Below are 71,683 nucleotides of genomic sequence, written 5' to 3' on the forward strand. Positions count from 1 at the left end.
AATGGGCTGCTAGTCCCTACAGCTAGCCTCCCTCTGAGATGACCACATCCAGGGGTGTGGTGAAGGAGGGTGAGGGAAGGGGATAATTAGGGCAATAATTGAAGATTTGAACATTTGTAGAGAAACAGATGTAAGTAATTAACTTTCACTTAGGTATAAAAGTCGTTGAAGAGTTATTTGATGGGTCACTCATAAACTAGAATATTGCCTCTCTTTTCCATCTCCCCTCTTCATTTGTGGTGCAATTCCTTGCATGTTCAGGGCCATTAGGTGGCAAGGTCACAAACCCACAGCGGATTAAGGAAACAAGCACAAACATATAAACTGTTCCTTAGTTCCCTTCTGGTACTGAGAAATGCAGCAATATAATTTTGACTCTACATACAAAATGCAAATGGCGTCCATAACCCGCAAGCATTGGCAAAGTCAATAGGTCTTGCCTATGCAAGAGATATTAGCTTTGCCAATATGTTTGTCATGTTCTACAACTGCTTGTCCGCTGTTCAGCATGGCTAAATGTTAGTGGCTTTAAGGAGAGTGGTGTGGAGTGTCATTGAGTAGAGTGGGGTGTTATGGAGTGGCTTAGAGAGGTGTGTAGTGGTGTAGAGTAAAGCTGAGTGGAGTGAAGTGCAGTGTCCTGGTGTGGCGGAGAGTGGAGTGGCATAGTGTTTTGGAGTGATGCCAAGGGAGTAGAGTGTCACAGAGTGTTAGGGCGTAGAGTATAGTAGAGGGTCAGAGTGGAGTAGAGGTTCATAGAGTGAAATGGCACAGAGTGTTGTGGAATGGCATAGAGGGTGTTGCATAGAGTAGAGCAGAGTCTTGTAGAGTAGAGTGTTGTAGAGCAGAGTAGATTGTCATAAAGTGGAGTGGCATAGAGTGGAGTAGTGAAGCAGAGTGCCATGGCATAGAGTGGTGTAGCGTGTCATAGAGTGAAGTGGCATGGAGTGTTAGTGATGAGTGGAATAGAGTGCTATGGAGTGTACTGGTGTAGAGTGGAGTACTAGAGGGGCATACAGTGGAGGTGTGGAGTAGAGTGAAGTAGTGTTTCACAGAATAAAGTGGTGTAAAGTGGCATAGAAGGAGTTGCATAGAGCATTACAGAGTGGAGTACTGTTGCAGAGTGGCATAGAGGGGGATAGAGTGTTGTAGGGTGGCGTGGCATAGAGTGGAGTCGAGTGGCATAGAGTAGAGTAGAGTTTAATGGAGTAGAGCGTCATAGAGTGGAGTGTTTGTGAGTGCAGTAGAATGGCCTAAAGTGAAGTGGCATAAAGTACAGTAGATTGACAGAGTACGGTGGCTGAGAGTGCATTGGTTTTGAGTAAAGTGGTGTAGAGTGCATTGGCATATACTTCAGTGGCGTAGATTGCAGTGGTACCGTATGCAAAGGCACAGAGTGGAGTGGTGCAGGGTGGAGTGGCGCAGGGTGGAGTAGAATGACACAGAGTGCAATGGTGTTAGACCTGGCACCTTGGCGTGAGTTTCCCTTCCACTTTTTGCTGATGTGCCTCCGATGTTTTGCTGGTTTTCCGATACTCAGGGCACTGCGCCACGGCCGACCCGTGCCGCAGTGCAAGTGCTCCCTACTGTAAATTGTACATGTGATTGGTATCCATGATTGGTTCATTGGATTTACTGTTAGTCCCTAGTAAAGTGCACTAGGAGTGCCAGGGCTTGTAGATGCCAATACTGCTAGTGGGCCTGCAGCGCTGGTTGCGCCACCCACAGAAGCAGCCGTAAGATGTGTCTGGGGACTGCCATCGCAGAACCCGCGTGCAGTCTCGTACTGTCATGCCAGCTGGGCGAGTGCACCCACTCGCCAGCCCCTGAACCTTCCCTTGACTGCATATTAGTCCCCCCTATGGTAGGCCTGCGGGCAGGGTGCATTGTAGGTGTAAGGTAGGACAAGCCCTGATGTGTGTGGCCTGCCCTAGTAGTGACTTACAACTAAATTCGTATTTCACTATTGAAGGCTACCTGCTCCCGTTAGGCCAGACTGAGCTGCTGGAATTATTACACCCTATAATCCCAGCAGGCTCAGGGAGCATGGTAGAGAGTCATGTTTAGTATGCCTGAACTCAGGATGATAAAATATTTCTTTTAGTAAAGTTTATTTTGATATCCTGTGTTTGCAAATGCTACTTTTAGAAAGTTAGCCTTTGCTTGCCTAACCATTTCAGCCCGCCTCTGCTGGTATATGTATCTGACTGTCTGGGATGTGTGAGTGACAGGGCTGGGGGATGACAGGTGGTGAATGCGCAGATTACACCTTAGTGGGAGGTAGGAGTGGCTCTTGACTCTGAATCTTGCTGTGCTCTGCCACCACAATGCTGGCTCCACCCTCCTGGGGAGCGACTGATGACTCAGCCGACACCTGGCCCAGGAAGGGCGAAGCCCCATCAACAAGGTACTCTGGCTGCCCCTGTCCGCACAATGCTGGCTCCACCTCCTGTGGGGCGTCTGATGCGCCTGCCCCTCACACTGAAAGCAGAAGCCGGAGTACACCCACCAGAGTACTCAAGGACTGAAAGTGGCTATGCAAAGGCCCCCCTGGCCTGCGAGAACAAAAGAAATGCGGTATAAAAGAAGGAGCCTCGCTCCTTGTAAATTAGATCCTGTTTGGGCTACAGAAGGAACTCTACCCGACGAGAAGGACCGGGAAGGACAAGGAAGAGTGCTGGCTCTTGCCTGTGTCTGGTGCCTTGCTGCAGAAGGAGAGGAAAAGGAAAGACTACAAGAAGACTTTTGCTTTGAGAAACTTTGTGCCAAACTCTGCTGAAAGATCTCCAAGGGCTTGCTGTTGAACTTGCCCCCTGACCAGCGCCCCAGGACCAGTGGGCGCTACATCCTGAAGAAAGCGACTGTGTGTGCTGCTTATCGCTGCAGTACTGACAGAGGGGTCTGGGAGCGCTGGGCAAGCCTGCCACGCTCCCCGTAACCAAGGCATCGACATCCCCCTGAGCACCGTGACCGGGGCCCAAAGCAACAGCGAGAGCAACGTGAGGTCCAGCCGCCGCTGGTCCGAGCACCGTGACCGCAACTGCACCGGGAGCCCGAGAGCAAAGTGAAGGAGGACCCGTCCGGTCCAAGCTCCCGAATTGACTGCCCTTCGAGCCGTCAATCCACCTGCGAAGACGGACAGCTGCCCTGTGATAACCCCCTCTGGTCGGTAGCCTGCCCGACAGCTCAGCTGTGAGCGCACAGCTGCAACCGGTACTTTGGCTGGGTACGTCCTGCACTTGGGGACCGTACTGCCACTTGCCGTCACCACACAGCCGCCGCCTCCAGGGTCGGAGCGAACGACGAGGAAAGGACCCTGCCACCACAGAGCACCGCCGCCCCGGATGACCCGTGACCTGCCCGGCTGAGAGCCGCAGCGAACAGCGACCCCGGAAAAGCAACGCGACGTGGGACAGCTCCCCTGAAAGCCGCCCGCTCCACAAGAATTTGAAAGGTACTGTGTTGTATCCTCACGGTGCGAGCGACCTGCAACTCGAGCTCGCACCGCGCTATCTGCTCTCAACGCGAGCCGCCCCTGAAACCGAGGCTCGCACAGCTCCTGGCCCTCGAGGCCCCCGCAGAGAGCACATTGAGGCGCTACGAGACACTGAACCTTGTCGAACCTGGGCAGAAGGCCCAGAAGATTGCTTATTGCTAGAAAGAACTGTGGCAACCTGAACTTAAGTAAACTGGAACCGCTATTGAAAGTTTGACAACTGTATTTACAAGCCTGCTTGAAATTTATATAAAGATATATATTTTTACAAATACAGTTTGGTGTCATTGTGTGGTGGGTTGGTTGTGATGGTGTAATATTGCAAATGTTTAACCCTATGTGCCCCAAAGATTAGCCTAAGACTGCTTAAGCCACACTACCTAGAGGGTAAGCAGAGGTTGTCTGGAAGGTAACCCTCAGCCCTGACGAGGAAGAGAGAGTCCCTGCTTGTCGCTAGTGCAACACTGCGCCAACTAGAGCCTCCCCCTTCCTACAAATGGCGTAGAGTGCAATGGCATAGAGTAGACTCTTTCAGAGTATAGTGAAGTGGTGCACTGTAAAGTGGAGTGGTGCAGGATAGAGTGCAGAGGTGTCGAGTAGAATGGAATGTCGTAGAGTGCATTGGCATAGAGAAGAGTGGTGCAGAGTAGCATGAAGTTCAGTGGTGGACAGTGCAGTCTTGCAGAGTAGAGTGTCTTAAATTGCAGTGGTGCAGAGTGTATTGACGTAGATGTGCAGTGGTATAGAGTGCAGTTGTGTAGAGTAGAGTGTTGCAAAGTAGAGTGCTGTAGAGAGCAGTGACGTACAGTACAGTGGTGCAGAGTAGAATAGTGTGGCGGAGCATTCAGTGGCTTAGAATGCAGTAGCTTAGAGTGTAGTGCTATAGAGTGCAATGGCATAGAGTGCAGTGGCATAGAGTAGAATGTTGCAGAGTAGTGTATTGTGGCGTACAGTGCAGTGGCATTGATTGTATTGATTTTGAGTAGAGTTGTGTGAAGCGCATTAGCATAGTGTGCAGTGGTGTAGAGTGCAGTGGTGTAGAGTGTAGTGTCGTAGAGTGTAATCGTGCAGCGTGGAATACAGTGGCGCAGAGCACAACGCCATAGAGAAGATTGTTTCAGAGTAGAGTGAAGCAGCATTGAGTACAGTGGCAAACAGAAGAGTGTTTTACTGTAGAGTGAGATGGTGCAGAGCAGAATAGAGTGGCTTAGACTGGATTGGCATAGAGTGTAGTTGTGTGGAGTGGAGCGGTGCAGAGTGGAGTGGTGTAGTGTAGAGTGCAGTGTTGTAGAGTGGAGTGATACAGAGTAGAGTGGCATAGAGTGTAGTGGCATTGAGTGTATTGGCATAGAGTGGCATAAAGAAGAGTAGTGCAGAGTAGACTGCAGTGGCAAGGAGTGGAGTGGCATAGAATAGAGTGGTGTAGAGTTCAGTGCCAGAGAGTACAGTGTTGCTGACTAGACTTTTGTAGAGTGCAGTGTAGTATAGTAGTGTGGCGTATGCATTGGCGTAGAGTGCAGAGGCGTATAGTGCAATGGTGCAGGGTGCAGTGGCGTAGAGTGTTTCAGAGCAGAGTATAGTTGCGTAGAGTGCAGTGGTGCAGAGTAGATTCATTGAGGTCAATGGCGTAGAGTACACTGTTTTTGAGTAAAGTAGCCACGGCCCGTGCAGGTAGGAGCGATGGGGCCAGGTGGGGGAATTTTGATGGATGATGACCAGGGAAAATTAATTATTTATTATTTAATTTTCCCTTGTAATACCCCCCCCCCCCCCCCTTCCCCCAGCCCCACTGCCACACCGCTCTTACCTGCAAGGGCCACGGCTGGAGTAAAGTGGTGTTAAGTGCATTGGCATAGAGTAGAGTGGTTAAAGTAGAGTGCAGTGGCGTAGAGTGGTACAGGGTAGAGTGTAGTGGCCTAGAGTAGAGTGGTGCAGAGTAGATTGTTTCAGAGTAGAGTGAAGTGGTATAAAGTGAAATGGAGCACAGTAGAGGCAGGTGGTGCAGGGTAGAGTGCAGAAGCACAGAGTGCAGTGGTGCAGAGTGTATTAGAGTGGCATGGGGCAGATGGCATAGAGTCACTAGCATATTGTGGAGTGGCACAGAGTAGAGTACATTGGCGTAGGGTGCCTTGGCACAGAGTGCAGGGTTGCAGAGTAGAGTGGTATAGAGTGGAGTGGCATAGAGTGGAGGGATCTAGAGTGCAGTGACGAAGAGTGCACTGGTGCATAGTAGAGTAAAGTGGGGTAGAGAGCATTGGCTTAGAGTGATGCAGAGTCAAGAGGTGCACAATGTAGTGGTGTAAATTGGAATGGTGCAGAGTAGAGTCCAGTGATGCAGTGTGTAGTGGTGTGGAGTGGAGTGGCGTAGTGAGTGGCGTAGTGTGAGTGGTGCAGAGTAGAGTGCAGTGGCATGGAGCGGTACAGAGTAGAGTGGAGTGGGGTAAAGTGGAGCATGCATGATGTGGTAGCACACTGCCATTACAGAAAACACATTTTCAATTGAAATGACCATCTCCATTTGCACAGAACTACAGTTTAATTGATAAAAGTATACAGCGCACAAACTTGTGTGGAAATGTCATCACCTAGTACATTGATTTGTTTTGATGGTATTAGCCTTTTCGATTAGTCGGACGGCCCCAGGCCATCCGACGTTGCAGTGGGTGTGTGCATCGGATGGCCAGGGGTCATCTGAACTGCGCACGTGTCATTTTTGTCCGCACCGCGGCAAAATGTCCGCATCGGCGAAGCGGTTAAAATATTTGTTTCCACCACACTTCAGAATTACCCCAAGCAGCCAGCATTTTTGCCACATAAATCCTCTCAATTTGAAGTCAGAGAAAGAAAAGGAAACAGAGTCTGACATTTGAACTCTGTCTTTGAATGCACATCAAATGTGACAAGATAAGAGCAAGATTTAAAAGACCTGATTACAGAAAGGGAGCACTTGGAAGGATACCGTAAATAAGGTTTGGACAAGGGAAGGGACGAACTCAAGCTGGACAGGCTAAAACAAATAAAGCCAGCAAATGGAAAGCAAGAAAAGCTGAATTACAAACCAAAAAGCCAATGGTAAGCAATGGGTAGAATGCATTCGCAGGGAACCTTTCCTAATGTTCCAATATGTTGTTAGCAAATCAAACAGCTGCTCTGCCTGGTAGACTTCGACCTAAATAGGAGTACATAACAATACTAATGGTAGTAAGCATTAAGCAAATGCACAGAAAAGATCTGAAAACACTCCTGTTAAAGTCAAATTGTTACAGGTAGTGAAACCACTCATCCATCCACATCAAAGGTCCATAATATAAAGAGCAGTGTAGGGACCCTTCAACCTGCAAGTCGATCATATGCAGGTTTACTGGTAAGTAGGATCGTATGTAAAAACTACTGGACTAGAAGGCAGAGATAACAAAGACAGGTAGGTGAAGTAAAAGGTTATGCAATCAAGGGTGCACCCAAGTCTCTGCACCACGTGCTTTACACTTGTGAAATACAAGCTATATTCGCACCTCTGTATCTTTAGATGGGATAGGGTGCAATGATTCAGTAACGTGGATCAGTTCAATTTCAATTTCAAAGCTTTTATTCGATTTGTAAACAAATCATACAAGCAAAACATGAAATCAATCCATTACATTAAAAATTGTTATAAAATACGAAATTTATACAGGGGAATCCAAGATAGTTCATGTGAGGATAGGACACATACTAACAAGCGTTTACATTGGATCGTTATTAAAAAACACATAAAAATGGCAAAAAGGAATAGAAGTTAACAGTTAAAATCGTACAGACAGGAGTAAATAAATTAGCACAAAATGTTTATCCTGGCAGCTGTACGTTGAACAACAAGCCCCCACCTAATCATGGGACATAAAATTTTGATTTAAAATTTGCTGATACAGACAGGGAAGTATAGAAATATAGCAGCACTAAATATATCCTGGCAGCTGTATGATAAAAGTATAAAAGAATCAAGAAAAAGAAAACATGTACAGACAGGGTTAAAGATAAATTGAACACTGCTGAAAAAGTGCTCACCCTGGCAGCTGTACGTGTTGAGAAGTACAGACAGGAATATGGAGATCATGGCAATACAATACTTTTCCTGGCAGCTGTACATTTCAAAATATAAATGGCAACAAAAAAACATATGTCCACATTTTCTAAAGCTGATAATAACACAAGGGCATTCTTAAAAGACCGTATATTGTATTTAATAAATATAGGTTTTAAGTACCTTAATCTTAGAAAATGATAACATTTACAAAAAAGTAAGAAATGGCAGCAACTCTGGCGTGAAACATTGTCACAAGGGCAGGGGGTTTCAGATTTCTGCTTCTGTACTGGGAACGCGACAAGATGGTGTACAATGCCCAACCTGACGCGAGTTAAAACATATTGATGAGATGGGCGGCTGACATGTAGGAGATATGCTTGGAACCCCGATGGCAAGTTAAGTTCTCTATAGAACTTTACGGTAGTTAACTTGCCATATGCCTCATCTCGCCCTTTCTTTTTGTACATCAAGAAAGTTTGTTTAATCTCTTTTTTGGGTATTTCTACCGCGAGTTCGGGGTCAGTAAGAACATCAATATCTAACAGAGTCTTAAACCAAAAACTAATGTATTTCAGCCAAAGAATACGTAAAGAAAAGTCCAGGCCTATACAGTCAAGAATAATTTCTTGAGTGAATCGAGTTTCAGGCTTAGCCCAAATAGAACGCCACAATAAGAGTGGGCGAACGGCTGCTAAGTCCGAGATAAACTCGACCCCAACCTCGTCATGAATTAATTGAATGGAGGCGGAGTGGGGAACACATAGCACTTTTCTTAGGAACTTGTTCTCCTCTTTTTGGAGGGGGTGCCATCTGTGTGGCCCCACACTCCAGCCCCATACAATGCCGAGGGAACACAGCGAATATTGTAGATGTTAATCATGTCACGAATGCTTCTCGAGCTTAGATGAGAAGCGAAAAACACTGCTGGTACAACGGGTCATTTTCAACCTAGCATTTTCAAGCTCTGATTTCCAGGATCCATCATTGGCATAGGTGATTCCTAAATAACAGAATGTTTTAACTTGTAACATTTTATCGCTGTCTAGATAGAAATTGGACTTTAGTTTATTGGCTGACTCCCCGCACAACATAACATAGGTCTTGGATTTGTTTACACAGAGTCTCCTGTTTTGTATAAACAACATAAAACCATCAATGAGACGTTGTAAGCCTATCTGAGTGCGTGATAAAAGTACCGCGTCATCCGCATAAAGTAAGATTGAGACAGAATTGCCTCCAATCTGCGGAGCGTCTGCTGATATGGTGGCCAAGGTGCGATCAACACAGTTAATAAAAAGAGAAAATAAAAGAGGAGCTAGTACGCATCCTTGGCGGATGCCCCTAGATACCTTGAAGAATGGTGTGCATTCACCATGGCTGCCATATCGGACTTTACAAGAAAGTTTCTGGTAAAGCCTAGCCAGGAAATGTACTATTTCTTTCGGTGCTCCTAACTCCAGTAAAACCTGCCATAGAATGCCATGATCAACTAAATCAAATGCGCTGCTCAGATCAGCAAAACATAAAAATAAATTACCTTTTTTGGCCACCGTGTATTTGTTAATTAAAAGATCCAAGTTCACGCATTGCTCCAAGGTACCCGTCCCCTTCCTGAAGCCGTATTGCACTTTAGTTAAAATACTCATATCTTCTGCCCAACTTTCTAGTCTTTTGAGCAGAATTCTGCTCATAACCTTTACTGAGGCATCCAATAAAGAAATTGGCCGATAGTTGGAGGCCTCGGATTTGCTGCCTTTTTTATATAAGGGGACAATAACCGATTGACCCCAAGAGGGAGGGAAATTACCTTCTGCTGCACAGTTGAAGGTCCTAACCAAAATGGGGGCCCACAGGTTAGGTTCTGTTTTTAATAGATCTATGGGCACCCCATCAGGTCCCGGGGCCTTCCCCCCCTTGCTATTAGCAAGGCCTTCTAGTCCCTCTTGCAACGTGATTTCCAAAGGTATAGGTGACCACATTGGCAAATCAACAAGAGGTAGGGTCAGTGATACCTTTTCTGGATTAAAAATATTGGTGAAATGAGAAACCCAGTCCTCGCAAGCAACATAAGAAGTAATTTCTGGGACACCTTCCGAATTTAAGAATGGACTGTTGACTATTTCCCAGTAGAGTTTACTATTTTTTGTCTCAACAGCTTCATTCAATTTATCCCAAGCTTCTCTCTGTAGTACCTTTTTCCTGTTAGAGATAGCCAGTTTGTAATTAACCCTTGCTTCTTTGATGCTAATGCCATCACGGGGTTTGAGCCCTAAAACTCGTTTTAATTCCCGTAAGGTTACAATACAGGGCTTATCGAACCATCCCAGTTTTATCGTTTTATTAGCTGAGGGTTTTTTAGTAAAGATACCCTCAATGATGGTATTGATATTAATAAATTGAGATATCAGAAGGTCGTGGTTAACAACATCTTTAAGGCAATAGCTAATCTCAATTTTACAGCTGACTATTACCTCCCTTTGTTTAGCCGCAGAATTGACCCCCGTCCACTTGATTCTCGGACCATTAGGCCGTTGGGACACTATATCAGTGGTACAGGTTTCCCCAGTTCTTTGTGTGACACCCCTTAGAGGAAGGGTGACGCAAATACTGTTGTGATCGCTAAGACTTTCCTCTCTCACATACAAGCTTGAATAGTCCCCATTACTTGAATGTGACAAGATAAGAGCAAGATTTAAAAGACCTGATTACAGAAAGGGAGCACTTGGAAGGATACCGTAAATAAGGTTTGGACAAGGGAAGGGACGAACTCAAGCTGGACAGGCTAAAACAAATAAAGCCAGCAAATGGAAAGCAAGAAAAGCTGAATTACAAACCAAAAAGCCAATGGTAAGCAATGGGTAGAATGCATTCGCAGGGAACCTTTCCTAATGTTCCAATATGTTGTTAGCAAATCAAACAGCTGCTCTGCCTGGTAGACTTCGACCTAAATAGGAGTACATAACAATACTAATGGTAGTAAGCATTAAGCAAATGCACAGAAAAGATCTGAAAACACTCCTGTTAAAGTCAAATTGTTACAGGTAGTGAAACCACTCATTCATCCACATCAAAGGTCCATAATATAAAGAGCCGTGTGGGGACCCTTCAACCTGCAAGTCGATCATATGCAGGTTTACTGGTAAGTAGGATCGTATGTAAAAACTACTGGACTAGAAGGCAGAGATAACAAAGACAGGTAGGTGAAGTAAAAGATTATGCAATCAAGGGTGCACCCAAGTCTCTGCACCACGTGCTTTACACTTGTGAAATACAAGCTATATTCGCACCTCTGTATCTTTAGATGGGATAGGGTGCAATGATTCAGTAACGTGGATCAGTTAAAATTTGGGCAAAGTCAGCATCAATCTTCAAACTGATTGGATAGTGCCTGTATCATTCCGCATCAGCCATGTAAGGTGGAGGCTCCCTAAACTGAACTGCGTGGTAGCTTAACAGTATTCAACAGTGAAAACTACAATAAAAAACATTGGTAAAGCAAATAGTTCTTGCCGTTGGGCTCTATTGGCTTGTCCAATAGTTTTTAGCCATGCTGCACAACATTTATGATCGTATGCAGCATGACTAAAGTATTTTGAAAAAAAGCCTTTGAGATGACCGGCCGTGTCATTTTGTAGTCGCGCACAGAGGCAGTGGGGGAGTACGCAATACAGTGTGTGGAAGGAACACGGGGAGAAGGTGGGGGCATGAGTAACCCTGGGTCACCAGTAGGGTGGGTGGGAGCAACATGGGGCACAGGTGGGTGCAGAAGCAACATGGAGGGATCCGGTGGGGTATTCAAGCTACACAAAGAGACAGCAACGTGAGAAGGCAACGGGGTGGATGAAGTGCAGCAGGGCAAGAGCAAGATGGAGGGGGAGAAGCACACAAGTGACAGAGAACAGCACAAAGTGCATGGGGAGAGAAGTACACGGGAGAGACAGCTGGAAACACATGTTCTCCCATAGAATGTTTACCCTAAAAGAAAAGTGTTGCGTTGAAAAACAAGCAGTAGAAGCCCAGAAGCCAGCCATTCGAGATGCCAAAGAGGCTATGTTAGGGAGAAACCCAAGACTGATAGGCTGTGACACAAATATGAACGAATCAAATGAGTGACAGGAAAGCCACCTAATGGCAAGCAAGAATGGGCTCCAAACACCTGTATGTTTTGTTAATTCCACAACATTCCTTGCATGCGCTGTCTAGTAGGTGAGACCTAAACATGGATGTCAGGTTCCATTCATCATCTTGAAGTCGTCAGCATAAAAGAGGGTGCATGTCAGAATCTGCTTCAGCAAGCAGTCAGAGCTTCATCAAAACTTTCTCAAATATACTTGTCACTTGACGCAGCTTCTCTTTCTGAGCCGTAAACTATTTCTTTCACTCCGAGCTGCAATCCACTTTTGGGTTCAATGCTAATCATCTGTGTGTGTCATTTCAAATAGTGTGTCAGTTGCTGTCATTCATCACCGCTCTTGTTTTATGAATACCATGCGTAGTTTGTTTCTGGTCACACTGGGTGTCCTGAAATCTTAAAGGACTGGTGCACGGCTTTCACAGAGGTTCTCTGTAACGTACAGAATCCGAGATGACTACTCTATATGTCTCTCAAGGTAGGCCCTCTTGGTTGCTGCAAACCTTGTTTGAAGAACCAGAATCCGTTCTTAGCTGCCATCATTTTTGACTCAGCATGGAGATGTGCTCCAGGAAAAGGGGCTTGCTCCCCTGCACCTGAACAGCACTGTAATCCACCGGAAGTAGGATAGTCAATAAACACCATTCTTTTTCTGTGCAGATTTTGAAGGTTGTTCTAGGGCCCATTTCCCAGTTTCCCATACCTACCTGCAATGGCGTTGGGTGGTCCTTCCACTACCACAGGGCTGGAAGGCTGATAACTCTGTGCGAGTACTATTGGAGCTCCACTTGAGAGGCTGCCAGGCTAGCTACCAAAGATGATACCTAGAGCCGTATTACACATATGGTGCATTTTACGTCATTGCGCTGAACGCACCTTTGAAAAGGTGCACCAAGCGCAAACCAGGAAAATGTGCAGCATTATAGTGAATGCGCTGTCCCCAGGGCAGCTGCTCTGGGGGCAGCTCATTCAGCTGAAAAATGGAGCGGCTGCTTTGAAGCCACTCTGTGTTTTAACTGTGCAGGCGGCAACCCGTCTGCAATTTGAAAGGGGATTAGAGATCCCCTGCAGGCGGGTGCAGTCCGTCCATCACCACCCCCTTTTGTACCATGTCTGTAATACGGCATGGGCGCAGAGGCAAAGGGATTCCCTCATTTGCATGGGACACACCCCCGTACAAATGAGGGCATGCCCCCTGAAGTTAACGCTGGCACTTTATGTGCATGGGCGCTATCGGTATTACAGGGCAACACAAGCATCTGCGGTCCCTTCTGTAATACTAAAGTGCCCTGGGACACTTTCATAATACGGCCCCAGGTGGTATGTCTTCAGAATTTTGTATGTCATATATATCAGGTCCTAAATATCTTTTACAAGAACATAGCCATATTGGGTGTAGATTTTCGATTATGATCTCGATCGGACAATACTTTTGTAGGTGTTATTTAGGATACTTTATGTTATACAATTCTTTCTCCACAAGATTTTGGTAAAACACCTGTTAGCACCCACTAAGCTGGACAGGAAACATTAGGTAATTCCTCTCCACCAAGGTGGTTGATCACTCTGCCCAAGTTGGGTAAAATTTTGCCTAATGGTCCCAGAAATGTAAGAGCGGGTCTTATCGGATAAGATTTATCGGAGGTATATTATTGCGTGGAATGAAGCACGTGCCAGTGTGTATCTGACTTTATCTAGGTAATAGAGTGCATATGTTGAGAATGCTGGTACCACCCATGCATTGAGAAATGCATTGAGAGTTATGCATTTCTGCTACCAGGATACACAAATATCTTGGAACAAGAGTCCAAGGATCACTGACATAATATAGAATGCCAAAATATCGACCTACCAAAATATCGAGGTAAAAATATAGAATGCCAAAATATCGACCGCCTATCTCTAAACAGGTTAAGTACAAAAAATATCAAATCAAAAATATCGATGTAAAAAATATAGTTAGTCAAAATATCGAATTTTTTTAAATGCTTTAAATTAATTAAAAATTAATGAAATAATAAATATAATGAATTTAAGCATACTTAAATAACCTTACAATTAATAAATAATTAATGTAAGTAAAAAAAAATATAAAAATTGATTTGTTTATACATATATATATATATATCAACGTAATATTAATAAATAAATTACAATATTTTACCATGGGATAGCGGAAAGGGTAAAATTTACTATTACCACTCCAGTGAGTGCAACAGTAGGGAAAGAGTTGGATAGCGTAGAGGTAAAAATTACTATTCCCACTCCAGAGAGTGCAACAGTAGGGAAAGCGTTGGATAGCGTAGGTGTAAAAATTACTATTCCAACTCCAGTGAGTGCAACAGTAGGGAAAGCGCTGGATAGCGTAGGGGTAAAAATTACTATTCCCACTCCAGAGAGTGCAACAGTAGGAAAAGCATTGGACAGCGTAGGGGTAAGAATTACTATTCCCACTCCAGAGAGTGCAACAGTAGGGAAAGCTTGGATAGCGTAGGGGTAAAAATTACTTTTCCCACTCCAGAGAGTGCAACAGTAGGGAAAGCGTTAGATAGCGTAGGGGTAAAAATTACTATTCCAACTCCAGAGAGTGCAACAGTAGGGAAAGCGTTGGATAGCGTAGGGGTAAAAATTACTTTTCAAACTCTAGAGAGTGCAACAGTAGGGAAAGCGCTGGATAGCGTAGGGGTGAAAATTACTATTCCCACTCCAGAGAGTGCAACAGTAGGGAAAGCGTTGGATAGCGTATAGGTAAAAATTACTATTCCCACTCCAGAGAGTGCAACAGTAGGGAAAGCGTTGGATAGCGTAGGGGTAAAAATTACTGTTCCCACTCCAATGAGTGCAACAGTAGGGAAAGCATTGGATAGCAGGAGGGTAAAAATTACTATTCCCACTACAGTGAGTGCAACAGTAGGGAAAGTAAATACTTCATATATAAATAAAAATAAAATAAATAATAATACCAATTACAAATTAATTAAAATACTTAACACGTTTATATATTATAATAATCAAATAAAAATGCAAATAAAAATTAATTAATACAAATTATTACCTACTAATACAAATTATTTACCAATTAACAATAAATTAATTAACAATTAGAAAATAATTGAAAATTTGATAAAATAACAAAAAAATTAAAAATAGAATTACTTACAAATAAATTACTCCCCACCCTATTCCCCTATAAACACAAAACCCACTACAGAAACTAAATTAATAAAATTACCATAATTACCAATTAATAAATTAATTAACAATTATTTCACAATAAATTCAAATAAATAAATTAACATATTTAATTATTTATAATTAAATAACTTCCCACCCTATTCCCCTACAAACACACAACCCGCTACTGAAAATAAATTACTAAAATCAACATATTTATCAATTAATATATTAATTTTAATTAATTACCAATTATATTTGAATTAATTACCAAATAATAAGTAATTAATAATTAATTCAAAATAAATACCAATAAATAAATTAACATATTTAATTAATTATAATTAAATTACTTCCCACCCTATTCCCCTATAAACCCACAACCCACTACAGAAAATAAATTACTAAAATTATCATAATTATCAATTATTCAATTAATTAAAAATAATTACCTATTATTTTTTAATTAATTACCAATTAATAATGAATTAACTAATTAATAAAAAATCCAATAAATAAATTAACATATTTAATTAATTATAATTAAATTACTTCCCACCCTATTCCCCTATATACCCACAACCCGATACAGAATTATATTACGCAAAAATTAAATACCATAAAAATAATTAATTCATATAAATATTAAAATAAATATACTTTTTTCAAACATATTCTAACATAAAAAACCTGTAAAAAACTTGATATTAACTTACTTACCTCAAATTCGATATTTTTGTAGTCTATATTCTGTCCATTCGATAATATGTCCATTCTATGTTTTTTAAATCGATATTAATGCTATCCTATTCGATATTTTTGTACTCTATATTCTGTCCAGTCGATATTGTGTCCATTCTATATTTTTTAATCGATATTAATGCAAATCGATAATAAAAACCCGATATTTTGACTGTATACCATACCTAACTAAGCATTTTTTGGGCAAGATCAGCTAAGGTGTCAGCGAGTGGAGTCTTCCTTAGAAGGTTCTCCACTTCTATTGGGTCAAATAGCAGGAAGCTACTGAGCCAGAGCTCATTCTAAGATACTCTATCTCCAAAGACAAAGAAGTAGTGGGCTCTTTTCCTGCTTACAATATTCCCAATATCTCAGGAATCTTCCCAAGATGCATTTCGGGTCATGCCATTCGATCAGGCCACATTCTCGTAGGTAATTTTCCATGGGACGATGAATTACCTTGATGACCTTGATTCCCAGACCTTCTCCGGTGAGAAAGTACAACAGTTCTCCTTATCTGCTTTGGCTCACAATTGCATCCTCTTCTTTCCTTGCGTAACCCCTAAAACAAAGACATTATTCTAGCTAACAAGGGGGCTTCTTGAAACTGCAACATAAACGTGAGAAAGAACAGAATCTAACATGGACACGGAATTCAACCATTATTTTCTAATGCGAGAGCTTCCAGGGAAAAATGCATTTCCGTCCTACATTATTCAGCTGACATAAGAGAAATGAGCATGAGCTTTACGGAGTTACATAGAAATTAAGACATATATGGTTAATGATTTCATCTACGTATAAAATGACACGATTAATAAACACATTTAATAATAAAACGATTGTCTGTTGCACAACAGAAGTGCTTTGTGTTACTGTTCTCTGCGGGTTACATTTGACTTTCTACCTGAATCTTCATTTATTCTACATTTTAGCCTACACATGTCACATTCATGTAATTACATTACAGGATCTTCTAACACTCAGGTTAACCGGACAAAAGATTATAATGCACCTCTACAAGGAAAATTGGATTTTGTGCTACATCATCAGCAACAATGCCACTAGTGCTTAGAGATGGACAGTTTCCTCAGACGCCTATTTCCTACTTTCTAGGGGCCAGATGTATCAAGAATTGCTTTTGATTCTATAACAGCAAATTTTACTGATTCGCTATTACAGAATCACGAAATACAATGTATGTAGGTTTCGCTGAAAAATGTGCGATTCCTGCATATTCCTTATTTGTGATTCGTAAATAAGGAATGGCTTCCCATTCATTTCTATGGGCCTGGAGGCCCATAAGAATGAATGGGAATTGCATGCGCAATTTGCGAGTACCCAATAGGTACTCGCAAATTGCACATACAATTTCAAGGGTGCAAGGGTGCCAAATGAACACCCAGTTGCACCCCTGGAATATGCATGTGTGCACATGTGGAGCACATACATGGCCTAAGGGCATGTATGTACTCCACATGGCACCTTTAAAAATGCGAAAAAATTGAATTTTTCATGGAATTCGCATATTACCACCAACTGGAAGTTGATGGTAATATGTGATTCCTTTAGGGCTGGCCGCCAATTTTTTGGGCTTCCTGCATCTCATTTAGGGCCCGATGTAGGAGGCCAAATACCGGTCGGTAACGGACGATTTCGGCCGTTACCGACCGGTATTTGAAGATGGAGATGTAGGGGCATGTTAAAATACAGAATCAGTAATTTTACCGATTCTGTAAAATACCGAATCGGTAAAATTACCGATTCTGTATTTTGACAGGTAGGTAGCACTTAAATCAGTGCTACAGGGGTTTAAGAAGTCGTTATTTACCACCAACTAGAAGTTGGTGGTAAATAATGAAAACCCTTTCAAAAGCATTTTTTTTGCTTTTAAAACGGTGCCATGTTGCAGACATACATGCCCTAATGGCATGTATGTCTGCAACATGTGCACCCATGCACAATTGAGGGGTGCAACAGGGTGTCAAAGTGACACCCTGCCACCCTTCAATGTTTCCCCCAATTACCGAATCGGTATTTACCGATTCGGTAATTGACATTCATTCCTATGGGCCTCCAGGAACATAGGAATGAATGGCAATTACCGAATTGGTAAATACCGATTCGGTAATTACCGAATCTTACCGATTCTGTAATGAATTCGGTAAAATTACCTAAATCCCGATTGCCAGTTCTTAAATACCGAATCGGTATGATTCGGTATTTAAGAATCGGTAATCTGGGATTACCTACATCGGGCCCTTAAGGAATTGCAAATAGCGATTCTTTAAATGCATTTGCAAAATAGGGAATCTCAATTATTGGGATTCCCTATTTTGCGAATGCCTTTTGGGATGATACATCCCAAAAGGCTTTTTCCCGTTCGCAAACGGGCTGATTCTGCGAAACAGCCCGTTTGGAAACTGGAAAAACGCTTGATACATCTGGCCCTAGGTCTTTTTTTCCTTATCTTCCCTCCCTCTTCTTCTAGCCTATGTCTCTTTTACATAAGTTCCTTCTTTTTCTGTTGTGCATGTGACAGAATCCCTCTTCCTGGATGGAATTTGTTTCTCAGTTTTTCAGAGGGATTCACAGTTTTCCTGGAGCTCTTGTTATCAAGTGTGTATTTTCCTCCAGTTGTAACATGCTAGTCAGGATTTTTTCACTAAGATGTTTTCTGATATAATTGTGTCAAAAAAGATTAACATGTATAGTTTTACAAACTGAACTATAATTCACAAAAAAATACTTTCGCGAGTGGATCATCCTGGAACTGAAAAGGTAAAATGCCTTTTATCCCGCTGCAGAATTGATTGATTCACACACTCACGATTACTGATGTAAAATACTTGGCAACAAAAAATTGTAAGCAGTGCGGGATCTGATAACTATGTACAGTGCGTTGCTATTTACCCCACATGATCCCAGTGTGAGATAATAACATACTTCTGTAGCTTGTTCCGTGTAGTATCATCCACATATGAATCCGCTCGCGTTAGCAGCATATCTGGAGCCTGTTGTAAATTAACTCAGTTTAAAACTGCCGAGGCAAAGTGGGGAACACGCAATTTTTCCATTGCTCCATTCCTAAAAGAGGTAAACTTTTTTTTAGCAGAGCCTTGATTTACATTTGTATCTGTTTCATGATGCCTGCTGTATTCTCTCGAGAATGCCTTGTTATATTGTACTGCTTCTGCTTTAGTGATTTACATCAGACATGCAATGTGCTTTCCAGACAAATTATAGCTGGAGTATAACACAGGCCCCTGTTGCCCCTGTGGGGCATTGGTGGGGGAGGGAGGGGGGTGTCGAGGGGGAGGCAATTGTCCGGGGACCCCCAACCGTTCAAGGGGGCCCCATTCAGCTCAAGGTCAATGAATATCTGTGAGATATGGGAGGTACAGAGGCTGCTCATCACATTCTGCAGGCATTTGGTACTTGGATACATTTCTCACAGCAGCCTGTGTTTTTTTGTCTGGGTGGAGATACAGCATGCCCCCATGGATTCATCCACCATTGCCCTATCATAGGTTCTTCTGGAACATTTCCAACATTAAAGAGTGGCAGGGAATGACAGGGAGGAGTAGGGCAGCAGCACTGCCCTAGTTTTACCACCATGTTGGTTGGCACTGGTTTGGCAGGTGTGGATGCATGTACTAGGTAATGGCATCCCACCACAAATACTGGCACTTTGATGAGGACCAAAATAATCGTTTGAATCATAGAGAATGCTGATAATTATTTCAGGTCTGTTCACTGAGACATCATAAAAGGATATGCTTCCACGGGTGCTCTGTGTTGTTCGTTCCCACCACCGCTCTTGCTAATGGTCAGGGAGACATCTCAGTTGTCCACACCAAGGCTTTACTGCTGCTCTCTTTCTTGGATTGAGCTCTGTGCTCAAAATGACAGCTACCCTCGCTTCTGGCACTCCACTGCAGAAAGTCTGGTAAATCAGCTTAATATGGACCAGGGTTGGGTTTCTGAGGACAGTGCCAGTCATCAGCAGCACTCCTCGTGGGTAGATTGTGGGTGCTGATACACTCTGATATTAACCGGGGAAGGAGCGATCAGTCGCCATCACATCCTCTCCATTTCTCTACTGCCATGCTCCCATACCTCACCTTTTAACCATGTAGAATGGGGCATCAATATTTCCGTTTTGCCCACAATAAACATTTTTTGTTCCACACAAGTGGACCAGTGGATACACTTCATAAAGTCAGGCAATCATGCAGTTAATGTAATAAGGGTGGGGACACAACATAGTAGATGGGCAGCCTTCTCCTTTCGCTGTTTGACATGAGTGACATTATCCATATGAGAAGTTTCCCCATTGCTAGATGGAGAGCTCTGCCATGCTTTGTGAGTGATGGCCTTAACCACCTATTGCATGGTGTCACATGGATAGTATTGCAACCACCCATGACTTATTCCATTAACATAATCTATAAAACATTTAGTGTGAGATCTGTATTTAGTTTGTATGTATACATATGAGTTTTGGAGGGTAAGGGACATTCCTAGATAGCATTAATATCTTGTCATACCTCTCGTTATGTGCAAACTTAGATGTTACCTATGCCATCTACAGCTTTCGGCTCAGCAAGCAGAAGATTTCTGTCCTCCGGAATAGTTTCAAACCCCAAAAGAAAAGTGTTTTGATGGTACCAACCACCAACTTGAATACAACAGTGTTTATTTGTAGTTCACCCTTAGCGGGTGCCAAGGTCCTGCATGGTGAATGCTTTATTGTTCTTTAAATTGTTTTGTGTTGGACCTTGCCCTTTTTGCAGGGTTAGCCCCAACCTTTTGCCTTCCTCCTGTATTTTTTGCTGGTTTCCCGACTCTGGGCAGATTTCCACTTCTGACCAGTGCTAAAGTGCAAGTACTCCCTGTGTAAAATGTATTTGCCATTGGTTATCCATGATGGCATATTTGATTTACTAATACATCCCTAGTAAAGTGCACCCGGTGTGCCCAGTGTCTGTAAATCAAGTGCTACTGGTGGGCCTGCATTACTGATTGTACCACCACTATAAGTAGCCCTGCAAACATGTCTCAGACCTGCCACTGTGAGTGCAGTTTTAAACTGCCATTTTGACCTGGCAAGTGCACCCATTTGCCGGGTCCAAACCTTTGCTTTTGCTACATGTACTTTACGCCTAAGGTAGGCCCAAAGGCTGCCCCTTGGGTAGGGTCCAGTGTATTTAAAAGATAGGACATGTACTGTTGTGTTATGCATGTCCTAAGAGTGAAAACTGCTCATTTGTTTTTCACTGCTGCAAAGACTATCTTGCTTAGGGAAACATGAGAATTGCCTTGAAATACCTTTTAATTGTAATTTCCCATTAAGAGCAGATAGAGATTTGGAGTTTGGGGTCTCTGAACGCACAATTTAAGAATACATCTCCTGGTGATTTTTTTTTTTAATTGCATGTTTGAAATGCCACTTTTAGAAAGTGATGATTTACAAGAGGCCGACAATGGCGCCCCCAACTGCTGCACTGCTGAAATGAGGAAACTTTCCTCGTAAAGTGAACCACATTTTTCATTATTTAACAAGAAAGTGGGCATTTTCTTGCTTAACCATTCTGTGCCTCTGCCTGTGTGGAGAAGACACATCTGAGTTGGCTGACAGCTGGGCTCTTGTGCATTTACTCTAGGCAGTCACACATAGGTAGCTGAGGTGTGCCTTGCATATCTTGATGGGCCTTCATCAGGCTGATGGGCCTTCCTGAGCTAGAGTGGTGGGGGAAGTTGTCACTGACACCTGAATAGGGCGGTGCCTGTCCTCATACAAAGCTGTCTCCATACCCCTATAGTGAGTCTGGATCCAGGGGGGGACGGGGACGGGACGGGAACATGTTTTAAATAATAAATTTAAAAAACATACTGGATGTCGCCAGCCACCTCGCACATCGCGTCACTCCTGCTGGCCTCTTCCTGGACCCAACAGCCCCTGGAGCATACACCCATCCAATCCCCGTGCTGCAGAGTTGGGTTTCTTCAGTCCAGCTGCTAATTGCAGCCGTGCTGGAGAAATCTAAGTGTGCATGTGTGTTTTGGTTGGCCTGAGCCGGCCTGCGAAACTCATATGCTTACTTAGGGAGTGCACAAGCACTCCTCCTCCATCCTCTCATGCCCTGCCCCTACATGCACAAACTGGCAGAGCCAGCAAACGAAAAATAAAACAATGCCCTAGCGTTGTTTTATTTTTCGTTTGCCGGCTCTGCGCCAGGCAGTGGGGCATCACTCCTCCGCCATTGTTGAGAAGCCGCACCTGGCTATTCTGCCTTTCTGGCCTTTCCACAGTGAGCTAGAGGCAATGGGCTGTTGTCAGAGCTGGATGGAGGATAGCTGTGGCCTAACCATATAATCTAATGTGGGCCAAGTTTAGTTGCAGCCCCTTTGTGTGGGTCTGTCGTGAACATTTTTCCAGCTTGTGTTTTTAGTCCTCCTACCCCCGCATGGTAGCGGAGTGCGTTTTTCCTGGGCTGAATACCGTTTATTAGGGCTCGGTCTACGTCCCACGAAGTGGGCGTGGCTTAAGAGTCCTTTTCTGAAGGCTTCGAAAATCTTACCTACCGAATTCCAGAAAGCTCGTGATTTTTGCTGGTTATTTTTGGCAGCTGCATGACAATTGGGCCTCGCATGCGTGTGTTTTTACAAGCCAGCACGCAATATGCCATAGGCGTTAGAGTTGCTCCGTCTAGTGCATATTCCGTGCGGACACGCGCAGCAGAAGGGCATATTTCTTCAATTACCAGCTGTCAGGGCCCACGTTAAAGGAAGACAGATGCCGGGCGCGCGTGCACCATTCTTTGCTGTGTGCTCTCGTGGCCAGGCCCCCTCGCAGAGCAGATGTGCCTCCACGAACCGTCTCGCTCTTTGCCGTGCATTTTTCAGATGCCTCCGGCTACTCTCTGCTCTTCTGTCGCAGTGGTGCGCGCCTGGCACCACTCGAGCTTCTTTTGTAGGTCTCGTTATCAGCTTGTTTCATCCTGCTTAAAGCCCTGGGGGAGTGTATGGAGAAGATAAGCTGTACCCAGCAATGGATCTGGATGGGTAATGTTTGATATCTAAGGTTTGTGAGGTGAGGAGAAAACAGTAGCCAAAAATGTATTCGTAAAAGTTGACATATGACACATTTTAAAAGCACGGCTCCGGTTCTTTTTAGCATTTAAAGGCTGGCACGGCGGGAAAAGACTTGAAGTTGACGGCAGGCGACGAGCCGCAGCATTCTACACCTCGACGTGTCAGAAAAAAAATCACATATAGGTGCTTTAGGGCTGGTATGGAAATAAATGCTCATCTGGGAAGAAAACTCAATTTCCGACCTCTGTGCAGAAATGGCCTCTCCCTTTCAACACTCCATATTACGCACACATTTATAATACTGCGCAGACAGCGGGGCTGAGAGGCGCTATAATTCCTGCAGCCGGCGCGCAGGTATTTATGGCTGTGAAAAGTGGAAATATGGCCCTCCGTGCACATTAGGGAACAGCCCATCACTGCCCCCCTCCCATCCCCCCAGGATGGCAGGTGAGTGAGGCCGTGCCCACGCACTTACCGAGGGGCGCCAGGTCGGGAGTGAGTAATTGAGCGTCTGCTGGAGATGGAACCCGGCAGCGCCCACTGTACAAATTAAATCCCCCACTGACATGCAATGCCTTCCGTGCGGGAGGAAATTGGAGCTGTGCTGGAATGCTGGCTCGTGCATTCTTCAGAAATAGCAGATGACACGATAATTACCAATAATAGGCGGCTGCCTGGTAAAATATATCTGTAGTGCTTATTGCGTGGATCTGCATTTTTAATTTTAATTTCTATTACAGGCATGGGGATGAATATTCAATATTGCGATAATGATATTTATAAACTGTGGACAAAGCCAGAATCATCGGAGAGCTTCACAGGGAACAGGAAACATAACCGCTCTGACCTATAGGAAGTAAGACATTTGCGATTTCCTTGGAATCCCCGCCTCCTCTTGAGGTGTGGGGTTTGTTTTTCAGAGCGTAGAAAGCACAGCGTAGTATGTATGTGAATGAGGCCACTCACGGCTTTAAGTGAGCCGGGTCCTGCCGGTGCTCTGCACAGGCAGTTGAAAAAAGCAGGTGCTGAGATTGGGCCCTCCATTTTTACCCTCAGGGTGAAAAATACATCTTAGCTCTGCCTTTGATGTAACTTCGAAAAGACTTGTTATATTTCGTTCACAGTCTCATCATTTCATACCTGATGCATTTTCAATGTTCTATACAACGAAGCCAAAGTTTTTGCTTATTTATCTTATGCAACTAACAACCATTGACAAAGCCAATAGTCCTGGCTTGTTGTAGGGGTAATGTTACTTGCTGTATTATATATTTGGATGCAGTCAGAAGCAGCAAAATGCCAGCTGGGCATCGCACTATGGTAAGCACAGATTTTAAGCTTACGTGTTTCAAGTCACGCTCTAAATTAGAACGGACACACCCCTTTGAGAGACCTCCCCAAATTTTTCATCCCACTTAAAGCCCTGAGGCCACTGTAAGGCCACCTGTGGCTTCAAGGAGGAGCTGGTGAAGTTCTCTCACACCTGCATTTCATACCTGTCAACTTGAAGAACAATCTCATAGTGAGAGGAGAGTGCAGAGAGTGAGTGCAGAGTGAGTGTGAGTGCAGAGTGATTGTGAGTGCAGAGTGAGTGTGAGTGCAGAGTGAGTGCAGAGTGAGTGCAGAGTGCGTGTGAGTGCAGAATGAGAGTGAGTGCAGAGTAAGAGTGAGTGCAGAGTGAGAGTGAGTGCAGAGTGAGTGAGTGTGAGTGCAGAGTGAGTGTGAGTGCAGTGTGAGTGCAGAGTGAGTGTGAGTGCAGAGTGAGTGAGAGTGCAGAGTGAGTGAGAGTGCAGAGTGAGTGAGAGTGTGAGTCCAGAGTCAGTGTGAGTGCAGAGTGTGTGCAGAGTGCGAGTGAGTACAGAGTGTGAGTGAGTGCAGAGTGTGAGTGAGTGCAGAGTGTGAGTGCAGAGTGTGGGTGCAGAGTGTGGGTGCAGAGTGTAAGTGCAGAGTGTGGGTGCAGAGTGTGTGCAGAGTGTGAGTGCAGTGTGTGAGTGTGCAGGGTGAACAGTGTGTGAGTGTGCAGGGTGAACAGTGTGTGAGTGTGCAGGGTGAACAGTGTGTGAGTGTGCAGGATGAACAGTGTGTGAGTGTGCAGGGTGAACAGTGTGTGAGTGTGCAGGGTGAGCAGTGTGTGTGTAGGGGCAGTGTGTGAGTGTGCAGGGCACGAACACTCGAACTAAGTCCACCACACACACACACACATAAGACAACACACACACCACTCTCACCACCACACTCTCACCACCACACACTCACCACCACACACTCACCACCACACACTCAGCACCACACACTCACCACCACACACTCACCACCACACACTCACCACACACACACAACCACACACACACAACCACACACACAACCACACACACACACACCACCAGCTGTCAGTGCACGCTTTTAGCGGGCACAAACACCACCAGCCGTCAGTGCAGGCTACCACCAGGCACACAACACCAGACGTCAGTGCACGCTTTCACCAAACACACACATACACCACCAGCAATCAGTGCACACTTTCACCAGGCACACACAACACCAGCTGTCAGTGCCTGCTTTCACCAGGAGCACACACCACCAGCCGTCAGTGCACGCTTTCACCAGGCACACACACCACCAGCCGTCTGTGCACGCTTTTACCAGGCACACACACCACCAGCCGTCAGTGCACGCTTCCACCAAGCACACACACCACCAGCCATCAGTACACACATCAATTGTTAACGCATCCACAATTAACTATTGTAGCAATCGCAGTATGGTGCACTTTACTTTTAAACATATTCATCTAAAGCGCAGCATGCCACCATTGCTACAATTCCAATCCAACCCACATAATTCCACTACACACCACATGCATACACTCCATAACACATGGCTAAAAGACATTGCCATTTACAATGCCATTAGCTCTAACTCAAATAAATCCGAGACATATTGCATTTCCAATGCTTGTATCTCTTTGTTTCTATCTTTGCCACATTTGCAAAAGGAGGCCTGAACTGGCACCTGCCTGGATATAGTTGGTTTGTTTGCACTTGTTCTTGTTCGTAGTTGGTGCTAGGAGGCCTATGTTAGTTGCTATGGAATTTATATTGACTGTGCCATAACCTGCAATAAATGGAGACAGAAATAAAAATGCTTTTTGCGCGTAGATTCTATTTTAAAGAAATCCATTATCCCTCATATACGTTTAATGCTCTGTGTGTCAAAGACAACAGTGTGAAAGAAGAAACGTGAAGGCCATGGTTGTATTTGAACCTATTTCTGACCTTAAAGTGCCACAGTGCCTGTATTAAACGGACTGGAATATTTAACCATGAAAAAGCCGTGGTCGTCATTTGGGGGTCAAAAAGAACGAGAAAACATTCCCGCTCGACCTGTATTTCTTCTACAAGAAATACAGGTCGAGTGGGAATATTTTCTTGTTCTTGTTGGTTTTTCTCCCCCTGTCCCAAGCCTTATATAACTCGAGAGGGGGTAACTTACCGGTTTCGTTGACGTCATTTGGGGGTCGCCAGGGATATCTGTTTTTGTGCATACATTGGCCTATGCTGCCCTATGCTACTGCTCTTACTACCCCAGGCACAGAGGTCACAGGCGCGCCTCCAGGGGCCAGACAGAAAACATGGCTCCCGGAGGCCTGTGTTTACATTCTGCCTTTGCTAATGACGGTCAGCTGCGCACCGCGGCGAATGGCTAGGAGAACCATCATCATGCTTGACAAACTACCTGAAGTGTCACCTATAGGTCTGGGTGCTGCTCCAACAGCCCCCTAGTCTTATTCAGAGATAGCTTTGGGTAACTATATTAGCATTGAGAGTGATCTATAATCAAAGTTCATTCTTCAGATTCGCAAAGCAGGAAAGAAAAACAAGCATTTGCAATGCAATAGGTCTCGCATTAGGAAAGTTGGAGTTTTGGTCTTGTAAACGACACATTTTATTTTTATGTGTTGGTTTTGAAAATAGTGAAAATAATAGCTTTGTCATTTACAATGGCAATACTTGTCCTTTTTGCAAATGTAACACCTATAGCATTTGTAATGCAACATGTTTTGTCTTTATGTGACTTTGATGTATTGATATTACAAATAACAATGGTTTATAATGTTTTTAAATAATTAATACTTAAATAAAAGATATTTTAATTTATAATGGCAATAGCGTACATTTTTGAAATTAACTTTTGTGAAGATTATGTTCAGTGCATTTTATTGAGACGAAAATCCAAGAACAGAAGTGAAATATTAACATTTTTTGTGACATTTCAAATAAAGCTTGAAACATTGTGAGAATATATTTGAACCAGTTGTTGTTGAATAGTTGCACAGATTGATGCTGTGTTGGCGCTGAGTGATCTTGTGGTGGCAACGAGTGATGCTGTGGCGTTCAGTGATGCTGTGGTAGCGCATAGTGATGTTGTGGTGCCCCTGAGTGATGCTGTGGTGGTGCGATAGATAAATTGAGTGCGATAGATAGATAGAGAGAGGGCAATAGATAGATAGAGTCAGGGCGACAGATAGATAGAGTGAGGGCGATAGATAGATAGATAGAGTGAGGACGATAGATAGATATTTAGCTAGATAGATAGATAGATAGATAGATAGATAGATAGATAGATAGATAGATAGATAGATAGATAGATAGATAGATAGATAGATAGATAGATAGAGGGCGATAGATAGAGTGAGGACGATCAATAGATAGATAGATAGATAGATAGATAGATAGATAGATAGATAGATAGATAGATAGATAGATAGATAGATAGATAGATAGATAGATAGATAGATAGATAGATAGATAGAGTGAGGGCGATAGATAGATAGAGTGAGGCCATTAGATAGATAGATAGATTGAAAGATAGATAGAGAGTGAGTGCAATAAATAGATAGAGTGAGTGAGGTCTATAGATAGATAGATAGAGTGAGGGCGATAGATAGATAGATAGATGGATAGATAGATAGATAGATAGATAGATAGATAGATAGATAGATAGATAGATAGATAGATAGATAGATAGATAGAGTGAGGCCGATAGATTGATAGATAGATTGATAGATAGATAGAGAGTGAGTGCGATAGATAGATAGAGTGAGGTCTATAGATAGATAGATAGAGTGAGGGCGATAGATAGCTAGATAGATAGAGTGCATGCGACAGATAGATAGAGTGAGGGCGACAGATAGAGTGAGGGCGATAGAGTGAGTGCGATAGATAGATATAGTGAGGTCGATAGATAGATAGATGTATAGATAGATGGAGAGTGAGTGCGTTAGATAGATAGATAGAGTTTGTGCGATAGATAGATAGATAGATATATTGACGGCAATAGATAGACAGAGTGAGAGCGATAGATAGAGTGTGGGCGATAGATAGATAGATAGATAGAGTGGAGAAGAGAAGAGAGCATGGAGTTAGAGAAGGAGGCATGATGGAAGAGAGCAGCAGATCAGCACGGGAGAAGAGAAGATAACAGGGAGTTATAGAAGGATGTGGGTGGAAGAGAGGAGCAGGTAAGCACAGCAGAAGAGATCAGGGAGTTAAAGAAGGAGGTGGTGTGGAAGAGAGCAGCAGATTAGCATAGGAGAAGAGAAAAGTGAGTTTGAGAAGTCAGCGAGGTGGAAGAGAGTAGCAGAGCAGCAGAAGAGAACAGGGAGTTAAAGAAGGAGGCGGGTGGAAGTGAGCAGCAGATCAGGAGAGGGAGAAAAGAAGAGAACAGGGAGTTAGAGCAGGAGGTGTGTGGAAGAGAGCAGCTGATAAGCACAGCAGAAAAGAACAGTGAGTTAAAGAAGGAGGTGGGGTGAACGAGAGCTGCCGTTTAGCACAGGAGAAGAGAACAGGGATTTAAAGAAGGAGGTGTTGTGGAAGAGAGCCGCAGAACAGCACGTGAGAGGAGGAAATGGAGGTAGAGAAGGAGACAGGTTGAATAGAGCAGCAGATCAGCTCTGGTGCAGAGAAGAGAACAGGGAGTTAGAGAAGGAGGTGTGTGGAAGAGAGCAGCATAACAGCACAGCATAAAAGAACACGGAGTTAAAGTAGGATGTGGGGTGGAAGAGAAGAGCAGATTGGCACTGGAGAAGATAACAGGAAGTTAAAGAAAGAGGCGGGTGGAAGAGAACAGCAGATTAGCTCAGGAGAAGAAAACAGGGAGTTAAAGAAGGAGGTGGGTGGAAGAGAGCAGCAGATCAGCACGGGAGAAGAGAAGAGAACAGGGAGTTAGAGAAGGAGGAGGGTGGAAGAGAGGAGCAGATCAGAAGAGCAGAAGAGAACAGGGAGCTAAAGAAGGAGGTGGGGTGGAAGTGAGCAGCAGATCAGCACAGGAGAAGAGAATAGAACAGGGAGTTAGAGAAGGATGCGAGGTGGAAGAGAGCAGCAGATCAGCAGAAGAGAACAGGGAGTTTGAGAAGGTGCGGGGTTGAAGAGAGCAGCAGATTAGCACGGGAGAACAGAACATGGAGTTAAAGGATGCGGCGGGTGGAAGAGAGCAGCAGATTAGCACAGGTGAATAGAAGAGAACAGGGAGTTAAAGAAGGAGGTGGGGTGGAAGCGAGCAGCAGATTAGCTCAGGAGAAGAGAACAGGGAGTTAAAGAAGGAGGCGGTTGGAAGAGACCAGCAGATCAGCACAGGAGAAAAGAATAGGGAGTTTAAGAAGGATGCGGTTGGAAGAGACCAGCAGATCAGCACAAGAGAAAAGAACAGGGAGTTTAAGAAGGATGCGGGTGGAAGAGAGCAGCAGATCAGCACATGAGAAGAGAACAGGGAGTTAAAGAAGCATGTCGGGTGAAAGAGAACAGCAGATCTTCAACGGCGAATAGAAAAGGCAGTTTGAGAAGGAGGCGTGTGTAAAAGAGCAAAAAGATCTTCACAGGAGAAGGCAACAAGGAGTTAGAGAATGAGGCATGTGGAAGAGAAGAGCAGATCAGCACAGGAGAAGAGAACAGGGAGTTAGAGAAGGGGCGGGTGGAATACAGCAGCAGATTAGCACAGGAGAACAGAACAGGGAGTTAAACAAGGAAACTGGTGGAAGAGAGTATCAGTTCAGCACAGGAGAAGAGAAGACAACAGGGAGTTAAAGAAGGAGGTGGGGTGGAAGAGAGCAGCAGATCTGCACTGGAGAAGAGAATAGGGAGTTACAGAAGGTAGCGGTGGAAGAGAACAGCAGATTAGCAAAGGAGAAGAGAAGAGAACAGGGAGTTAGAGAAGGAGGGGGGTAGAAGGGAGCAGCAGATCAGCACAGGAGAAGTGAAAAGGGATTTAGAGAAGGAGGCGGGGTGAAAGAGAACAGCAGATCAGCACATGAGAAGAGAACAGGAAGTTAGAGAAGGAGGCAGATGGAAGATTGCATAAAGGTCACCACAGGAGAAGAGAATAGGGAGTTAGCGAATGATGCGGGAGAAGAGCAGACGAGCATGAGAGAAGAGAACAGGGAGTTATAGAAGGAGGTGGTGGATGGGAACAGCAGATCAGCACAGGAGAAAAGATCAGAGTTAAAGAAGGACGCGGGGTGGAAGAGAGCAGCAGATCAGCACAGGTGAAGAGAACATGGAGTTAAAGAAGGAGTTGGTTTGGAAGAGAGCAGCAGATCAGAACAGGAGAAGAGAACAGGGAGTTAAGGCAGGAAGCGGTGGAAGAGAACAGCATAATAGCACAGGCGAAGAGAATCTGGAGTTAGAAAAGGAGGCGGGGTGAAAGAGAACAGCAGATCGGCACAGGAGAAGAGAAGCAAACAGGGAGTTAAAGAAGGAGTTTGGGTGGATGAGAGCTGCAGATCAGCACAGGAAAAGTTAACAGGGATTTGGAGAAGGGGGCGGGGTTGAGAAGAGCAGCAGCTCAGCACAGGAGAAGAGATGAGAAGAGGGAGTTAAAGAAGGAGGTGTGGTGGAAGAGAGCAGCCGATGTGCACAGGAGAAGAGAACGGGGAGTTGAAGAAGGATGCGGCGTGGAATAGAGCGGCAGATCAGCACATCAAAAAAGAACAGGGAGTTAAAGAAGGAGGCGGGTGGAAGACAGCAGCAGATCAGCACAGGAGAAGAGAAGAGAAGTTGGAGGTAGAGAAGAATGTTGGTGGAAGAGAGCAGCAGATCAGCTCGGCAGAAAAGAAGAGAACAGGGAGTTTGGGAAGGAGGTGTTTGGAAGAGAGCAGCATAACAGCACAGTATAATAAAACATGGAGTTAAAGAAGGAGACAGGTGGAAGAGAGCAGCAGATCAGCACAGGAGAAGAGAAGAGAACAGGGAGTTAAAGAAGGAGGTGGGGTGGAAGAGAGCAGCAGGTCAGCACAAGAGAAGAGAACAGGCAGTTAAAAAAGGAAGTGGGTGGAAGAGAACAGCAGATCAGCACAGGAGAAAAGAACAGGGAGATATAGAAGGAGGTGGTGGAAGGGAACAGCAGATCAGCACAGGAGAAAAGATTAGAGTTAAAGAAGGACGCGGGTGGAAGAGAGCAGCAGATCAGCACAGGTGAAGAGAACATGGAGTTAAAGAAGGAGTTGGTTTGGAAGAGAGCAGCAGATCAGAACAGGAGAAGAGAACAAGGAGTAAAGGCAGGAAGCGGTGGAAGAGAACAGCATAATAGCACAGGCGAAGAGAATCTGGAGTTAGAGAAGGAGGCGGGGTGAAAGAGAACAGCAGATCAGCACAGGAGAAGAGAAGCAAACAGGGAGTTAAAGAAGGAGTTTGGGTGGATGAGAGCTGCAGATCAGCACAGGAAAAGTTAACAGGGATTTAGAGAAGGGGGCGGGGTTGAGGAGAGCAGCAGCTCAGCACAGGAGAAGAGACGAGAAGAGGGAGTTAAAGAAGGAGGTGTGGTGGAAGAGAGCACCCGATGTGCACAGGAGAAGAGAACGGGGAGTTAAAGAAGGATGCGGCGTGGAATAGAGCGGCAGATCAGCACATTAAAAGAGAACAGGGAGTTAAAGAAGGAGGCGGGTGGAAGACAGCAGCAGATCAGCACAGTAGAAGAGAAGAGAAGAGGGAGGTAGAGAAGAATGTTGGTGGAAGACAGCAGCAGATCAGCTCGGTAGAAAAGAAGAGAACAGGGAGTTTGAGAAGGAGGTGTTTGGAAGAGAGCAGCATAACAGCACAGTATAATAGACCATGGAGTTAAAGAAGGAGGCAGGTGGAAGAGAGCAGCAGATCAGCACAGGAGAAGAGAAGAGAACAGGGAGTTAAGGAAGGAGGTGGGGTGGAAGAGAGCAGCAGATCAGCACAAGAGAAGAGAACAGGGAGTTAAAGAAGGAAGTGGGTGGAAGAGAACAGCAGATCAGCACGGGAGAAAAGAACAGGGAGTTAAAGAAGGAGGCGGGTGGAAGAGAGCAGCAGATCAGCACAGGAGAAGAGAACAGGGAGTTAGAGAAAGATGAGGGTGCAATAGAACAGCAGATTAGCACAGGAGAAGAAAACAGAGTTAAAGAAGGAGGCGGAGTGGAAGAGATTAGCAGATCAGCACAGGAGAAGAGAAGAAAACATGGAGTTAGAGAGTGAGGTGGGTGGAAAAGAGGAGGAGGTCAGCACAGCAGAAGAGAACAGGGAGTTGTGGAAGAGAGCAGCAGATTAGCACAGGATAAGAGAGCAGGGAGTTAGAGTAGGATGTGAGGTGGAAGAGAGCAGCAGAAGAGAACAGTGAGATAAAGAAGGATGCAGGTGGAAGTGAACAGCAGAGCAGCAGAAGAGAACAGGGAGTTAAACTAGGATGCGGGTGGAAGTGAGCAGCAGATCAGCAGAGGAATACAAGAAGAGACCAGGGAGTTAGAGAAGGAGGTGAGTGGAAGAGAGCAGCAGATCAGCACAGCTGAAGATAACAGGGAGTTAAAGAAGGAGGTGGGCTGGAAGAGAGCAGCAGAACAGCACAGGTGAAGAGAACATGGAGTTAAAGAAGGAGTTGGTTTGGAAGAGAGCAGCAGATCAGGAGAAGAGAACAGGGAGTTAAGGAAGGAAGCGGGTGGAAGAGAACAGCAAAATAGCACAGGCAAAGAGAATCTGGGGTTAGAGAAGGAGGCGGGGTGAAAGAGAACAGCAGATCAGCACAGGGGAAGAGAAGCGAACAGAGATTTAAAGAAGGAGTTTGGGTGGATGAGAGCTGCAGATCAGCACAGGAAATGTTAACAGGGATTTGGAGAAGGGGGCGGGGTGGAAGAGAGCAGCAGCTCAGCACAGGAGAAGAGACGAGAAGAGGGAGTTAAAGAAGGAGGTGGGATGGAAAAGAGCGGCCGATGAGCAGAGGAGAAGAGTACAGGGAGTTAAAGAAGGATGCGGCGTGGAATAGAGCTGCAAATCAGCACATCAAAAGAGAACAGGGAGTTAAAGAAGGAGGCGGGTGGAAGACAGCAGCAGATCAGCACAGGAGAAGAGAAGTGAAGAGGGAGGTAGAGAAGAATGTTGGTGGAAGAGAGCAGCAGATCAGCTCAGCAGAAAAGAAGAGAACAGGGAGTTTGAGAAGGAGGTATTTGGAAGAGAGCAGCATAACAGCACAGCATAATAGAACATTGAGTTAAAGAAGGAGGTGGGTGGAAGCGAGCAGCAGATCAGCACAGCAGAAGAGAAGAGAACAGGGAGTTAAAGAAGGAGGTGGGGTGAAAGAGAGCAGCAGATCAGCACAAGAGAAGAGAACAGGGAGTTAAAGAAAGAAGCGGTGGAAGAGAACAGCAGATCAGCACAGGAGAAAAGAACAGGGAGTTAAAGAAGGAGGCGGGGTGGAAGAGAGCAGCAGACCAGCACAGGAGAAGAGAACAGGCAGTTAAAGCAGGAGGTTGTGTAGCAGAGAGCAGCAGATCAGCACAGGAGTAGAGAACAGGGAGTTAGAGAAAGATGAGGGTGGAATAGAATGGAAGAGAGGAGGAGGTCAGCACAGCAGAAGAGAACAGAGAGTTGTGGCAGAGAGCAGCAGATTAGCACAGGATAAGAGAGCAGGGAGTTACAGTAGGATGCGAGGTGGAAGAGAGCAGCAGATCAGCAGAAGAGAACAGGGAATTAAAGAAGGATGCTGGTGGAAGTGAGCAGCAGATCAGCAGAGGGATACAAGAAGAGAACAGGGAATTAGAGAAGGAGGTGGGTAGAAGAGATCAGCAGATCAGCACAGCTCAAGATAACAGGGAGTTAAATAAGGAGGTGGGGTGGAAGAGAGCAGCAGATTAGCACATGAGAAGAGAACAGGGAGTTAAAGAAGGAGGTGGGATGGAAGAGAGCAGCAGAACAGCACAGGATAAGAGAACATTGAGGTAGAGAAGGAGGTGTGTGGAAGAGAGCAGCAGATCTGCTCTGGAGAAGAGAAGAGAACATGGAGTTATAGAAGGAGGTGTGTTGAAGAGAGAAGCATAATAGCACAGGATAAGAGAACATGGAGTTAAAGAAGGAGGCGGTGTGGAAGAGAACAGCAGATCGGCACAGGAGAAGAGAACAGGGAGTTAGAGAAAGAGGCGGTTAGAAGAGAATAGCAGAGTAGCACAGGATAAGAAAACAGGGAGTTAAAGAAGTATGCTGGGTGTAAGAGAGCAGCAGATCTGCACCGGATAAGAGAAGAGAACATGTAGTTAGAGAATGATGCATGGTGGAAGAGAGCAGCAGATCAGCACGGGAGAAGAGAAGAGAACTGGGAGGTAGAGAAGGAGGTGTGTGGGAGAGTGGAGCAGGTCAGCACATTAGAAGAGAACAGGAAGTTAAAGAAGGAGGTGGTGAGGAAGAGAGCGGCAGATTAGCACATTAGAAGAGAACATGGAGTTAGAGAAGGATGCAAGGTGGAAGAGATCAGCAGATCAGCAGAAGAGAACAGGGAGTTAAAAAAGGAGTCGGTGGAAGAGAGCAGCAGATCAGCAGAGGGAGAAAAGAAGAGAACAAGGAGTTAGAGAGGGAGGTGGGTGGAATAGAGGAGCAGAGCAGCACAGCAGAAGAGAACAAGGAGTCAAAAAAGAGGGTGGGGTAGGAGAGAGCAGCTAATCAGCACATGAGAAGAGAATTGAACAGGGATTTACAGAAGGTGCGGGGTGGAAGAGAGCAGGAGATCAGCACGGGAGAACATAACAGGGAGTTAAAGTATGCTGAGTGTGAAAGAGAGCAGCAGATTAGCACAGGTGAAGAGAAGAGAACAGGGATTTAAAGAAGGATGTGGGACAAAAAGATGACGGAAAGAAAAGGGGGGACGGAAGTGCTGTTTGTGTAGAGAGTGTTTTTGTTGCATACTAAATGTAAGAAGGAAAGGAAACAATGAACGTGTTTGGGTGCGTAAAGTTAAATTAAAAAAAACATTGTAAGTAAAAAAAATATATTCGACGCATGCAAAACTCCTAGGCACAAGGTCAAGTTGTCAGTCAGACAAAGCCAAAAAATCACAACAAAATGAGAGAAAGAGAAGGCGGGGCGGAACTACATGGAAGGGGAGAGACCCATGGGCGGAGAGGAGTCTGTGAGAAAGCGCGGCGGAGATCAAAGAAAAGGTGTGCGACCATATGAAAAGTGAGGGGGTGTGCAGCCTGGTGAGTTAAATGCTTGTGGCAGCAAAGGAGGAGCGCGACCAAAACGTCCACGTGCACTTTGTTCATTTGTTAAATAAAGTTATACAATAATTCCAAATTAAGCAGAAAACACGTATCACCAACAGACATTAACACAAATAAAAAACCAAAAATCTAATGATGCGTTTTGGAAACGCTTTGATCCTGTAACGTTTGTGTTTTAGTTAAAATGTACAAAAGGCTCCTACTGACATCGTACGAACTAGGGGTCAGTGTGTAAGAGGGCAGTGTGTGAGGGTGAGTTGTATGAGGGCACAGTGTGAGTGTGTAAGGGTGTGGGCTGTGTGTGTGCGCGGGTTGTAAGTGTGGAGTGTGTGCGGTCTAAAGTACTGTGAGTGGGTAATGTGTGAGAGAGCAGTGAAATGGGGGCAGTGTGTGAGGAGGAATCAGTGTATGTGTTCTTTGTGAGAGGGGGCAGTGTGTGTGGTCTGTGTGCAAAGGGGGCAGAGTGTGTGGTCTGTGTGTGGGGGCAGTGTGTGTGGTCTGTGTGAGAGGGGTGCAGTGTGTGTATTTTGTGTGAGAGGGGGGCAGTGTGTGTAGTCTGTGTGAGAGGGGCATTGTGTTTGGTCTGTGTGAGAGGGTGGCAGTGTTAGTTAGTGACTTGTCAGTAAACTGTATTTCTATTATCTTTAAAGGTTGTATTAGTATTGAGAAAAAAAAACAATCTGACACGGGCTCACGTAAATGACTGCAGTGCCTTATAAAGATTTGCAATGCAATAGTTTTTGCATTAGGAAAGTGTGAGCTATTGGTATTGTAATTTAAATTGATTGTTAATATGTTTTGCCTTTGAAAAAATATAAAGTCCTATTGGCTCCGGCAATGCTTGTTGGTAGCAAGCAAGGACAATGCTGTTGTGGTGCTAAGTGATGCTGTTGTGGTGGTGAGTGATGATGTGGTGGGATGGAGTGATGTGGTGGTTTATTAGAGTGATGTGTTAGTGTTCCAGAGTGATGTGGTGGTGTCCCACAGTGATGTGGTGGTGTCCCAGAGTGATGTGGTGGTGTCCCAGAGTGATGTCGTGGTGTCCCAGAGTGATGTGGTGATGTCCCAGAGTGATGTGGTGGTGTTCCTGAATGATGTGGTGGTGTTCATGAGTGATGTGGTGGTGTTCCTGAGTGATCTGGTGGCGCCCATGAGTGATGTGGTGGTGTTCATGAGTGATATAGGGGTGATCTTGGTTGATTTGGTGATTTTCCTGAGTAATGTGGTGGTCTCCCTGAGTGATGTGGTGGTGTCCCTGAGTGATGTGGTGGTGTCACTAAATGATGTGGTGGCGTCCAGAGTGATGTGGTTATGTCCCAGAGTGATGTGGTGGTGTCCCAGAGTGATGTGGTGGTGTCCCTGAGTGATGTGGTTGTGCCCATGAGTGATATGGTGGTGCCCCTGAGTGGTGCCCCTGAGTGATGTGGTGGTGCCCCTGAGTGATGTGGTGGTGCCCCTGACTGATGTGGTGTTGTCCCTGAGTGATGTGGTGTTGACCATGAGTGATGTGGTGTTTTCCCTGAGTGATGTGATGTTGTTCTTGAGTGATGTGGTGGTGTCCTAGAGTAATGTGGTGCTGTCCTAGAGTGATGTGGTGGTGTCCTAGAGTGATGTGGTGGTGTCTGTGAGTGATGTGGTGGTGTTGCTAAGTGATGTGGTGGAGTTCCTGAATGATGTGGTGGTGTTCATGAATGATGTGGTGGTGTCTGTGAGTGATGTGTGGTGTCCCTGAGTGATGTGGTGGTGTCCCTGAGTGATGTGGTGGTGCCCATTAGTGGTGTGGTGCCCCTGATTGGTGCCCCTGAGTGATGTGGTGGTGCCCGTGAGTGATGCGGTGGTGTCCCTGAGTGATGCGGTGGTGCCCCTGAGTGATGTGGTGGTGTCCCAGAGTGATGTGATGGTGTTCTAGAGTGATGTGGTGGTGTCCTACAGTGATGTGGTGGGGTCCCAGAGTGATGTGGTGGGGTCCCAGAGTGATGTGGTGGTGTCCCCGAGTGATGTGATGGTGTTCTAGAGTGATGTGGTGGTCTCCTAGAGTGATGTGGCGCTGTCCTAGAGTGATGTGGTGCTGTCCTCGAGTGATGTGGTGGTGATGAGATGAGCGAGCGAAAATGCGGGACTGAAGTGCTGTTTGTGGAGAGAGTGTTATTTTTGCATACAAAATGTAAGAAGTAAAGGAAACAATGGACGTTTTGGGCGCGTACAGTTAAATAAAAAAACATTGTAATTTAAATTGATTTTTAATATGTTTTGCCTTTGAAAAAATATAAAGTCCTATTGGCTCCGGCAATGCTTGTTGGTAGCAAGCAAGGACAATGCTGTTGTGGTGCTAAGTGATGCTGTTGTGGTGGTGAGTGATGATGTGGTGGGATTGAGTGATGTGGTGGTTTATTAGAGTGATGTGTTAGTGTTCCAGAGTGATGTGGTGGTGTCCCAGAGTGATGTGGTGGTGTCCCAGAGTGATGTGGTGGTGTCCCAGAGTGATGTCGTGGTGTCCCACAGTGATGTGGTGATGTCCCAGAGTGATGTGGTGGTGTTCATGAGTGATGTGGTGGTGTTCCTGAGTGATGTGGTGGTGCCCATGAGTGATGTGGTGGTGTTCATGAGTGATGTAGGGGTGATCTTGGTTGATTTGGTGATGTCCCTAAGTGATGTGGTGGTCTCCCTGAGTGATGTGGTGGTGTCCCTGAGTGATGTGGTGGTGTCACTAAATGATGTGGTGGCGTCCAGAGTGATGTGGTTATGCCCCAGAGTGATGTGGTGGTGTCCCAGAGTGATGTGGTGGTGTCCCTGAGTGATGTGGTTGTGCCCATGAGTGATATGGTGGTGCCCCTGAGTGGTGCCCCTGAGTGATGTGGTGGTGCCCCTGAGTGATGTGGTGGTGCCCCTGAGTGATGTGGTGGTACCCATGAGTAATGTGGTGGTGCCCCTGAGTGATGTGGTGGTGCCCCTGACTGATGTGGTGTTGTCCCTGAGTGATGTGGTGTTGACCATGAGTGATGTGGTGTTGTCCGTGAGTGATGTGGTGTTGTTCTTGAGTGATGTGGTGATGTCCTAGAGTAATGTGGTGCTGTCCTAGAGTGATGTGGTGGTGTCCTAGAGTGATGTGGTGGTGTCTGTGAGTGATGTGGTGGTGTTGCTAAGTGATGTGGTGGAGTTCCTGAATGATGTGGTGGTGTTCATGAATGATGTGGTGGTGTCTGTGAGTGATGTGGTGGTGTCCCTGAGTGATGTGGTGGTGCCCATTAGTGGTGTGGTGGTGCCCCTGATTGGTGCCCCTGAGTGATGTGGTGGTGCCCCTGAGTGATGCGGTGGTGTCCCTGAGTGATGCGGTGGTGCCCCTGAGTGATGTGGTGGTGTCCCAGAGTGATGTGATGGTGTTCTAGAGTGATATGGTGGTGTCCTACAGTGATGTGGTGGGGTCCCAGAGTGATGTGGTGGTGTCCCAGAGTGATGTGGTGGTGTCCCCGAGTGATGTGATGGTGTTCTAGAGTGATGTGGTGGTGTCCTAGAGTGATGTGGCGCTGTCCTAGAGTGATGTGGTGCTGTCCTCGAGTGATGTGGTGGTGATGAGATGAGCGAGTGAAAATGCGGGACTGAAGTGCTGTTTGTGGAGAGAGTGTTATTTTTGCATACAAAATGTAAGAAGTAAATGAAACAATGGACGTGTTTGGGCCCGTACAGTTAAATAAAAAAACATTGTAAGTAAATAAATATAATAGACGCATTAAAAACTCATATGCACGAGGTCAAGTAGTCAGTCACACAAAGCTGAAAATCACAAAAAAATGACAGAAAGAAAAGGGGGGACAGAAGTGCTGTTTGTGTAGAGAGTGTTTTTGTTGCATACTAAATGTAAGAAGGAAAGGAAACATTGAACGTGTTTGGGCGCGTAAAGTTAAATAAAAAATGTTTTTAAGTAAAAACAAGAGCTGCGAGCTATCACTAAAAAGTGAGATACAGCTGCGAAAGTGGTAATTGAAAAACACGGTATCGTAAACATGCGAGAAGGTGGAAAAAAGATGTTAGGTATAACACTTACGATATCGTAAACATGCAAGAAGGTGGAAAAAATATGTTGGTATAACACTTTTCAAAATTCGTATTTCAAAAGTGCACCGTAAGCTGCGAAGTATACAGTGACACGCTCTGGGCAAAAATGCGAGCAAGCTCTCGGCATTGCTGTGGTCGGGGCGGGGAGCGGGAGTGCATTCCTTTGAAGTCTGATGCGGGGGCGGGGGAGCGTCAGCCTTTGAAGTCTGATGCCGAGGCACAAACAAATGATGGGCTGTTGCATAATGTTGAAAACATTTGGATGTGTATTTTGACAAAACATCCGACTAGTTAATCACGGACGCACTGCTCCCAAAAACGCCTGTCTTTTCATGTGTGTTTGCAGGAGCGCCTAATAAGTAGCACAAAAGCTTCAGTTTAATTCAAGAATATATTTTTGGGGGTGAATGTATTTAAATAGATGTAAGCAAGTGTCCAAAAGTTCATTTCGAGCAACAGTGAGACACACAGCACTTTAGCATACATTTCTGTGATACTATGGACAAGTGAAAATATTGTTGCCCTATGGGTACCGTGGGATTTGTTGTTTAGTAACAAAATTAACAGCATTTATAGTTGACAAATATTAACGGGGGACCAAAGTGAAAAGAAAAATGCATCCTGTGTAAGTAATAGCTCTCTGCATTGTTGTGGCGGGGGGCAGGGGAGCGGGAAAGCATTCCTTTGAAGTCTGATGCGGCGGGCGGGGGAGCGGCAGCCTTTGAAGTCTGATGCGAGGCACAGACAAATCGTGGTGTGTGACGTGGCTGGTTTGTGCACGCGCATAGATCACATGAACTGTGTCTAATCCGACGCTTTGGTAGACTGTTCTTTTCCGCTTACTATAATCTCACCAGCAATACGCAAGCGCATTGGCTCAGGCGAGACCTAAAAATCTCAATGAATAGGTCACATGTGACAGATTTAAATATGCCCATGGCCTCCTTAGCTGACTCTCTTATGTTTTTGGAATCCATAATGTAAGCACCTTTGACTTTAATAGTAGACAGCGCAAGAAAGAATTTAGGTTCATGTATACACTGTAAAAATATTCATTACTATGACAGCATTAGTCTGAAAAGTGATTCCATTGATAGTGTTTGTTTTGAAATGTGGTTTTTACAAGCGTTGATGATGGAAATACCTAATTTTATTAAAGACCCAGAGGCGAGTATTATGCATAAAAAACAAGATAGGTTAAAAGTTAGGAGGCTTGGCAGCATCAGAATATGGTCCATTGTTTATTTTATTTTTTTTACATAATATGAGGACTCCGATCTTGAAATGAAATTAAATCAACTTAGTCAACAGAGAAACTAGACCAATTCTACTTTCGAAGAAACAAAATCCCCATGAAATAAGATTTACTGGTGATTATTATCAATTTACATTTTTTACCAGACTTAGTTTCATGAGTACTGTGAAAGTACTCTGGCCGAGGGGTATGTTGTAGCCTATATCAGATAATGCTATAAAAATCAGTCAACGGCACCACATCATAGCAAGAGTCTTGGCTGGGTGCACCATGTAAAATGAAGGACATTTAAAAGTTTTTGTAAAACCTCGAATTCAAAAATAAAAGCTGTAAACTTAGCAAAACATTCTGAGAGTCAATTGGCCATGACTGATCAAGCCACAGTGGCCTGCGGGCATCTCAAGTCTTCAGTGCCTTGTGAGGCTGGAGTCACACATGGTGGTTTACAGGCAGGATGGATCAGTGATGTTGGCAGGATAATGCTGTGCCTCATGTGGACTAACGTATAGGGTCATAGAAACACGTATTCGTAAGACACAAGAAGTCTTTCTTTTCCATAAGATTTGGCAGTGTTGTAAGTGCAAAATTTCTTGACTTTTTTTCAGTAACTGACTTTGAAGCACTTGGTGCAGTTCACTGATATTGCTTCTCTCCCCAAGGTCTGTAAACTGGAATTTACATTATTGACTATTTACTGTTATATATAGAAGCCAGGACCGTCCTACAGAATGGGCAAGGTATAGCCACGGCCACTGAATGGGTGCAAGCGTTGATGATGCCTGCTTTGTCTTCACTTTTTATGTGTGAAAGAAGCTTACACTGCTGTTGGCCATTGTTGTTCATGATCTGGGTGTCAGAGGGAAGCTTGCCATGGTATCCATAACCGTGCGTGTGGTGCCTAAATGAGCATCCAGAACTCTTGGTGGACATTTAAGCCTGTGGTTGTGTTTATCAGAACTCTATCGTGTATATGATGACAGTAGCTAGGCATAAGAAGACCCGATCACTCATATGTCATGTCTGCATTACTGGCATATCATTATAGCAGCATATAGGAGGAGTCTAATATCTGCTTTAGAAATTGTTCAGAAACAGTATGCTCCAATAGGAACAGTCTACCCTCACCTGCCAGGTCAGGATCTCCCTGAACCGTACCACAAGACACCTAAAGTGGAGTGGAGTGGTGTGGCTCACTGGTTAGAGGCGGCAGACCCGAGAGCAGAGAACGGCCCGGGACCAGGGTTCGATTCCCGACGCGGCAGGGTCTTGGACCAGGATCAGTGGACTCGATAATTCTCGCATCGGTGCCTACTCCAACCAGAGATCACACTCGGCAACTCTGGGCATTAGCTTGCCTCATCTCCACAACGGCCCCTCACAAACGCCGGGGATGCCTGGTTTCACCTTGGAGACTCCCAGGAGGGACTATCTCACAGGGAAAGCCAGGACGGGTTCCCCAGCGGTGCGGGTAGAAGTGCGCTTTATAAGACACACACAATTTCAATAAAACCCAGTTCACCCTTAATAGGGCTCAGCAGTCAGGTATTGGTTGGTACCAGTGGCACAGTGAGCAAGAACCCCAAGTCTGGGCATATGAGTTCTTGGGTTGCCTGTATTCTGGTTCAGAGAGGACCTGGTTGGAAGTTCAGGCTGGACTATTCTTAATAGAGCAGGGGCAAGACTGATTGGCTTAATTTGTAGAGAAATAAGAGTCAGGGCCTCATCAGGAGGTCACAGCAGCTTGCACCACCCAATGCCGCCGGTGCAGAGAACATGGAGTTAAAGAAGGAGTTGGTTTGGAAGAGAGCAGCAGATCAGAACAAGAGAACAGGGAGTTAAGGCAGGAAGCGGTGGAAGAGAACAGCATAATAGCACAGGCGAAGAGAATCTGGAGTTAGAGAAGGAGGCGGGGTGAAAGAGAACAGCAGATCAGCACAGGAGAAGAGAAGCAAACAGGGAGTTAAATAAAGAGTTTGGGTGGATGAGAGCTGCAGATCAGCACAGGAAAAGTTAACAGGGATTTGGAGAAGGGGGCGGGGTGGAGAAGAGAACAGGGAGTTAAAGAAGGATGCAGCGTGGAATAGAGCGGCAGATCAGCACATCAAAAGAGAACAGGGAGTTAAAGAAGGAGGCGGGTGGAAGACAACAGCAGATCAGCACAGGAGAAGAGAACAGGGAGTTGAAGGAGGTGGGGTGGAAGAGAGCAGCAGATCAGCTCAGTAGAAAAGAAGAGAACAGGGAGTTTGAGAAGAAGGTGTTTGGAAGAGAGCAGCATAACAGCACAGTATAATAGAACATGGAGTCAAAGAAGGAGGCAGGTGGAAGAGAGCAGCAGATCAGCACAGGAGAAGAGAACAGGGAGTTAAAGAAGGAGGTGGGGTGGAAGAGAGCAGCAGATCAGCACAAGAGAAGTGAACAGGGAGTTAAAGAAGGAAGTGGGTGGAAGAGAACAGCAGTTCAGCATGGGAGAAAAGAACAGGGAGTTAAAGAAGGAGGCGGGTGGAAGAGAGCAGCAGATCAGCACAGGAGAAGAGAACAGGGAGTTAAAGCAGGAAGTTGTGTTGTAGAGAGCAGCAGATCAGCACAGGAGAAGAGAACAGAGTTAAAGAAGGAGGCGGAGTGGAAGAGATCAGCAGATCAGCACAGGAGAAGAGAAGAAAACATGGAGTTAAAGAGTGAGGTGGGTGGAAGAGAGGAGGAGGTCAGCACAGCAGAAGAGAACAGGGAGTTGTGGAAGAGAGCAGCAGATTAGCACAGGATAAGAGAGCAGGGAGTTAGAGTAGGATGCGAGGTGGAAGAGAGCAGCAGTAGAGACCAGGGAGTTAAAGAAGGATGCAGGGGGAAGTGAGCAGCAGATCAGCAGAGGGCTACAAGAAGAGAACAGGGAGTTAGAGAAGGACGTGGGTGGAAGAAAGCAGCAGATCAGCACAGCTGAAGATAACAGGGAGTAAAATAAGGAGGTGGGGTGGAAGAGAGCATTAGATTAGCACAGGAGAAGAGAACAGAGAGTTAAAGAAGGAGGTGGGCTGGAAGAGAGCAGCAGAACAGCACAGGTGAAGAGAACATGGAGTTAAAGAAGGAGTTGGTTTGAAAGAGAGCAGCAGATCAGAACAGGAGAAGAGAACAGGAAGTTAAGGAAGGAAGCGGGTGGAAGAGAACAGCAAAATAGCACAGGCGAAGAGAATCTGGAGTTAGAGAAGGAGGCGGGTGAAAGAGAACAGCAGATCAGCACAGGGGAAGAGAAGCGAACCGAGAGTTAAAGAAGGAGCTTGGGTGGATGAGAGCTGCAGATCAGCACAGGAAAAGTTTATTTTATTTATTTATTTAGAGTTTTATATAGCGCGAACAAGATCTTTGCAGATATCAGAGCGCTTTACAGAAACAGTAGGTAGGAAAACAAACTTTTGAAAACAGTGTAATATACGGTAGGGAGTGAGTTGCAAAGTAGGGTAGTACTTGCACAAGAGTATGCACACTAATAACAATCTAGAAGCAATAATATTGAGGCCGTGCAGTGACGATTCGAGTAAGATTATAGCACCCCAGAGGGTGAGTAAACACACTGTTGAGAACGGAATAATAGGCAGTAGTGAATGGATTGCAAGTTAGTAGGGCACTCAATCACAGTGTACATCCCTAGTAACACTCTGGAAACAAATATTAAGGCATCCGTGCTATGATTTTAGTCCAGTAGCAGTCGTATAAGAGTCTAATATAGATAAGCAATCAAGTAGCCGGTAGACTAGGAGCCCTGTACTGTCATTGATCCAGTAGCAATAGGGTTCAGGTGAAGTTAACAGGGATTTGGAGAAGGGGGCAGGGTGGAAGAGAGCAGCAGCTCAACACAGGAGAAGAGACGAGAAGAGGGAGTTAAAGAAGGAGGTGGGAAGGAAGAGAGCAGCCGATGAGCACAGGAAAAGAGTACAGGGAGTTAAAGAAGGATGCGGCGTGGAATAGAGCAGCAAATCAGCACATCAAAAGAGAACAGGGAGTTAAAGAAGGAGGCGGGTGGAAGACAGCAGCAGATCAGCACAGGAGAAGAGGAGTGAAGAGGGAGGTAGAGAAGAATGTTGGTGGAAGAGAGCAGCAGATCAGCTCAGCAGAAAAGAAGAGAACAGGGAGTTTGAGAAGGAGGTATTTGGAAGAGAGCAGCATAACAGCACAGCATAATAGAACATTGAGTTAAAGAAGGAGGTGGGTGGAAGCGAGCAGCAGATCAGCACAGGCGAAGAGAAGGGAACAGGGAGTTAAAGAAGGAGGTGGGGTGGAAGAGAGCAGCAGATCAGCACAGGAGAAGAGAAGAAAACATGGAGTTAAAGAGTGAGGTGGGTGGAAGAGAGGAGGAGGTCAGCACAGCAGAAGAGAACAGGGAGTTGTGGAAGAGAGCAGCAGATTAGCACAGGATAAGAGAGCAGGGAGTTAGAGTAGGATGCGAGGTGGAAGAGAGCAGCAGTAGAGACCAGGGAGTTAAAGAAGGATGCAGGGGGAAGTGAGCAGCAGATCAGCAGAGGGCTACAAGAAGAGAACAGGGAGTTAGAGAAGGACAAGGGTGGAAGAAAGCAGCAGATCAGCACAGCTGAAGATAACAGGGAGTAAAATAAGGAGGTGGGGTGGAAGAGAGCAGCAGATTAGCACAGGAGAAGAGAACAGAGAGTTAAAGAAGGAGGTGGGCTGGAAGAGAGCAGCAGAACAGCACAGGTGAAGAGAACATGGAGTTAAAGAAGGAGTTGGTTTGAAAGAGAGCAGCAGATCAGAACAGGAGAAGAGAACAGGAAGTTAAGGAAGGAAGCGGGTGGAAGAGAACAGCAAAATAGCACAGACGAAGAGAATCTGGAGTTAGAGAAGGAATCGTGTGAAAGAGAACAGCAGATCAGCACAGGGGAATGTGGGATATTTGTAAAGCGCACTGTTACTCTAACCGAGTGTCCTGGCGCTTTAGACCGCTGGGGAACCCGTCCTGGTTTTCCCTGTGAGATGGTCCCTTACTGGGTATCTCCAGGGTGAAACCAGGCATCCCTGGCGTCTGTAGGGGGCCGTTGTAGAGATGAGGCAAGCTTAATGCCCAGAGTTACCGAGTCTGTTCCCAGGTTAGAGTAGGCACTGAGGCGAGAATTATCGAGTCCGTTGACCCCTGGTCCACGACCCTGCCACGTCGGGAATTGAACCCTGGTCCCGGGCCATTCTCTGCTTACAGGTCTGCCGCCTCTAACCAGTGAGCCACACCTCTCCACTGAAAGAGAAGCGAACCGAGAGTTAAAGAAGGAGCTTGGGTGGATGAGAGCTGCAGATCAGCACAGGAAAAGTTAACAGGGATTTGGAGAAGGGGGCAGGGTGGAAGAGAGCAGCAGCTCAACACAGGAGAAGAGACGAGAAGAGGGAGTTAAAGAAGGAGGTCGGAAGGAAGAGAGCAGCCGATGAGCACTGGAGAAGAGTACAGGGAGTTAAAGAAGGATGCGGCGTGGAATAGAGCAGCAAATCAGCACATCAAAAGAGAACAGGGAGTTAAAGAAGGAGGCGGGTGGAAGACAGCAGCAGATCAGCACAGGAGAAGAGGAGTGAAGAGGGAGGTAGAGAAGAATGTTGGTGGAAGAGAGCAGCAGATCAGCTCAGCAGAAAAGAAGAGAACAGGGAGTTTGAGAAGGAGGTATTTGGAAGAGAGCAGCATAACAGCACAGCATAATAGAACATTGAGTTAAAGAAGGAGGTGGGTGGAAGCGAGCAGCAGATCAGCACAGGAGAAGAGAAGGGAACAGGGAGTTAAAGAAGGAGGTGGGGTGGAAGAGAGCAGCAGATCAGCACAAGAGAAGAGAACAGGGAGTTAAAGAAAGAAGCGGGTGGAAGAGAACAGCAAATCAGCACAGGAGAAAAGAATAGGGAGTTAAAGAAGGAGGCGGGGTGGAAGAGAGCAGCAGACCAGCACAGGAGAAGAGAACAGGGAGTTAAAGCAGGAGGTTGTATCGTAGAGAGCAGCAGATCAGCACAGGAGAAGAGAACAGGAAGTGAGAGAAAGATGAGGGTGGAATAGAATGGAAGAGAGGAGGAGGTCAGCACAGCAGGAGAGAACAGAGAGTTGTGGAAGAGAGCAGCAGATTAGCACAGGATAAGAGAGCAGGGAGTTACAGTAGGATGCGAGGTGGAAGAGAGCAGCAGATCAGCAGAAGAGAACAGGGAGATAAAGAAGGATGCGGGTGGAAGTGAGCAGCAGATCAGCAGAAGAGAACAGGGAATTAAAGAAGGATGCTGGTGGAAGTGAGCAGCAGATCAGCAGAGGGATACAAGAAGAGAACAGGGAATTAGAGAAGGAGGTGGGTGGAAGAGAGCAGCAGATCAGCACAGCTGAAGATAACAGGGAGTTAAATAAGGAAGTGGGTGGAAGAGAGCAGCAGATTAGCACATGAGAAGAGAACAGGGAGTTAAAGAAGGAGGTGGGATGGAAGAGAGCAGCAGAACAGCACAGGATAAGAGAACATTGAGGTAGAGAATGAGGTGTGTGGAAGAGAGCAGCAGATCTGCTCTGGAGAAGAGAAGAGAACATGGAGTTATAGAAGGAGGTGTGTTGAAGAGAGCAGCATAATAGCACAGCATAAGAGAACATGGAGTTAAAGAAGGAGGCGGTGTGGAAGAGAACAGCAGATCGGCACAGGAAAAGAGAACAGGGAGTTAGAGAAAGAGGCGGGTTGAAGAGAATAGCAGAGTAGCACAGGATAAGAAAACAGGGAGTTAAAGAAGTATGCTGGGTGTAAGAGAGCAGCAGATCTGCACCGGATAAGAGAAGAGAAAATGTAGTTAGAGAATGATGCATGGTGGAAGAGAGCAGCAGATCAGCACAGGAGAAGAGAAGAGAACTGGGAGGTAGAGAAGGAGGTGTGTGGGAGAGTGGAGCAGGTCAGCACATCAGAAGAGAACTGGGAGTTAAAGAAGGAGGTGGTGAGGAAGAGAGCGGTAGATTAGCACTTTAGAAGAGAACATGGAGTTAAAGAAGGATGCAAGGAGGAAGAGAGCAGCAGATCAGCAGAAGAGAACAGGGAGTTAAAGAAGGAGTCGGGTGGAAGAGAGCAGCAGATCAGCAGAGGGAGAAAAGAAGAGAACAGGGAGTTCGAGAAGGAGGTGGGTGGAATAGAGGAGCAGAGCAGCACAGCAGAAGAGAACAAGGAGTCAAAGAAGAGGGTGGGGTGGAATAGAGCAGCAGATCAGCACATGAGAAGAGAATAGAAGAGGGATTTAGAGAAGGTGCGGGCTGGAAGAGAGCAGGAGATCAGCACGGGAGAACATAACAGGGAGTTAAAGTATGCTGCGTGTGAAAGAGAGCAGCAGGTTAGCACAGGTGAAGAGAAGAGAACAGGGATTTAAAGAAGGATGTGGGACAAAAAGATGACAGAAAGAAAAGGGGGGACGGAAGTGCTGTTTGTGTTTTTTGTTGCATACTAAATGTAAGAAGGAAAGGAAACTATGAACGTGTGGCGTAACTACATGGAAGGGGAGAGACGCGTGGGTGGAGAGGAGTCTGTGAGAAAGCGCGGCGGAGGTCAATGAAAAGGCGTGCGACCATATGGAGAGTGAGGGGGTGTGCAGCCTGGTGAGTTAAATGTGTGTGGCAGCAAAGGAGGAGCGCGACCAAAACGTCCACGTGCACTTTGTTCATTTGTTAAATAAAGTTATACAATAATTCCAAATTAAGCAGAAAACACGTAGCACCAACAGACATTAACACAAATAAAAAAACAAAAATCTAATGATGCGTTTTGGAAACGCTTTGATCCTGTAACGTTTGTGTTTTAGTTAAAATGTAGAAAAGGCACCTACTGACATCGTACAAGCTAGGGGGCAGTGTGTAAGAGGGCAGTGTGTGAGGGTGAGTTTTATGAGGGCACAGTGTGAGTGTGTAAGGGTGCGGGCTGTGTGTGTGTGTGAGTTGTAAGTGTGGAGTGTGTGTGGCCTAAAGTACTGCGAGTGGGTAATGTGTGAGAGAGCAGTAAAATGGGGGCAGTGTGTGAGGAGGAAGCAGTGTATGTGTTCTGTGTGAGAAGGGGGCAGTGTGTGTGGTCTGTATGCAAAGGGGGAAGTGTGTGTGGTCTGTGTACAGGGGGGCAGTGTGTGTGGTCTGTGTGAGAGGGGTTCAGTGTGTGTAGTTTGTGTGTGAGGGGAGCAGTGTATGTAGTCTGTGTGAGAGGGGGCAGTATGTGTAGTCTGTGTGAGGGCGGCATTGTGTGTGGTCTGTGTGAGAGGGTGGCAGTGTTAGTTAGTGACTTGTCAGTAAACTGTATTTCTATTATCTTTAAAGGTTGTATTAGTATTGAGAAAAAAAAACAATCTGACAGGGGCTCACGTAAATGACTGCAGTGCCTTGTAAAGATTTGCAATGCAATAGTTTTTGCATTAGGAAAGTGTGAGCTATTGGTATTGTAATTTACATTTATTTTTAATATGTTTTGCCTTTGAAAAAATATAAAGTCCTATTGGCTCCGGCAATGCTTGTTGGTAGCAAGCAAGGACAGTGCTGTTGTGGTGCTAAGTGATGCTGTTGTGGTGGTGAGTGATGATGTGGTGGGACGGAGTGAAGTGGTGGTTTATTAGAGTGATTTGTTAGTGTTCCAGAGTGAGGTGGTGGTGTCCCAGAGTGGTGTGTTGGTGTCCCAGAGTGATGTGGTGGTGTCCCAGAGTGATGTGGTGGTGTCCCAGAGTGATGTTGTGGTGTCCCACAGTGATGTGGTGATGTCAGAGAGTGATGTGATGGTGTTCCTGAGTGATGTGGTGGTGTTCATTAGTGATGTGGTGGTGTTCCTCAGTGATGTGGTGGTGTCTGTGAGTGATGTGGTGGTGTCTGTGAGCGATGTGGTGGTGTCCCTGAGTGATGTGGCGGTGCCCATGAGTGATGTGGTGGTGTTCATGGGTGATGTGGTGGTGTCCCTGAGTGATGTGGTGGTGTCCCTGAGTGATGTGGTGGTGTCACTAAATGATGTGGTGGCGTCCAGAGTGATGTGGTTGTGTCCCAGAGTGATGTGGTGGTGTCCCAGAGTGATGTGGTGGTTTCCCTGAGTGATGTGGTGGTGCCCATGAGTGATAAGGTGGTGCCCCTGAGTGGTGCCCCTGAGTGATGTGGTGGTGACTCTGAGTGATGTGGTGGTGCCCCTGAGTGATGTGGTGGTGCCCCTGAGTGATGTGGTGCTGTCCCTGAGTGATGTGGTGTTGACCATGAGTGATGTGGTGTTGTCCCTGAGTGATGTGGTGTTGTTCCTGAGTGATGTGGTGGTGTCCTAGAGTGATGTGGTGGTGTCCTAGAGTGATGTGGTGGTGTCCTAGAGTGATGTGGTGGCGTCTGTGAGTGATGTGGTGGTGTTCCTAAGTGATGTGGTGGTGTTCCTGAGTGAGATGGTGGTGTTCATGAATGATGTGGTGGTGTCTGTGAGTGATGTGGGGGTGTCCCTGAGTGATGTGGTGGTGTCCCTGAGTGATGTGGTGGTGCCCATTAGTGGTGTGGTGGTTCCCCTGAGTGGTGCCCCTGAGTGATGTGGTGGTGCCCCTGAGTGATGCTGTGTTGCCCCTGAGTGATGTGGTGGTGTCCCTGAGTGATGTGGCGGTGCCCCTGAGTGATGTGGTGGTGTCCCAGAGTGATGTGATGGTGTTCTAGAGTGATGTGGTGGTGTCCTAGAGTGATGTGGTGGTGTCCTAGAGTGATGTGGTGGTGTCCTAGAGTGATGTGGTGGCGTCCTAGAGTGATGTGGTGGTGTCTGTGAGTGATGTGGTGGTGTTCCTAAGTGATGTGGTGGTGTTCCTGAGTGATGTGGTGGTGTTCATGAATGATGTGGTGGTGTCTGTGAGTGATGTGGGGGTGTCCCTGAGTGATGTGGTGGTGTCCCTGAGTGATGTGGTGGTGCCCATTAGTGGTGTGGTGGTGCCCCTGAGTGATGTGGTGGTACCCCTGAGTGATGCGGTGTTGCCCCTGAGTGATGTGGTGGTGTCCCTGAGTGATGTGGTGGTGTCCCTGAGTGATGTGGTGGTGCCCATTAGTGGTGTGGTGGTTCCCCTGAGTGGTGCCCCTGAGTGATGTGGTGGTGCCCCTGAGTGAAACGGTGTTGCCCCTGAGTGATGTGGCGGTGCCCCTGAGTGATGTGGTGGTGTCCCAGAGTGATGTGATGGTGTTCTAGAGTGATGTGGTGGTGTCCTACAGTGATGTGGTGGTGTCCTAGAGTGATGTGGTGGTGTCCTAGAGTGATGTGGTGGTGTCTGTGAGTGATGTGGTGGTGTTCCTAAGTGATGTGGTGGTGTTCCTGAGTGATGTGGTGGTGTTCATGAATGATGTGGTGGTGTCTGTGAGTGATGTGGGGGTGTCCCTGAGTGATGTGGTGGTGTCCCTGAGTGATGTGGTGGTGCTCATTAGTGGTGTGGTGGTGCCCCTGAGTGATGTGGTGGTACCCCTGAGTGATGCGGTGTTGCCCCTGAGTGATGTGGTGGTGTCCCTGAGTGATGTGGCGGTGCCCCTGAGTGATGTGGTGGTAGCCCAGAGTGATGTGATGGTGTTCTAGAGTGATGTGGTGGTGTCCTACAGTGATGCGGTGGTGTCCCAGAGTGATGTGGTGGTGTCCCAGAGTGATGTGGTGGTGTCCCTGAGTGATGTGATGGTGTTCTAGAGTGATGTGGTGGTGTCCTAGAGTGATGTGGTGCTGTCCTAGAGTGATGTGGTGCTGTCCTCGAGTGATGTGGTGGTGATGAGATGAGCGAACGAAAATGCGGGACTGAAGTGCTGTTTGTGGAGAGAGTGCTTTTTTTGCATACAAAATGTAAGAAGTAAAGGAAACAATGGACGTGTTTGGGCACGTACAGTTAAATAAAAAAAACATTGTAAGTAAATAAATATAATAGACGCATTAAAAACTCATGCACGAGGTCAAGTAGTCAGTCACACAAAGCTGAAAATCACAAAAAGATGACAGAAAGAAAAGGGGGGGACAGAAGTGCTGTTTGTGTAGAGAGTTTTTTTTGTTGCATACTAAATGTAAGAAGGAAAGGAAACAATGAACGTGTTTGGGCGCGTAAAGTTAAAGAAAAATGTTTTTTTAAGTAAAAACAAGAGCTGCGAGCTATCAATAAACTGTGAGATACAGCTGCGAAAGTGGTAAATGAAAAACACGGTATCGTAAACATGCAAGAAGGCGGAAAAAAGATGTTAGGTATAACACTTACGATATCGTAAACATCAAGAAGGTGGAAAAAATATGTTAGGTTTAACACTTTTCAAAATCTGTATTTCAAAAGTGCACCGTGAGCTGCGAAGTATACAGTGACACGCTCTGTGTAAAAATGCGAACAAGCTCTCGGCATTGCTGTGGTGGGGGCGGGGGAGCGGGAGTGCATTCCTTTGAAGTCTGATGCGGGGGCGGGGGAGCGTCAGCCTTGGAAGTCTGATGCCGAGGCACAGACAAATGGTGGGCTGTTGCATAATGTTGAAAACATTTGGATGTGTATTTTGACAAAACATCTGATTCGTTAATCAAGGACACACTACTCCCAAAAACACTTGTCTTTTCATGTGTGTTTGCAGGAGTGCCTAAGAAGTAGCACAAAAGCTTCAGTTTAATTCAAGAATATATTTTTAGGGGTGAATGCATTTAAATAGATGTAAGCAAGTGTCCAAAAGTTCATTTCGAGCAACAGTGAGACACACAGCGCTTTAGCATACATTTCTGTGATACTATGGACAAGTGAAAATATTGTTACCCTCTGGGTACCGTGGGATTTGTTGTTTAGTAACAAAATGAACAGCATTTATAGTTGAAAAATATTAACGGGGGACCAAATTGAAAAGAAAAATGCATCCTATGTAAGTACAAGCTCTCTGCATTGTTGTGGCGGGGGAGCGGGAGCGCATTCCTTTGAAGTCTGATGCGGCGGGCGGGGGAGCGGCAGCTTTTGAAGTCTGATGCGAGGCACAGACAAATGGTGGTGTGTGACGTGGCTGGTTTGTGCACGCGCATAGATCACATGAACTGTGTCTTATCCACCGTTTTGGTAGACTGTTCTTTTCCGCTTACTATAATCTCGCCAGCAATACGCAAGCGCATTGGCTCAGGCGAGACCTGAAAATCTCAATGGGTAGGTCACATGTGACAGATTTAAATATGCCCATGGCCTCCTTAACTGACTTTCTTATGTTTCTGGAATCCATAATGTAAGCACCTTTGACTTTAATAGTAGACAGCGCAAGAAAAAAGTTTAGGTTCATGTATACACTGTAAAAATATACATTACTATGACAGCATTAGTCTGAAAAGTGATTCTATTGATAATGTTTGTTTTGAAATGTGGTTTTTACAAACGTTCGTGATGGAAATACCTAATTTTATTAAAGACCCAGAGGCGAGTTTTATGCATAAAAAAACAAGATAGGTTAAAAGTTAGGAGGCTTGGCAGCATCAGAATCTGGTCCGTTATTTTTTTTTATTTTTTTACATAATAACTCCGATCTTGAAATGAAATGAAATCAACTTAGTCAACAGAGAAACTAGACCAATTCTACTTTGGAAGAAACAAAATCCCCATGAAATAAGATTTTCTGGTGATTATTATCAATTTACATTTTTTACCAGACTTAGTTTCATGAGTACTGTGAAAGTACTCTGGCCGAGGGGTATGTTGTAGCCTATATCAGATAATGCTTTAAAAATCAGTCAACGGCCCCACATCATAGCAAGAGTCTTGGCTGGGTGCACCATGTAAAATGAAGGACATTTAAAAGTTTTTGTAAAACCTCGAATTCAAAAATAAAAGCTGTAAACTTAGCAAAACATTCTGAGAGTCAATTGGCCATGACTGATCAAGCCACAGTGGCCTGCGGGCATCTCAAGTCTTCAGTGCCTTGTGAGGCTGGAGTCACACATGGTGGTTTACAGGCAGGATGGATCAGTGATGTTGGCAGGATAATGCTGTGCCTCATGTGGACTAACGTATAGGGTCATAGAAACACGTATTCGTAAGACACAAGAAGTCTTTCTTTTCCATAAGATTTGGCAGTGTTGTAAGTGCAAAATTTCTTGACTTTTTTTCAGTAACTGACTGTGAAGCACTTGGTGCAGTTCACTGATATTGCTTCTCTCCCCAAGGTCTGTAAACTGGAATTTACATTATTGACTATTTACTGTTATATATAGAAGCCAGGGCCATCCTGCACAATGGGCTAGGTATAGCCACGGCCACTGAATGGGTGCAAGCGCTGATGATGCCTGCTTTGTCTTCACTTTTTATGTGCGAAAGAAGCTTACACTGCTGTTGGCCATTGTTGTTCATGATCTGGGTGTCAGAGGGAAGCTTGCCATGGTATCCATAGCCGTGCTTTTGGTGCCTAAATGAGCATCTAGAACTCTATGTGGACATTTGAGGCTTTGGTTGTGTTCATCAGAACTCTACCTTGTATATGATGACAGTAGCTAGGCATAAGAAGACCCGATCACTCATATGTCATGTCTGCATTACTGGCATATCATTATAGCAGCATATAGGAGGAGTCTAATATCTGCTCTAGAAGCTGTTCAGAAACAGTATGCTCCAATAGGAACAGTCTACCCTCACCTGCCAGGCCAAGATCTCCCTGAACCGTACCACAAGACACCTAAAACCCAGTTCACCCTTAATAGGGCTCAGCAGTCAGGTATTGGTTGGTACCAGTGGCACAGTGAGCAAGAACCCCAAGTCTGGGCATATGAGTTCTTGGGTTGCCTGTATTCTGGTTCAGAGAGGACCTGGTTGGAAGTTCAGGCTGGACTATTCTTAATAGAGCAGGGGCAAGACTGATTGGCTTAATTTGTAGAGAAATAAGAGTCAGGGCCTCATCAGGAGGTCACAGCAGCTTGCACCACCCAATGCCGCCGGTGCAGAGAACATGGAGTTAAAGAAGGAGTTGGTTTGGAAGAGAGCAGCAGATCAGAACAGGAGAAGAGAACAGGGAGTTAAGGCAGGAAGCGGTGGAAGAGAACAGCATAATAGCACAGGCGAAGAGAATCTGGAGTTAGAGAAGGAGGCGGGGTGAAAGAGAACAGCAGATCAGCACAGGAGAAGAGAAGCAAACAGGGAGTTAAATAAAGAGTTTGGGTGGATGAGAGCTGCAGATCAGCACAGGAAAAGTTAACAGGGATTTGGAGAAGGGGGCGGGGTGGAGAAGAGCAGCAGCTCAGCACAGGAGAAGAGAACAGGGAGTTAAAGAAGGATGCAGCGTGGAATAGAGCGGCAGATCAGCACATCAAAAGAGAACAGGGAGTTAAAGAAGGAGGCGGGTGGAAGACAACAGCAGATCAGCACAGGAGAAGAGAACAGGGAGTTGAAGGAGGTGGGGTGGAAGAGAGCAGCAGATCAGCTCAGTAGAAAAGAAGAGAACAGGGAGTTTGAGAAGAAGGTGTTTGGAAGAGAGCAGCATAACAGCACAGTATAATAGAACATGGAGTCAAAGAAGGAGGCAGGTGGAAGAGAGCAGCAGATCAGCACAGGAGAAGAGAACAGGGAGTTAAAGAAGGAGGTGGGGTGGAAGAGAGCAGCAGATCAGCACAAGAGAAGTGAACAGGGAGTTAAAGAAGGAAGTGGGTGGAAGAGAACAGCAGTTCAGCATGGGAGAAAAGAACAGGGAGTTAAAGAAGGAGGCGGGTGGAAGAGAGCAGCAGATCAGCACAGGAGAAGAGAACAGGGAGTTAAAGCAGGAAGTTGTGTTGTAGAGAGCAGCAGATCAGCACAGGAGAAGAGAACAGAGTTAAAGAAGGAGGCGGAGTGGAAGAGATCAGCAGATCAGCACAGGAGAAGAGAAGAAAACATGGAGTTAAAGAGTGAGGTGGGTGGAAGAGAGGAGGAGGTCAGCACAGCAGAAGAGAACAGGGAGTTGTGGAAGAGAGCAGCAGATTAGCACAGGATAAGAGAGCAGGGAGTTAGAGTAGGATGCGAGGTGGAAGAGAGCAGCAGTAGAGACCAGGGAGTTAAAGAAGGATGCAGGGGGAAGTGAGCAGCAGATCAGCAGAGGGCTACAAGAAGAGAACAGGGAGTTAGAGAAGGACGTGGGTGGAAGAAAGCAGCAGATCAGCACAGCTGAAGATAACAGGGAGTAAAATAAGGAGGTGGGGTGGAAGAGAGCATTAGATTAGCACAGGAGAAGAGAACAGAGAGTTAAAGAAGGAGGTGGGCTGGAAGAGAGCAGCAGAACAGCACAGGTGAAGAGAACATGGAGTTAAAGAAGGAGTTGGTTTGAAAGAGAGCAGCAGATCAGAACAGGAGAAGAGAACAGGAAGTTAAGGAAGGAAGCGGGTGGAAGAGAACAGCAAAATAGCACAGGCGAAGAGAATCTGGAGTTAGAGAAGGAGGCGGGTGAAAGAGAACAGCAGATCAGCACAGGGGAAGAGAAGCGAACCGAGAGTTAAAGAAGGAGCTTGGGTGGATGAGAGCTGCAGATCAGCACAGGAAAAGTTAACAGGGATTTGGAGAAGGGGGCAGGGTGGAAGAGAGCAGCAGCTCAACACAGGAGAAGAGACGAGAAGAGGGAGTTAAAGAAGGAGGTGGGAAGGAAGAGAGCAGCCGATGAGCACAGGAGAAGAGTACAGGGAGTTAAAGAAGGATGCGGCGTGGAATAGAGAAGCAAATCAGCACATCAAAAGAGAACAGGGAGTTAAAGAAGGAGGCGGGTGGAAGACAGCAGCAGATCAGCACAGGAGAAGAGGAGTGAAGAGGGAGGTAGAGAAGAATGTTGGTGGAAGAGAGCAGCAGATCAGCTCAGCAGAAAAGAAGAGAACAGGGAGTTTGAGAAGGAGGTATTTGGAAGAGAGCAGCATAACAGCACAGCATAATAGAACATTGAGTTAAAGAAGGAGGTGGGTGGAAGCGAGCAGCAGATCAGCACAGGAGAAGAGAAGGGAACAGGGAGTTAAAGAAGGAGGTGGGGTGGAAGAGAGCAGCAGATCAGCACAGGAGAAGAGAAGAAAACATGGAGTTAAAGAGTGAGGTGGGTGGAAGAGAGGAGGAGGTCAGCACAGCAGAAGAGAACAGGGAGTTGTGGAAGAGAGCAGCAGATTAGCACAGGATAAGAGAGCAGGGAGTTAGAGTAGGATGCGAGGTGGAAGAGAGCAGCAGTAGAGACCAGGGAGTTAAAGAAGGATGCAGGGGGAAGTGAGCAGCAGATCAGCAGAGGGCTACAAGAAGAGAACAGGGAGTTAGAGAAGGACAAGGGTGGAAGAAAGCAGCAGATCAGCACAGCTGAAGATAACAGGGAGTAAAATAAGGAGGTGGGGTGGAAGAGAGCAGCAGATTAGCACAGGAGAAGAGAACAGAGAGTTAAAGAAGGAGGTGGGCTGGAAGAGAGCAGCAGAACAGCACAGGTGAAGAGAACATGGAGTTAAAGAAGGAGTTGGTTTGAAAGAGAGCAGCAGATCAGAACAGGAGAAGAGAACAGGAAGTTAAGGAAGGAAGCGGGTGAAAGAGAACAGCAAAATAGCACAGACGAAGAGAATCTGGAGTTAGAGAAGGAATCGTGTGAAAGAGAACAGCAGATCAGCACAGGGGAATGTGGGATATTTGTAAAGCGCACTGTTACTCTAACCGAGTGTCCTGGCGCTTTAGACCGCTGGGGAACCCGTCCTGGTTTTCCCTGTGAGATGGTCCCTTACTGGGTATCTCCAGGGTGAAACCAGGCATCCCTGGCGTCTGTAGGGGGCCGTTGTAGAGATGAGGCAAGCTTAATGCCCAGAGTTACCGAGTCTGTTCCCAGGTTAGAGTAGGCACTGAGGCGAGAATTATCGAGTCCGTTGACCCCTGGTCCACGACCCTGCCACGTCGGGAATTGAACCCTGGTCCCGGGCCATTCTCTGCTTACAGGTCTGCCGCCTCTAACCAGTGAGCCACACCTCTCCACTGAAAGAGAAGCGAACCGAGAGTTAAAGAAGGAGCTTGGGTGGATGAGAGCTGCAGATCAGCACAGGAAAAGTTAACAGGGATTTGGAGAAGGGGGCAGGGTGGAAGAGAGCAGCAGCTCAACACAGGAGAAGAGACGAGAAGAGGGAGTTAAAGAAGGAGGTCGGAAGGAAGAGAGCAGCCGATGAGCACAGGAGAAGAGTACAGGGAGTTAAAGAAGGATGCGGCGTGGAATAGAGCAGCAAATCAGCACATCAAAAGAGAACAGGGAGTTAAAGAAGGAGGCGGGTGGAAGACAGCAGCAGATCAGCACAGGAGAAGAGGAGTGAAGAGGGAGGTAGAGAAGAATGTTGGTGGAAGAGAGCAGCAGATCAGCTCAGAAGAAAAGAAGAGAACAGGGAGTTTGAGAAGGAGGTATTTGGAAGAGAGCAGCATAACAGCACAGCATAATAGAACATTGAGTTAAAGAAGGAGGTGGGTGGAAGCGAGCAGCAGATCAGCACAGGAGAAGAGAAGGGAACAGGGAGTTAAAGAAGGAGGTGGGGTGGAAGAGAGCAGCAGATCAGCACAAGAGAAGAGAACAGGGAGTTAAAGAAAGAAGCGGGTGGAAGAGAACAGCAAATCAGCACAGGAGAAAAGAATAGGGAGTTAAAGAAGGAGGCGGGGTGGAAGAGAGCAGCAGACCAGCACAGGAGAAGAGAACAGGGAGTTAAAGCAGGAGGTTGTATCGTAGAGAGCAGCAGATCAGCACAGGAGAAGAGAACAGGAAGTGAGAGAAAGATGAGGGTGGAATAGAATGGAAGAGAGGAGGAGGTCAGCACAGCAGGAGAGAACAGAGAGTTGTGGAAGAGAGCAGCAGATTAGCACAGGATAAGAGAGCAGGGAGTTACAGTAGGATGCGAGGTGGAAGAGAGCAGCAGATCAGCAGAAGAGAACAGGGAGATAAAGAAGGATGCGGGTGGAAGTGAGCAGCAGATCAGCAGAAGAGAACAGGGAATTAAAGAAGGATGCTGGTGGAAGTGAGCAGCAGATCAGCAGAGGGATACAAGAAGAGAACAGGGAATTAGAGAAGGAGGTGGGTGGAAGAGAGCAGCAGATCAGCACAGCTGAAGATAACAGGGAGTTAAATAAGGAAGTGGGTGGAAGAGAGCAGCAGATTAGCACATGAGAAGAGAACAGGGAGTTAAAGAAGGAGGTGGGATGGAAGAGAGCAGCAGAACAGCACAGGATAAGAGAACATTGAGGTAGAGAATGAGGTGTGTGGAAGAGAGCAGCAGATCTGCTCTGGAGAAGAGAAGAGAACATGGAGTTATAGAAGGAGGTGTGTTGAAGAGAGCAGCATAATAGCACAGCATAAGAGAACATGGAGTTAAAGAAGGAGGCGGTGTGGAAGAGAACAGCAGATCGGCACAGGAAAAGAGAACAGGGAGTTAGAGAAAGAGGCGGGTTGAAGAGAATAGCAGAGTAGCACAGGATAAGAAAACAGGGAGTTAAAGAAGTATGCTGGGTGTAAGAGAGCAGCAGATCTGCACCGGATAAGAGAAGAGAAAATGTAGTTAGAGAATGATGCATGGTGGAAGAGAGCAGCAGATCAGCACAGGAGAAGAGAAGAGAACTGGGAGGTAGAGAAGGAGGTGTGTGGGAGAGTGGAGCAGGTCAGCACATCAGAAGAGAACTGGGAGTTAAAGAAGGAGGTGGTGAGGAAGAGAGCGGTAGATTAGCACATTAGAAGAGAACATAGAGTTAAAGAAGGATGCAAGGAGGAAGAGAGCAGCAGATCAGCAGAAGAGAACAGGGAGTTAAAGAAGGAGTCGGGTGGAAGAGAGCAGCAGATCAGCAGAGGGAGAAAAGAAGAGAACAGGGAGTTCGAGAAGGAGGTGGGTGGAATAGAGGAGCAGAGCAGCACAGCAGAAGAGAACAAGGAGTCAAAGAAGAGGGTGGGGTGGAATAGAGCAGCAGATCAGCACATGAGAAGAGAATAGAAGAGGGATTTAGAGAAGGTGCGGGCTGGAAGAGAGCAGGAGATCAGCACGGGAGAACATAACAGGGAGTTAAAGTATGCTGCGTGTGAAAGAGAGCAGCAGGTTAGCACAGGTGAAGAGAAGAGAACAGGGATTTAAAGAAGGATGTGGGACAAAAAGATGACAGAAAGAAAAGGGGGGACGGAAGTGCTGTTTGTGTTTTTTGTTGCATACTAAATGTAAGAAGGAAAGGAAACTATGAACGCGTGGCGTAACTACATGGAAGGGGAGAGACGCGTGGGTGGAGAGGAGTCTGTGAGAAAGCGCGGCGGAGGTCAATGAAAAGGCGTGCGACCATATGGAGAGTGAGGGGGTGTGCAGCCTGGTGAGTTAAATGTGTGTGGCAGCAAAGGAGGAGCGCGACCAAAACGTCCACGTGCACTTTGTTCATTTGTTAAATAAAGTTATACAATAATTCCAAATTAAGCAGAAAACACGTAGCACCAACAGACATTAACACAAATAAAAAAACAAAAATCTAATGATGCGTTTTGGAAACGCTTTGATCCTGTAACGTTTGTGTTTTAGTTAAAATGTAGAAAAGGCACCTACTGACATCGTACAAGCTAGGGGGCAGTGTGTAAGAGGGCAGTGTGTGAGGGTGAGTTTTATGAGGGCACAGTGTGAGTGTGTAAGGGTGCGGGCTGTGTGTGTGTGTGAGTTGTAAGTGTGGAGTGTGTGTGGCCTAAAGTACTGCGAGTGGGTAATGTGTGAGAGAGCAGTAAAATGGGGGCAGTGTGTGAGGAGGAAGCAGTGTATGTGTTCTGTGTGAGAAGGGGGCAGTGTGTGTGGTCTGTATGCAAAGGGGGAAGTGTGTGTGGTCTGTGTACAGGGGGGCAGTGTGTGTGGTCTGTGTGAGAGGGGTTCAGTGTGTGTAGTTTGTGTGTGAGGGGAGCAGTGTATGTAGTCTGTGTGAGAGGGGGCAGTATGTGTAGTCTGTGTGAGGGCGGCATTGTGTGTGGTCTGTGTGAGAGGGTGGCAGTGTTAGTTAGTGACTTGTCAGTAAACTGTATTTCTATTATCTTTAAAGGTTGTATTAGTATTGAGAAAAAAAAACAATCTGACAGGGGCTCACGTAAATGACTGCAGTGCCTTGTAAAGATTTGCAATGCAATAGTTTTTGCATTAGGAAAGTGTGAGCTATTGGTATTGTAATTTAAATTTATTTTTAATATGTTTTGCCTTTGAAAAAATATAAAGTCCTATTGGCTCCGGCAATGCTTGTTGGTAGCAAGCAAGGACAGTGCTGTTGTGGTGCTAAGTGATGCTGTTGTGGTGGTGAGTGATGATGTGGTGGGACGGAGTGAAGTGGTGGTTTATTAGAGTGATTTGTTAGTGTTCCAGAGTGAGGTGGTGGTGTCCCAGAGTGGTGTGTTGGTGTCCCAGAGTGATGTGGTGGTGTCCCAGAGTGATGTGGTGGTGTCCCAGAGTGATGTTGTGGTGTCCCACAGTGATGTGGTGATGTCAGAGAGTGATGTGATGGTGTTCCTGAGTGATGTGGTGGTGTTCATTAGTGATGTGGTGGTGTTCCTCAGTGATGTGGTGGTGTCTGTGAGTGATGTGGTGGTGTCTGTGAGCGATGTGGTGGTGTCCCTGAGTGATGTGGCGGTGTCCCTGAGTGATGTGGTGGTGTCACTAAATGATGTGGTGGCGTCCAGAGTGATGTGGTTGTGTCCCAGAGTGATGTGGTGGTGTCCCAGAGTGATGTGGTGGTTTCCCTGAGTGATGTGGTGGTGCCCATGAGTGATAAGGTGGTGCCCCTGAGTGGTGCCCCTGAGTGATGTGGTGGTGACTCTGAGTGATGTGGTGGTGCCCCTGAGTGATGTGGTGGTGCCCCTGAGTGATGTGGTGTTGACCATGAGTGATGTGGTGTTGTCCCTGAGTGATGTGGTGTTGTTCCTGGGTGATGTGGTGGTGTCCTAGAGTGATGTGGTGGTGTCCTAGAGTGATGTGGTGGTGTCCTAGAGTGATGTGGTGGCGTCTGTGAGTGATGTGGTGGTGTTCCTAAGTGATGTGGTGGTGTTCCTGAGTGAGATGGTGGTGTTCATGAATGATGTGGTGGTGTCTGTGAGTGATGTGGGGGTGTCCCTGAGTGATGTGGTGGTGTCCCTGAGTGATGTGGTGGTGCCCATTAGTGGTGTGGTGGTTCCCCTGAGTGGTGCCCCTGAGTGATGTGGTGGTGCCCCTGAGTGATGCTGTGTTGCCCCTGAGTGATGTGGTGGTGTCCCTGAGTGATGTGGCGGTGCCCCTGAGTGATGTGGTGCTGTCCCAGAGTGATGTGATGGTGTTCTAGAGTGATGTGGTGGTGTCCTACAGTGATGTGGTGGTGTCCTAGAGTGATGTGGTGGTGTCCTAGAGTGATGTGGTGGTGTCTGTGAGTGATGTGGTGGTGTTCCTAAGTGATGTGGTGGTGTTCCTGAGTGATGTGGTGGTGTTCATGAATGATGTGGTGGTGTCTGTGAGTGATGTGGGGGTGTCCCTGAGTGATGTGGTGGTGTCCCTGAGTGATGTGGTGGTGCCCATTAGTGGTGTGGTGGTGCCCCTGAGTGATGTGGTGGTACCCCTGAGTGATGCGGTGTTGCCCCTGAGTGATGTGGTGGTGTCCCTGAGTGATGTGGTGGTGTCCCTGAGTGATGTGGTGGTGCCCATTAGTGGTGTGGTGGTTCCCCTGAGTGGTGCCCCTGAGTGATGTGGTGGTGCCCCTGAGTGAAACGGTGTTGCCCCTGAGTGATGTGGTGGTGTCTCTGAGTGATGTGGCGGTGCCCCTGAGTGATGTGGTGGTGTCCTAGAGTGATGTGGTGGTGTCTGTGAGTGATGTGGTGGTGTTCCTAAGTGATGTGGTGGTGTTCCTGAGTGATGTGGTGGTGTTCATGAATGATGTGGTGGTGTCTGTGAGTGATGTGGGGGTGTCCCTGAGTGATGTGGTGGTGTCCCTGAGTGATGTGGTGGTGCTCATTAGTGGTGTGGTGGTAAATGTGTTGTAAATGTGTTGTATTTGTATAGCGCGAACAGTCACCCGTAAGTATCCCGGCGCTTGTACTCCTACCACAAGGGAACCCCTCCTGGCTTTTCCTTGTGAGGTGTCCACTCCTGGGCATCCCATGGTGAAACCAGGCATCCCTTGTGTATCGGGGGCCGTTGTGGAGACTAAGCAAGCTATTGCCCAGAGTTGCAGCGTGGGGCCCATGCTTAGATTCAGCACTGAGGCGAGAATATACAGTCAGAGGAATTTAAGCCCGATCCCGCCGAGGCGGGAATCGAACCCTGGTCCCTGGCCAGCACTCTGCATCAAGGTCTGCCGCTCTAACCATTGAGCCACACTTCTCCACGAAGGTGGTGCCCCTGAGTGATGTGGTGGTACCCCTGAGTGATGCGGTGTTGCCCCTGAGTGATGTGGTGGTGTCCCTGAGTGATGTGGCGGTGCCCCTGAGTGATGTGGTGGTAGCCCAGAGTGATGTGATGGTGTTCTAGAGTGATGTGGTGGTGTCCTACAGTGATGTGGTGGTGTCCCAGAGTGATGTGGTGGTGTCCCAGAGTGATGTGGTGGTGTCCCCGAGTGATGTGATGGTGTTCTAGAGTGATGTGGTGGTGTCCTAGAGTGATGTGGTGCTGTCCTAGAGTGATGTGGTGCTGTCCTCGAGTGATGTGGTGGTGATGAGATGAGCGAACGAAAATGCGGGACTGAAGTGCTGTTTGTGGAGAGAGTGCTTTTTTTGCATACAAAATGTAAGAAGTAAAGGAAACAATGGACGTGTTTGGGCACGTACAGTTAAATAAAAAAAACATTGTAAGTAAATAAATATAATAGACGCATTAAAAACTCATGCACGAGGTCAAGTAGTCAGTCACACAAAGCTGAAAATCACAAAAAGATGACAGAAAGAAAAGGGGGGGACAGAAGTGCTGTTTGTGTAGAGAGTTTTTTTTGTTGCATACTAAATGTAAGAAGGAAAGGAAACAATGAACGTGTTTGGGCGCGTAAAGTTAAATAAAAATGTTTTTTTAAGTAAAAACAAGAGCTGCGAGCTATCAATAAACTGTGAGATACAGCTGCGAAAGTGGTAAATGAAAAACACGGTATCGTAAACATGCAAGAAGGCGGAAAAAAGATGTTAGGTATAACACTTACGATATCGTAAACATCAAGAAGGTGGAAAAAATATGTTAGGTTTAACACTTTTCAAAATCTGTATTTCAAAAGTGCACCGTGAGCTGCGAAGTATACAGTGACACGCTCTGTGTAAAAATGCGAACAAGCTCTCGGCATTGCTGTGGTGGGGGCGGGGGAGCGGGAGTGCATTCCTTTGAAGTCTGATGCGGGGGCGGGGGAGCGTCAGCCTTGGAAGTCTGATGCTGAGGCACAGACAAATGGTGGGCTGTTGCATAATGTTGAAAACATTTGGATGTGTATTTTGACAAAACATCTGATTCGTTAATCAAGGACACACTACTCCCAAAAACACCTGTCTTTTCATGTGTGTTTGCAGGAGTGCCTAAGAAGTAGCACAAAAGCTTCAGTTTAATTCAAGAATATATTTTTAGGGGTGAATGCATTTAAATAGATGTAATCAAGTGTCCAAAAGTTCATTTCGAGCAACAGTGAGACACACAGCGCTTTAGCATACATTTCTGTGATACTATGGACAAGTGAAAATATTGTTACCCTATGGGTACCGTGGGATTTGTTGTTTAGTAACAAAATGAACAGCATTTATAGTTGAAAAATATTAACGGGGGACCAAATTGAAAAGAAAAATGCATCCTATGTAAGTACAAGCTCTCTGCATTGTTGTGGCGGGGGAGCGGGAGCGCATTCCTTTGAAGTCTGATGCGGCGGGCGGGGGAGCGGCAGCTTTTGAAGTCTGATGCGAGGCACAGACAAATGGTGGTGTGTGACGTGGCTGGTTTGTGCACGCGCATAGATCACATGAACTGTGTCTTATCCACCGTTTTGGTAGACTGTTCTTTTCCGCTTACTATAATCTCGCCAGCAATACGCAAGCGCATTGGCTCAGGCGAGACCTGAAAATCTCAATGGGTAGGTCACATGTGACAGATTTAAATATGCCCATGGCCTCCTTAACTGACTTTCTTATGTTTCTGGAATCCATAATGTAAGCACCTTTGACTTTAATAGTAGACAGCGCAAGAAAAAAGTTTAGGTTCATGTATACACTGTAAAAATATACATTACTATGACAGCTTTAGTCTGAAAAGTGATTCTATTGATAATGTTTGTTTTGAAATGTGGTTTTTACAAACGTTCGTGATGGAAATACCTAATTTTATTAAAGACCCAGAGGCGAGTTTTATGCATAAAAAAACAAGATAGGTTAAAAGTTAGGAGGCTTGGCAGCATCAGAATCTGGTCCGTTATTTTTTTTATTTTTTTACATAATAACTCCGATCTTGAAATGAAATGAAATCAACTTAGTCAACAGAGAAACTAGACCAATTCTACTTTGGAAGAAACAAAATCCCCATGAAATAAGATTTTCTGGTGATTATTATCAATTTACATTTTTTACCAGACTTAGTTTCATGAGTACTGTGAAAGTACTCTGGCCGAGGGGTATGTTGTAGCCTATATCAGATAATGCTATAAAAATCAGTCAACGGCCCCACATCATAGCAAGAGTCTTGGCTGGGTGCACCATGTAAAATGAAGGACATTTAAAAGTTTTTGTAAAACCTCGAATTCAAAAATAAAAGCTGTAAACTTAGCAAAACATTCTGAGAGTCAATTGGCCATGACTGATCAAGCCACAGTGGCCTGCGGGCATCTCAAGTCTTCAGTGCCTTGTGAGGCTGGAGTCACACATGGTGGTTTACAGGCAGGATGGATCAGTGATGTTGGCAGGATAATGCTGTGCCTCATGTGGACTAACGTATCGGGTCATAGAAACACGTATTCGTAAGACACAAGAAGTCTTTCTTTTCCATAAGATTTGGCAGTGTTGTAAGTGCAAAATTTCTTGACTTTTTTTCAGTAACTGACTTTGAAGCACTTGGTGCAGTTCACTGATATTGCTTCTCTCCCCAAGGTCTGTAAACTGGAATTTACATTATTGACTATTTACTGTTATATATAGAAGCCAGGGCCATCCTGCACAATGGGCTAGGTATAGCCACGGCCACTGAATGGGTGCAAGCGCTGATGATGCCTGCTTTGTCTTCACTTTTTATGTGCGAAAGAAGCTTACACTGCTGTTGGCCATTGTTGTTCATGATCTGGGTGTCAGAGGGAAGCTTGCCATGGTATCCATAGCCGTGCTTTTGGTGCCTAAATGAGCATCCAGAACTCTTGGTGGACATTTGAGGCTTTGGTTGTGTTCATCAGAACTCTACCTTGTATATGATGACAGTAGCTAGGCATAAGAAGACCCGATCACTCATATGTCATGTCTGCATTACTGGCATATCATTATAGCAGCATATAGGAGGAGTCTAATATCTGCTCTAGAAGCTGTTCAGAAACAGTATGCTCCAATAGGAACAGTCTACCCTCACCTGCCAGGCCAAGATCTCCCTGAACCGTACCACAAGACACCTAAAACCCAGTTCACCCTTAATAGGGCTCAGCAGTCAGGTATTGGTTGGTACCAGTGGCACAGTGAGCAAGAACCCCAAGTCTGGGCATATGAGTTCTTGGGTTGCCTGTATTCTGGTTCAGAGAGGACCTGGTTGGAAGTTCAGGCTGGACTATTCTTAATAGAGCAGGGGCAAGACTGATTGGCTTAATTTGTAGAGAAATAAGAGTCAGGGCCTCATCAGGAGGTCGCAGCAGCTTGCACCACCCAATGCCGCCGGTGCAGAGAACATGGAGTTAAAGAAGGAGTTGGTTTGGAAGAGAGCAGCAGATCAGAACAGGAGAAGAGAACAGGGAGTTAAGGCAGGAAGCGGTAGAAGAGAACAGCATAATAGCACAGGCGAAGAGAATCTGGAGTTAGAGAAGGAGGCGGGGTGAAAGAGAACAGCAGATCAGCACAGGAGAAGAGAAGCAAACAGGGAGTTAAATAAAGAGTTTGGGTGGATGAGAGCTGCAGATCAGCACAGGAAAAGTTAACAGGGATTTGGAGAAGGGGGCGGGGTGGAGAAGAGCAGCAGCTCAGCACAGGAGAAGAGAACAGGGAGTTAAAGAAGGATGCAGCGTGGAATAGAGCGGCAGATCAGCACATCAAAAGAGAACAGGGAGTTAAAGAAGGAGGCGGGTGGAAGACAACAGCAGATCAGCACAGGAGAAGAGAACAGGGAGTTGAAGGAGGTGGGGTGGAAGAGAGCAGCAGATCAGCTCAGTAGAAAAGAAGAGAACAGGGAGTTTGAGAAGAAGGTGTTTGGAAGAGAGCAGCATAACAGCACAGTATAATAGAACATGGAGTCAAAGAAGGAGGCAGGTGGAAGAGAGCAGCAGATCAGCACAGGAGAAGAGAACAGGGAGTTAAAGAAGGAGGTGGGGTGGAAGAGAGCAGCAGATCAGCACAAGAGAAGTGAACAGGGAGTTAAAGAAGGAAGTGGGTGGAAGAGAACAGCAGTTCAGCATGGGAGAAAAGAACAGGGAGTTAAAGAAGGAGGCGGGTGGAAGAGAGCAGCAGATCAGCACAGGAGAAGAGAACAGGGAGTTAATGCAGGAAGTTGTGTTGTAGAGAGCAGCAGATCAGCACAGGAGAAGAGAACAGAGTTAAAGAAGGAGGCGGAGTGGAAGAGATCAGCAGATCAGCACAGGAGAAGAGAAGAAAACATGGAGTTAAAGAGTGAGGTGGGTGGAAGAGAGGAGGAGGTCAGCACAGCAGAAGAGAACAGGGAGTTGTGGAAGAGAGCAGCAGATTAGCACAGGATAAGAGAGCAGGGAGTTAGAGTAGGATGCGAGGTGGAAGAGAGCAGCAAAATAGCACAGGCGAAGAGAATCTGGAGTTAGAGAAGGAGGCGGGTGAAAGAGAACAGCAGATCAGCACAGGGGAAGAGAAGCGAACCGAGAGTTAAAGAAGGAGCTTGGGTGGATGAGAGCTGCAGATCAGCACAGGAAAAGTTAACAGGGATTTGGAGAAGGGGGCAGGGTGGAAGAGAGCAGCAGCTCAACACAGGAGAAGAGACGAGAAGAGGGAGTTAAAGAAGGAGGTGGGAAGGAAGAGAGCAGCCGATGAGCACAGGAGAAGAGTACAGGGAGTTAAAGAAGGATGCGGCGTGGAATAGAGCAGCAAATCAGCACATCAAAAGAGAACAGGGAGTAAAAGAAGGAGGCGGGTGGAAGACAGCAGCAGATCAGCACAGGAGAAGAGGAGTGAAGAGGGAGGTAGAGAAGAATGTTGGTGGAAGAGAGCAGCAGATCAGCTCAGCAGAAAAGAAGAGAACAGGGAGTTTGAGAAGGAGGTATTTGGAAGAGAGCAGCATAACAGCACAGCATAATAGAACATTGAGTTAAAGAAGGAGGTGGGTGGAAGCGAGCAGCAGATCAGCACAGGAGAAGAAAAGGGAACAGGGAGTTAAAGAAGGAGGTGGGGTGGAAGAGAGCAGCAGATCAGCACAGGAGAAGAGAAGAAAACATGGAGTTAAAGAGTGAGGTGGGTGGAAGAGAGGAGGAGGTCAGCACAGCAGAAGAGAACAGGGAGTTGTGGAAGAGAGCAGCAGATTAGCACAGGATAAGAGAGCAGGGAGTTAGAGTAGGATGCGAGGTGGAAGAGAGCAGCAGTAGAGACCAGGGAGTTAAAGAAGGATGCAGGGGGAAGTGAGCAGCAGATCAGCAGAGGGCTACAAGAAGAGAACAGGGAGTTAGAGAAGGACAAGGGTGGAAGAAAGCAGCAGATCAGCACAGCTGAAGATAACAGGGAGTAAAATAAGGAGGTGGGGTGGAAGAGAGCAGCAGATTAGCACAGGAGAAGAGAACAGAGAGTTAAAGAAGGAGGTGGGCTGGAAGAGAGCAGCAGAACAGCACAGGTGAAGAGAACATGGAGTTAAAGAAGGAGTTGGTTTGAAAGAGAGCAGCAGATCAGAACAGGAGAAGAGAACAGGAAGTTAAGGAAGGAAGCGGGTGGAAGAGAACAGCAAAATAGCACAGACGAAGAGAATCTGGAGTTAGAGAAGGAATCGTGTGAAAGAGAACAGCAGATCAGCACAGGGGAATGTGGGATATTTGTAAAGCGCACTGTTACTCTAACCGAGTGTCCTGGCGCTTTAGACCGCTGGGGAACCCGTCCTGGTTTTCCCTGTGAGATGGTCCCTTACTGGGTATCTCCAGGGTGAAACCAGGCATCCCTGGCGTCTGTAGGGGGCCGTTGTAGAGATGAGGCAAGCTTAATGCCCAGAGTTACCGAGTCTGTTCCCAGGTTAGAGTAGGCACTGAGGCGAGAATTATCGAGTCCGTTGACCCCTGGTCCACGACCCTGCCACGTCGGGAATTGAACCCTGGTCCCGGGCCATTCTCTGCTTACAGGTCTGCCGCCTCTAACCAGTGAGCCACACCTCTCCACTGAAAGAGAAGCGAACCGAGAGTTAAAGAAGGAGCTTGGGTGGATGAGAGCTGCAGATCAGCACAGGAAAAGTTAACAGGGATTTGGAGAAGGGGGCAGGGTGGAAGAGAGCAGCAGCTCAACACAGGAGAAGAGACGAGAAGAGGGAGTTAAAGAAGGAGGTCGGAAGGAAGAGAGCAGCCGATGAGCACAGGAGAAGAGTACAGGGAGTTAAAGAAGGATGCGGCGTGGAATAGAGCAGCAAATCAGCACATCAAAAGAGAACAGGGAGTTAAAGAAGGAGGCGGGTGGAAGACAGCAGCAGATCAGCACAGGAGAAGAGGAGTGAAGAGGGAGGTAGAGAAGAATGTTGGTGGAAGAGAGCAGCAGATCAGCTCAGCAGAAAAGAAGAGAACAGGGAGTTTGAGAAGGAGGTATTTGGAAGAGAGTAGCATAACAGCACAGCATAATAGAACATTGAGTTAAAGAAGGAGGTGGGTGGAAGCGAGCAGCAGATCAGCACAGGAGAAGAGAAGGGAACAGGGAGTTAAAGAAGGAGGTGGGGTGGAAGAGAGCAGCAGATCAGCACAAGAGAAGAGAACAGGGAGTTAAAGAAAGAAGCGGGTGGAAGAGAACAGCAAATCAGCACAGGAGAAAAGAATAGGGAGTTAAAGAAGGAGGCGGGGTGGAAGAGAGCAGCAGACCAGCACAGGAGAAGAGAACAGGGAGTTAAAGCAGGAGGTTGTATCGTAGAGAGCAGCAGATCAGCACAGGAGAAGAGAACAGGAAGTGAGAGAAAGATGAGGGTGGAATAGAATGGAAGAGAGGAGGAGGTCAGCACAGCAGGAGAGAACAGAGAGTTGTGGAAGAGAGCAGCAGATTAGCACAGGATAAGAGAGCAGGGAGTTACAGTAGGATGCGAGGTGGAAGAGAGCAGCAGATCAGCAGAAGAGAACAGGGAGATAAAGAAGGATGCGGGTGGAAGTGAGCAGCAGATCAGCAGAAGAGAACAGGGAATTAAAGAAGGATGCTGGTGGAAGTGAGCAGCAGATCAGCAGAGGGATACAAGAAGAGAACAGGGAATTAGAGAAGGAGGTGGGTGGAAGAGAGCAGCAGATCAGCACAGCTGAAGATAACAGGGAGTTAAATAAGGAAGTGGGTGGAAGAGAGCAGCAGATTAGCACATGAGAAGAGAACAGGGAGTTAAAGAAGGAGGTGGGATGGAAGAGAGCAGCAGAACAGCACAGGATAAGAGAACATTGAGGTAGAGAATGAGGTGTGTGGAAGAGAGCAGCAGATCTGCTCTGGAGAAGAGAAGAGAACATGGAGTTATAGAAGGAGGTGTGTTGAAGAGAGCAGCATAATAGCACAGCATAAGAGAACATGGAGTTAAAGAAGGAGGCGGTGTGGAAGAGAACAGCAGATCGGCACAGGAAAAGAGAACAGGGAGTTAGAGAAAGAGGCAGGTTGAAGAGAATAGCAGAGTAGCACAGGATAAGAAAACAGGGAGTTAAAGAAGTATGCTGGGTGTAAGAGAGCAGCAGATCTGCACCGGATAAGAGAAGAGAAAATGTAGTTAGAGAATGATGCATGGTGGAAGAGAGCAGCAGATCAGCACAGGAGAAGAGAAGAGAACTGGGAGGTAGAGAAGGAGGTGTGTGGGAGAGTGGAGCAGGTCAGCACATCAGAAGAGAACTGGGAGTTAAAGAAGGAGGTGGTGAGGAAGAGAGCGGTAGATTAGCACATTAGAAGAGAACATGGAGTTAAAGAAGGATGCAAGGAGGAAGAGAGCAGCAGATCAGCAGAAGAGAACAGGGAGTTAAAGAAGGAGTCGGGTGGAAGAGAGCAGCAGATCAGCAGAGGGAGAAAAGAAGAGAACAGGGAGTTCGAGAAGGAGGTGGGTGGAATAGAGGAGCAGAGCAGCACAGCAGAAGAGAACAAGGAGTCAAAGAAGAGGGTGGGGTGGAATAGAGCAGCAGATCAGCACATGAGAAGAGAATAGAAGAGGGATTTAGAGAAGGTGCGGGCTGGAAGAGAGCAGGAGATCAGCACGGGAGAACATAACAGGGAGTTAAAGTATGCTGCGTGTGAAAGAGAGCAGCAGGTTAGCACAGGTGAAGAGAAGAGAACAGGGATTTAAAGAAGGATGTGGGACAAAAAGATGACAGAAAGAAAAGGGGGGACGGAAGTGCTGTTTGTGTTTTTTGTTGCATACTAAATGTAAGAAGTAAAGGAAACTATGAACGTGTGGCGTAACTACATGGAAGGGGAGAGACGCGTGGGTGGAGAGGAGTCTGTGAGAAAGCGCAGCGGAGGTCAATGAAAAGGCGTGCGACCATATGGAGAGTGAGGGGGTGTGCAGCCTGGTGAGTTAAATGTGTGTAGCAGCAAAGGAGGAGCGCGACCAAAACGTCCACGTGCACTTTGTTCATTTGTTAAATAAAGTTATACAATAATTCCAAATTAAGCAGAAAACACGTAGCACCAACAGACATTAACACAAATAAAAAAACAAAAATCTAATGATGCGTTTTGGAAACGCTTTGATCCTGTAACGTTTGTGTTTTAGTTAAAATGTAGAAAAGGCACCTACTGACATCGTACAAGCTAGGGGGCAGTGTGTAAGAGGGCAGTGTGTGAGGGTGAGTTTTATGAGGGCACAGTGTGAGTGTGTAAGGGTGCGGGCTGTGTGTGTGTGTGAGTTGTAAGTGTGGAGTGTGTGTGGCCTAAAGTACTGCGAGTGGGTAATGTGTGAGAGAGCAGTAAAATGGGGGCAGTGTGTGAGGAGGAAGCAGTGTATGTGTTCTGTGTGAGAAGGGGGCAGTGTGTGTGGTCTGTA

This window comes from Lissotriton vulgaris, chromosome 3_1 (assembly GCF_964263255.1).
Source record: "Lissotriton vulgaris chromosome 3_1, aLisVul1.2, whole genome shotgun sequence".
In the NCBI taxonomy this organism is placed as follows: Eukaryota; Metazoa; Chordata; class Amphibia; order Caudata; family Salamandridae; genus Lissotriton; species Lissotriton vulgaris.